This window comes from Mytilus californianus, unplaced genomic scaffold (genome assembly GCF_021869535.1).
Source record: "Mytilus californianus isolate M0D057914Y unplaced genomic scaffold, xbMytCali1.0.p SCAF_6, whole genome shotgun sequence".
NCBI classification, from domain to species: domain Eukaryota; kingdom Metazoa; phylum Mollusca; class Bivalvia; order Mytilida; family Mytilidae; genus Mytilus; species Mytilus californianus.
Window position 1 is genome coordinate 115,283,781 of NW_026262712.1, and position 72,089 is coordinate 115,355,869.

At 32.3% G+C, this 72,089-nt stretch overlaps 2 protein-coding genes across 4 annotated transcripts in view; one reads left to right on the forward strand and one right to left on the reverse strand.

Annotated features, from left to right (window-relative positions):
• Positions 1-12,067: 12,067 nt before the first annotated feature.
• On the reverse strand, positions 12,068-52,791 carry LOC127706206 (formin-binding protein 4-like). The gene is made up of 17 exons (XM_052210688.1): positions 52,695-52,791; positions 42,418-42,480; positions 40,053-40,091; positions 39,498-39,536; positions 39,144-39,235; positions 37,917-38,172; positions 37,334-37,523; positions 36,351-36,669; positions 34,318-34,615; positions 33,644-33,963; positions 26,520-26,849; positions 24,423-24,527; positions 23,854-23,987; positions 20,102-20,351; positions 18,578-19,207; positions 16,950-17,121; positions 12,068-15,657 (listed from the first exon to the last, which is right to left on the reverse strand). The coding sequence occupies exons 2-16, from the start codon at positions 42,476-42,478 to the stop codon at positions 16,966-16,968; spliced, it is 3,219 nt and encodes a 1,072-aa protein (XP_052066648.1). The 5' UTR covers positions 42,479-42,480; positions 52,695-52,791; the 3' UTR covers positions 12,068-15,657; positions 16,950-16,965.
• Positions 52,792-59,883: 7,092 nt separating this feature from the next.
• LOC127706974 (synembryn-A-like) overlaps positions 59,884-72,089 on the forward strand; it is a 23,289-nt gene continuing 11,083 nt past the window's right edge. For all 3 annotated transcript variants that reach the window (XM_052211713.1, XM_052211716.1, XM_052211714.1), the window contains exons 1-7: positions 59,884-60,054; positions 62,157-62,204; positions 62,548-62,776; positions 65,409-65,478; positions 67,724-67,852; positions 71,154-71,334; positions 71,802-71,896. In XM_052211713.1, the coding sequence (XP_052067673.1) occupies positions 59,968-60,054; positions 62,157-62,204; positions 62,548-62,776; positions 65,409-65,478; positions 67,724-67,852; positions 71,154-71,334; positions 71,802-71,896 (839 nt within the window). In that variant the 5' untranslated portion in view covers positions 59,884-59,967. The remainder of the gene's footprint in view (positions 60,055-62,156; positions 62,205-62,547; positions 62,777-65,408; positions 65,479-67,723; positions 67,853-71,153; positions 71,335-71,801; positions 71,897-72,089) is intronic.

Genomic DNA, 72,089 nt, shown 5'->3' on the forward strand with positions numbered 1-72,089 from the left:
TTATGTTTATGTCCTCTGTCTTTGTAGTTTACGTATTTTGTCGGGTACTTGATGACGGATAGCGCTTGACGTCTTTAACCCAACAGTTTTATCTTTTACTTGATTCAATTCATATGTGCTGGTTTGTATTCTAGACGCCAGTCTTTGCTCCTTTCAATTGGAAATACGGATAAAATTGAAACTCAAAAATGGATAAATACTAAATACCAAGCTCGTTCAATGGGTATCTACACGTCTCCATCTTCAAAATAGCTTATCTAAAAATACTACAATCGCTAACATTTTTAATAATAAAAATCGTGGTTACCGTTCTATCGATAAGTGCAAAAACATTACTTGCATGTCCCCGTCTTTCCACCAACAATACGGTAAGGTCAACGTTTAATGGTCACACATTGTCCTTAAATTTTGAAACTGATATAAATTGAAAAACTAACAGTATTATCTATTTACTTACATGAAACAAACCGGGTTGCGGTTTTAGTACGTAGGTGAAACCGGACGCTATTTATCTAAACACACGCAAGAACACCTTTATCGTTTTAGAAGACCCCCATACATTTAAAAGTATCATTTATCAACACCTTAAGAAACACAATCATCCTATTATATATTTAACAGTTCAGCCTTCAGTATCCTCTCTGTCGTAATGATAATATTGTGGGAATTGGTAATATTTCAAGAACAGATTCTGTTAACATTCTGGATATAGTTTCTAGAATTGTTCGTAAAAACCGTTCTCATGGGCGTAGAATAAATCGCAATCAGAGAAAATTTCGTACCTACAATACAAATATTTCGGACCCATCTACTATTTCAAAAAACAACGACAGACATTATCTGTTAACCAAGCTCTGTTCTTTACCTGTTAATGAATTACATCAAATTGTAGAGTATGAAATTGTCCAAATTATAATTGCATATTGTTATTCTAAACTTTTCCCCAACGTTGATCGCCCTGAACATGAATATGGCGTATTCGACGCAATACACATTTTTGTCACCATCGAGTAAGCAAAATTACCATAAAACATTTAATATTGGTTACCGATTGTTTGTCACGTGACATTTCTGATTGTAAACATTTGATTGATTGATTGATTGTTGGTTGCTTAGCGTCCAGTGGCAAATATTTCATGCATATTCAGGACGAGAACAAGTTCACGAAAAATACAATAGGTAGGTTCTGTAATAGATTAAGGGATTAAGGTCGGAGAAATTTAGACTGCCACGGGAAATGAGGAAATATTGGATAGGGACAGAAATTTAGCCTTGCAACAGGTCACCTACGGACCCCTCAAAGAGTTGTTGAAAGGGTTCTTAACGTACAAAGAGCGTGGCACTCTCTTTACACGAGGCATCGGATTTAACGTCCCCATTCTGACCGGACGTGGCTGCAAATTTGTACATCCCGCACACCCAACCGGACGCCCCACTTTAGCACGGGTTTTACTGCCGGTCGGAGGAAGACCAATGGTGACCATACTTCTATTCCCCAGTCACCCTTGGGGGTGTAAACATTTGAAGTGCTCTTATAATTAATATGAGGGCAAACGCAAATCTAGATTTTTTTAGAATAATATATGAAAAATAAAAGTTTTTTGGTCAAACACGAGAGCAAAAACAAAACGATTACTCGAAAAAAAACTTTTTTTATATATATATAAAATTCAGATATTATGCCATTAAAACTAGCAAGTATTAATGTTAACGGATTAGGTTTAAAAAGAAAAGAAATTGTATATTTCAATAGTTAATTAATAGAAATTACGATATTATATGTTTACAGGAATTTAGATCTAAATGTAAACGGTTTGAAGAAGGGGAAAAATCTTCCAGATATTTCTTTCAATTAGAAAAATCCAACGGGCAAAGTGAATTGTTGAATAGGATAAAATGTGAAGATGGTACCGATTCTATTTTAGATGAACAGCTCAAATTGTACGAAAAAATATTTAAAAGCGAGGGTTGGGACGAGGAAAAGGCTACTACAGTTTATTGAAAGCGCATTAGATGAAAACGAAAAATCGAATTTAGAACAAATATAGAATACTCGGAGATTTTACAAACTGTAAAAAGTCTTAAAATTCACAAGTCTCCTGGTGAAGATGGTATTATAGCCAACTTTTATCAAATATATTGGGATATTATTAAGGACCAATTTACAGATTTAGTAAATGAAATTTTTCAAAGTGGTTCGCTTTGTGAATCACAAAGAAGGGGAATGATATCTATACTTTTTAAAGGGGGCGAACGAGAGAACTTAAAAAATGGGAGACCATTAACTGTACTTAATTGTGACTATAAAATTATAGCTAAAATGTTATCATTCAGATTGAAAGATGTCTTACCTAAATTAATACATCCAGACCAAAAAGGTTTCGTAAAGGGTAGAAATATCAGTGAAGCAAACAGATTAAGCCAAGATATAATACACTACATTGATGTAGAAGACAAAGAGGGGGTTATTGTTTTCCTAGATCAGCAAAAAGCTTTCGATCGAATAGAATGGGTATGGGTCCTAGCTTGTTAGCAAAAATTCAATTTTGAACCGAATTTGTGTATGTGGATAAACATGTTATTAAAAGATTCAAAAACATGCATTAAAACAAATTGATTTGTTTCTAAATATGTTCCAATTTCACGATTAGCACGGCAAGGCTGTCCAATAGCACCTCTGCTTTGTGTTATTCAAGCTGAACCAATGGCTTGCGCAATAAGGGCTAATAAAGACATTGAAGGCATTAAGTTACCTGCTAATACATATACTCATGAAACACTCAATTATTGAATAAAAACGAAAAATCAGTTGAAAATTCATTTGTAATTTTAATAATATACGAATTTGCTTCTGGGGCTAGAATTAACTACGATAATAAAAAAGGTCTGTTTAGATGGAGGTAAAAAGGCAAAAAACCTAGGTTTACTAAAATTAAATGGGTGAAAAACAATGTTAAAACTCTAGGGGTCCATCTTCGATATGAAATAGACGATTATATGATTTGGAGTGATAAAATCAAAAAAATAAAAAGTCGTCTGGAGGTCTGGAAAACCAGAAATCTGACATTCACCGGCAAAACTCTCATTGTAAAAAGAATGATCTTGTCCTTACTAGGGTTTTAAATTGACAGTCGTGGGATTCTAAATCATTATTTAAACGAAATAAACAAACTCATTTATTTGGAATGATAAAGTTAATCAAATAGAAAGGAATGTTTGTTGCTTAGACACTAAAAAGGGAGGGATTGGTATGATTAACATGTTTTTCTTTTGTAAAGAGTAGACAAATAGAATGTTTATACAAGATCATTCACTCAGATGAAGAAACTTGGAATATTTTGGGTAAAAACTGGTTAAAAAAAAATGATGTAATAATTGATGAAGAATATTTATTATGTAGATGCACAGATCTATTTAATTTTAGTCTATCATCAATTCCATCGTTCTTTATAAATGCCCTTAACTCTTTATCAGAACTTAGAAAAATATATACACCTTATACAAAGGAAGAAATACTGAAAACTATACTTTTTTGTAACTATGATATTAAATTTTTTTTAAAAATCACTATATTTTAAATCGTTAATTAAGAGTAAAATAACAACTATAAGTAACATATGGAATCTTGAAACGAATACTTTCCAAAACTGTAATTCTATATATTACCGTCTTATTGATAAAAGAAATTGCATAGTCGAATATTCAAAAATAAAAAATGCTATACCTAAAATGTACATAGATATACCAAGGGGTATAAATATTTTACCGAGCCAGAAGGTCAATTTGTTAATCAAATTAGACAGGTTAGATTTGTACACAATTTAGGTATTAAAATAACTCCCAAAAATTTAAAACCGAAAGATATTCAACACGTACTTTACGAAAATACCATACCTAAGGCACAATTAAAATGGGAAACTGAGTTTGCTATAAGTATCGACTGGATATCGGTTTGGGGTAATTAAAAAATCTCTATATAAAAAATAAAATTTGTGAATTCCATTGGAAGTCCATTCATAACATTATTTACACCGAATCTAGTCTACATCGATTTCAGCATTCTATGGTTCAAGGTAACTGCCATTTTTGCAAAAATCACATTGAAACACAAGTCTTTTTTATAATTGTAAAAAGATCTACCCATTAATATTGGAATTAAAAAACTGTATTCACAAAAGTACACTTGACACATGAATTAATTCTTCAAGAGAGAAATATGATCCTAGGTATTTATGACAAGCCTTTAAAGGAAATTATATAAGGCAATATTCTAATATGCATAGCCAAATGATGAACAATATGGAAACTTCGATATCTAATAAAGTTTAAAACACTAAAGTAGCGTCAAAATCAGAACATTTTGATGCAGCAAAAAATATACGTCAGGTTCCAAGATTTTGTGAAAAAACAGATAATAAACTTTTTCCACAGTTTTAGAAAATTGCTCAAAATTTGAAATGGCCAAAGCCTTTTTGGACTACAATGTTGCAAAGCGTTTTTGAGGGCAAGGCCGCTGAAATGTACTCAGCACTTTCTTCAGAACAAAGTTCTAATTATGACACTGTAAAACTGTTACACAGGAAGTTTTGAAAGCTAATGAGCTAGTACCAGAAGCATATAGACAGAAATTTAGGTCTTATAAAATGTTTGATTCACAAACCTATGTTGAATTTCCTAGGGAAAAAGAAGATCTATTTGATAAATGGCTTACGTCAAAGAAAATAGATAATAATATTGATAAAATAAGACAGTTAATGTTATTAGAGGAGTTCAAGCAGTGTGTTCATTTAGACTTAAAAACACATTTAGATGACAAAACTGTTGAGACATTGCAAGATGCAGCTGTTGTTTTCGATAAGTATACCCTTTCGCATAAAAGAAGTTTCAAAGGTCAAAATTTTAGTACGAGCGGAAATTACAAAAATTAAAGTACTGAGCGTACTGAGAGTAAGCCTGTTGCACAGAATAAGAGACAATCTAGTAATAATATGTCTAGTCCAAAATTTGATCATTTTGAGAAGAAGTCACTGACTTGTGCTTATTGCAAGAAAAATTGTCATCTGATGGCTGATTGTTTTAGACTCCAGAATAAAAATGAAAGAGATAATAAGCCCAAGTCCTGTGCTTGTCCGACACCCCTTGTTACCAATAAGTTGGAATGTCCTGCGAGTCAGGCTTTTAAGTCCAGTTTTTGTGATTACATGGAGGATTATAAACCCTTTATGTCTGATGGGTTTGTTTCTATTGTTGATAATACTACTCATCAGTCTATTAAGATTTTACGGGACACTGGAGCTTCTCAGACTTTGTTGTTTGAAGGTGTGTTGCCTTTGTCCGAGGAGACTTCCGTTGGTGCCTCTGTTTTGTTACAAGGTTGTATAGATGTTCCCCTCCATCGTATTTATTTGAAGTTAGATTTGATTACTGGACCAGTTGTAGTGTGTGTTCGTCCTAATCTCCCTTTGAGGGTGTTTCATTATTGCTAGGAAATGATCTAGCTAGGAACAAATTGGTTGCTGAACCAATTGTTACCAGTGAACCGGTGGTGGATATTAAATCACCTGAAGATGATGCTGAACTGTATCCAGCTTGTGTTTTTATTAGGGCAATGGCAAGAAACAACAAAATGAGCATTTACAAGAAGACCAGTATGAATATATGGATCTCTCTCTGACACTTTCCTTGCCGACATTGACGGTTCCTGTGGCTCAGAAAAAGGCCATAACAAGACCATCTAGTTCTAAATAGCATGTAATTATGCCATGGCCAGACGTGAACAGCCATTCATTAGACAGAAGAAAATTTGTGGGAGAACAAATAAAGACCCTGAGGTTCTTCAGCTCTGCAAGAGGGATCTACCACAGGAGGAAGCAGACAAAGTGACCGAATGTTACTTCCATCAAGACGGCATTTTAATGAGGAAGTGGAGGCCCCCTGATGCTATCCCAGAGGAGGAATGCAGAGTAGTATACCAAGTGGTGGTGCCTAAAGTCTATAGGCAAGAAATTATTGGTCTTGCCCATGACACCCCCTTGGCTGGACACTTAGGTATGAGGAAGACTTGCCTTAAGATCTTGCAGCATTTCTACTGGCCCAGACTTAGAAATGATGTCACAGAATACTGCAAATCATGCCATATATGCTAGGTTGTTGGTAAGCCTAACCAGAAAATACCACCAGCACAACTTCTACCAATTCCAGCCTTTGAAGAACCTTTCAGCCGAGTACTCATTGATTGCGTTGGACCTTTACCGAAGACCAAGACTGGAAATGCGTATTTATTGACGATCATGTGTACACCCACTCGCTTTCCTGAGGCTATTCCGTTAAGGAATATCAAAACACCAACTATTGTCAAATTTTTCACCTTAGTAGGGTTTCCTAAGTCTATACAGTCCGACCAGGGTTCAAATTTCATGTCAGGATTATTTCAGCAGGTCGTTTACCAGTTAGGGATTGCTCAGTATAGGTCAAGTGCTTATCATTCAAAATCTCAAGGTGCCTTAAAGCGTTTTCATCAAACATTGAAGAACATGATTAGAACTTTTTGTCTTCAAATTGACAGGGACTGGGATGATGGTGTTCACTTTTTACTTTTTGTGGTCCAAGAGGCTGTTCAGGAATCCCTTGGTTTTAGTCCCTTTGAGTTGGTGTTTGGTCATACTGTAAGGGGACCTTTGAAATTGGTTAAGGAAAAGTACAAACTGATTAAAAACTTGCCTTGTTGTAGACAGGTATCACTGTTTATAGATCTGGTGTGATCGATTTCATGTATTATGTTGGGTGTGTTTGACTTGTTGTTAATTTGATACACGAAAACTGCAACATGTAATTTTATAAGTAATTTTATAAGTAAAGTGGTCATTTTTATTTCGCCTGTTTTTTCTGGACAGGATTGAGAATGTAACACAGGGACCCTAAGTATGCTTTCCTGGGCTACTAAGGTAATTGTTACAGGATATTGGAAATAAGTTGTATTTGAATTTTAAAAAAAATCAAAAATGTCAATAGGTTTAGATTTTGTAAATATTGCCGGTATTTTTAATGATCATTCCGTTAAAGAACAAATTCCTGGCTATTTTGATAATACTGAACTCCCTCTTATTTGTTATGTTAACAAAAAATCTACCCGGAAATATGTGTTTAATTATAGCGAAGTGTGTAAAGATGTTAACATCAGTGACAATACACCTACGTCATGAAATTGCAGTAATTCCAAATACATTTATGACTCCAGTTCCCATATTATAACAGGAGACATAAACATCGTCCATGACCGAGAGTTGAAACCATTCCTCAGTAAAGGACCTAAAAATCGTCCCCCGTCAATTATTAATTGGAATGAGTGTCGTAACATCATCCACGACTCACTCCGTACTTACTGCACGAAATGGATAAAACTTCTTTTTTCTAATTCAGTAATGAACATAGTTGATATTCGTATTTAACATTTTAAAGAACATTTTACTCCTAACAACAACCATAATAGCCCTATTTCTCGTATTAAACATAAGCTAAAAGAACTCGCCAAGGAATTTGTTTTGTCCCGGCTGATAAAGCTGTCAATAATATCATTATTGTTTGACGTAAATTTTACATTGAGGTTCTGCAAAAGGAAATCACGAATTCACCAACATTCCAACTGATTCCATTTTCGGACATCTGTAACAAAACATAAACTTTAAGCTCCCTCTTTACCAGCAGAACCGAATAACATGAAAGTTCCAACTATGTACTGGCTTCCGAAGCTGCACAAAACACCTTACAAAAATTCGTTGGAAGTACTTGATAAATTGCATGCTCATATTGGTGATTTCGAATCTGTTCAAAGTTTTGATTTTTCTACCCTTTATACCACTTTGCCTCATAATCTCATATAGAAAAAATTCACACAACTAATTAAATTAACATTTAAAAAGTCAGATTGCGAATATATATGTTCAAACTCTTTTAGGTCATTTTTTAGTAACAAGAAACAAAAGAACTATGTTAGTTGGACCTGCTTTGATATGATAACTGCACTTGATTTTTTACTAGATAACATTTTTGTGCTATGGAGATTCTGTATATCGTCAATTTATCAGAATTCCAATGGGAACTAACTGTGCACCACTTATTGCGGACCTGTTTCTGTATTAGTACGAGTTACAATTTATGACTAAAATCAGCAAAGACCCATTGAAATAACATCTGATACAAAAAAAACTCTTTTAGATATTTGGATGATATATTGGCTCTCAATAATGACGACTTCTGTATGTACACTAAAGAGATTTATCCTGCTGAACTGATTTTAAATAAAGCTAATACTAACAATGAACACTGCCTTTTCCTAGATCTTGATATCTATATCTTTAACGGGAAGCTTAATACCAAAATGTACGATAAAAGAGAGGATTTTTCATTTCCTACTGTTATCCATTTTTAGATGGTGACGTTCCCTTGTCACCATCTTATGGTGTTTATATATCTAAACTTGTTCGATTCGCTCGTGTATGTAACAACGTATTTGATTTTAACGAACGAAATATCTGCATTACTGAAGAAATTATTACACCAGGGTTTTCGATATCACAAACTAGTCAAAACATTTTCTAAGTTTTATCATTGGTACAAGGACACCATTCGTAGATATAAATCAACGTGCAGACATCTTTTACGTTCAGGTATTTCACATCCAACCTTTATGGTAATATTCTATATCAAGCTCAAAAATGTCGTCATTTACCTTAAAAGCTAACCAAACCTTTAAACAGACTTATTCAGAAGGGATATAGTTACGATACTGTTGTCAGGTCATTAAAGATGGCATTTTTAGCTCACCTGGCCTGAAGGGCCAAGTGAGCTTTTCTCGTCACTATGCGTTCGTTGTCCGTCGTCGTCCACCGTCCATCGTCGTTATCTTTTACAAAAATCTTCTCCTCTGAAACTACTGGGCCAAATTTAACCAAACTTGTCCACAATTATCATTGGGGTATCTAGTTTTAAAAATGTGTCTGATGACTCCGCCTGCCAACCAAGATGGCCGACATAGCTAAAAATATAACATAGGGGTAAAATGGAAGTGTTGTCTATTGTTTTGAAAACCGTTATAAATAGAGAAAATCTGACAAGGGCAAACATGTTCAGAATGTTGAGCTCTACCAATTGTCTATATACGTCAAAACTGTCAGACGACTTCTTATAGGAGTTATTGCCCTTAAATGACAAATTTTATCATTTCTTTAATTTTTGCCTACTATTTTGAAAACTATAATAGATAAAGAGAAACTTTAAATTGCAAAAATGATCAGCAAGACAAGTTCAACCAATAAGTCTCATGGTCGAAATCGTCGGTTGACTCCTTATGAGAGTTATTTCACTTTGATGACGATTTTTACCAATTTTTTGCATTTTTGCCTTATATCTCAAAAATTATACTAGATAAAAACTTAAATAGGCATAAATGATCAGTAAGACAAGATCTACAATTAAGACAATATGACGGAAATCGTCCGACGACTCCTTATTGGAGTTAATGCTCTTTTAAAACGATTTTCACCATTTTGTTTCGTTTTGCCATATATGATAAAAAATTATAATAGATAATAGACACTTTAAGTCACAAAAATGATCAGCAAGTCAAGATCTACTAACAAGTCAAATTTTGCCGATATAGTTAGTAGACTGTCACTCTTTATAGGAGTGATTGCCCTTAAATGAGGATTTTTTTTTACCCTATTTTGTGTTTTGAGCAAAATCTAGAGAAGATAGAGAGAAACTAAACAGACTTAAAGGTTCAGTAATACAAGATCAACAAAACAGATTTTTGTCATGAATTCTATTCTCGTCTACAATTTTGGAGAGTGTCCTTTGTTGAATATGCACAAAGACCAAGGTGCGCGACACAGGCTCTTTAGAGCCTCTAGTTTGGAATTAATATTGATCTACTCATAGGGTCTTTGAATTGGAAATAAACACATTTATTCTAAAACCAGTTGTTGGCATGATACGGATTATGTTCTTCTCGTATATTTTATGATGGTATGATACTAAATCCCTAAAGGAAGGGATTGTGCTTGATTTTCATATGATGAACACAATCTTTCAATCAGACTAATTGACGTCTGGAGCTGGCATGTTAGTAACTGCTAATATTCCTTTGTTAATTTGAATATCATTGTCATTTTGCTTTGTTTCTTCTGTTACTATTCTAACATCGGACTCGGACTTCCTTTAAAACTGAGTTTTACTGTACGTATTGCTGTGTGTTTGTTTATTCTACATTGGCTAGCGGTATAGGGGGGGGGGGTTATGATCTCACAAAACACGTTTAACTCCGCCGCATTTTTGCGCCTGTACCAAGTCAGGAGCCTTTGGCCTTTGTTAGTATTGGTTTTTTTTAAATTTTGGTTCATTTATATGTTGCGGAGTTTAGTGTGACGTCCAATTTCGCTGAACTAGTACACATTTTTTAGGGGCCAGCTGAAGCCCGCCTCCGGATGCTTGATTTTCTCGCTGTGTTGAAGACCCATTGGTGGCCTTGGTCTGTTTTCTGCTCTTTGGTCGGGTTGTTGTCTCTTTGACACATTCCCCGTTTCCATTCTCAATTTTATAGAAAACCTTAGACTGAGCAACACGAACCCCACCAAAACTGGGGGTGATCTCAGGTGCTCCGGAAGGGTAAGTAGATCCTGCTCCACACGTGGCACCCGTCATGTTACTCATGTAAGTACAAACCCGCTGATATGTCTAATTCGGTAGGTAACATTCGGGGGAAGGGGACGAGATTGTAGTTACGACAATTGGAACATATCTGTCGTCATCTGTGAAACAGATATTCCATAACGGTGAATCAACTCGTGATGGTGTCCGTAAAATTTATGAAGGGATGATTTCAACTTCACCACTTGGCACTCTTGGTTCAATAGCTTCCTTGTGAGCAGCAACCCTCTATCAAGAAAATCATGATAGGAAACACAAGCCCTGGAATATCGTCTCAACTGGGAGATATATACTCTGTATGCAGGCGCTGCTGGAATGTTGCTACATAGAAATGGAGTTCTCAATTGGGAAGCTGAAATTATCTCTTTTGGCGTAAAGTTTTCTTTTCAACCGACCCTCATTGTCAATTACTATATGTAAGTCAAGATATGATGCAAACTTAACTGTATGTGTTGTATCCTTTACCTCAGGTTCGATGGGATAGATGCGTTCAACATGGTTGGAAATTAACCTTATTATATTACAACCAATCGAAAAATATAGATACACACTCTACAAGTTAAGATGATTTTCATCCTTGTCACAGACATACCCATTAATGAAGGACCATTGTTATACCGCATGCACATCTTACGAAATTGACATTCATGCAATATTTATCCAGAGTGACGCCATAAAAATTCAAACTTGATCTGAGTTTTGTGGTAATAAGCCTTGTGTATAAGTTTCATAACATTTGGTTAAGGCAAACTAAAGTTAGAGAACAGAAATTAATTTTGGGATATACGTATGGACGGACGGACGTGCGTACAGACAAGGTTAAAACTTGATGCCCCCTCCTAAGGCGGGGGCATAAAAAAAACGTAGAACCTTACAGTTCTTGGTACATTATATTTTTGATTGTTGTCTTCAAGTTTTAATTTAAATAAGCTGAGATTAATTAAACTGATTCCATTAAATATGATTTGTAAACTTGTAATCATGACAATAAGCATAATATAAATCATTTAGTATCAAGCACAATTAATATCAAATCAAGAGTTTTCCTTAATGTGTGTAAACGTTAATCATTGTGTAGTGCATAAAAATAAATATCTTAGTGAATATTACATCTGAAAGAGGAAAATATTCAATGAGTGTGTAAAGTTTAAATTTAATTCATTAGGGTAGTAAGAAAATTCTCAAGGGGAATTAATTCACTGAAAACTTCTACAATCAGAATTATCTCCTTTTCTGCTCTCTCTCCTTGGACAAATGGACAGTACTACAGCTTTTTATCCCAACACCTCTATGATGCCTGGGGTAAAACAACCCAACAATAAGACCTAAGGCAAAGTTGTCATTAAAAGTTGCAGTTGAGACATAGTTTTTCATATTTAATAATGAATTAGCTTTTACAATGAAATCACATAGGTTTTGTTTCGTTTACAAAGTTGCTGTATACAAAACATAAATCATGATTTTCTCTCATTTTTGTCAAATAACAATTCAATTGTACCAATACTTACCTCAAGTGATTTTTCCATCAATAAGGATGGTTAGGTTTGGTTTTTTTTTTCTTTTTAAATGTTTTAAATTTAAAGTTTTTACTGAAAGATCTAAAATGTGTCTGCAAGATTGTTTAAATGCCCCCTCCAATGAAATTAAAAATATAATTTCTACTCAATAAAACGTTTTTTTTTCAATTCTGAAGGTTTGATGAGTTTTTCTATTAAAAAATTGTGTTAACAAGACAAAACATTCTAATTAAGACCTTTTCTATCCTTACTCAATTCCTTATTGTTCAATATTCATATATTATCTAAAAAATACTTCTTTTTGAAGGCAAAGGTATGTATAAGCTTTTCTTTACCCCTTAAATCAAAACCTCCAAAAGTATAATCCTATAACTTCCTGGTGACTTATTCACATAACATTATATTCAAAATTTGGATTACATATTCCTTTAAGATTTCAAATTTTAACCTTCCAGCAAAAACAAAAATTAGTCTTTGGAATATAACCATTAAATTTAGATTATAGGAACAGCATCGCTCAAAAGATATTTTTATTCCAAATATCTAAGTTGCATTGATTATGAATGACTTGTAAAATGAATCAATGTGGTCCTTCCCTTTATACTTACCTGCATACAAATCAAGACTTCAGTACATATATTTTATCCTTAACATCGGTAAATTTTGTTTCTTGAGTTATTTTATTCAAATCCTTACGAAAAAAACCCATTTTATATGCAGAAGAGTGATTGAAAAAAACTGTTTGAGTTGTGCTTTCTTTGCAGTTTAATATTCAGATGAAAAAATAAAATAACTTTTACATTAAAACCATGCATATAACTTACACTGTAAGTGTTGATTAAATGATTTAAATTTTTCAAGAAAAAATCTTTATAAAAATGTTTGGACAAATTTAGAATACAATGATTTATAGTTTTTAAATACATTCAGTAATAATTTTCACATAAAAATATCATTTATTTTCATCTAATGAAAAATCATATACACAACCTTCAAATGACATTGTCCATCATGTAAACACAAAATGAAAGTCATTTAAATGTTCTCATAAAAATATTTGTGTGCACAAAATAATTTTTCAGGCAGACATTCACATCAGATATGTTCACACTTGTAAGCGATATTCACTAAGTGAATTATTCAACATGACAAAACGCCATAACTTTGCATAAAAGCTTTTTCTTACAATAAAGAAAAGTATATATATAGCTTTTTACATTTTGCAGTAAAATAAAATTTTAATACATATTGTATAATAAATACACGAAAATCACTATGCTATTAATTTGATTGAAATATGGCAGTATTGTAATTAACTAGAAAAACTCCAAATCAAATTAAATGAAGTTGTTTTACAATCTTTCAGATTATCCAAATGATTTTACAATGTCTAGCTAACAAAAAAAATCAAGTATATAATTTTAAATCATCTCTCTTTTCCTCATAGTAGTACTATACTACAGAAATCAGATTATTTTCTGGTATCTTTTAAAAGAAATTGAGAAATGAAATTGGCGGCGGTTTCCAACACAATCTCTGTTCATTAAAATCAGATTATGCTTTCATTCAACAAGTGAACACTACTTCAGACATGTAAAACAGATAAAATACTGAATAAATATTGTGTATCTAATTCAATGAATAGATAAAGAAATTTGAAGATGTGGTGCTTGAATTTTTAATTCCAGCAACACAATTTTGGAATCCTGTCCTCATATACAGAAATACAAGTCAATGTTGACTTTAAGCCTATAAAAGGATTCCTTTAAGGTCAAGAAACAGTAAATGAGTTATGTCACAGATTTGATAAAATTTTGCATACAACTTTGGCTCTTTGTTCTTTAACTGAAAATCAAATAATAATGAATTTCTCTTCTTTTTTTTTTTAAATATTACTGATTGAATTCTTTCAAAATAGGCGAACATTTGTATAGAAAGCACATACAATCAGCGAAAAACATTCTTAGATACGTAATGACATAGCCCATTTTCTTTAACTTTACTGTAACATAAACTGTTGACACAGAGATATGTCTTGCTTATGTGTTATTTTGATAGTATAATGCAAATGTTTAAGTTAAAATAACCTGACTGAGGGGGTGGGGGTAATATATTGATGGAAATGAGTTGTACCAATGGAAGAACAACTAATTACCAAATGCAATTAACTCACAATTAGTAAATTTACCTTACCACTAACATGTAAAATTATATGCAATAGTTTCTGGGTCAATGAAAATAAGATGTGCCAATGGTAAAACAACTGTGTCTACCAAATATCATTGACTAAACCTCAATAGTTCCCCCTAAACTAACCTTATCTGGAATTTAAACATTTGTTAAAGCCCCCATCACAAACCAAGGAAACATCATGCCTAAATCTCACATCTACAATTTTGCTGCAGGCAAGACAAATATCAATAGGCATTAACTCCTGTCCCTCCTTTCACAAATTAAAGAGAAATGAGAAAACAAGACCATGAATAGTGTGACACATAAACTAAATTATAAAGATACATTTCATGTATTTATAACAAAGTCATAAACCTAGTAACAGGATTAATGTCCATTGCCTGGTTTCTTACTTTTATCTAATGATGGGTTCACATTGTTTGATTGATTGAAGATTGCTAAACATGGGGTCAGCAGAAAAAGTCTATATTGCAATGAAGGATGGGTTCAGGCCAATCACTAAATTGATACAGGCTGTGTTCTATATATAATTAACACTATAAAGATTGTAAAGGGAATGTCAATGTAGATGACCGACCTACACGACAACTACATCCACTTGTTACTTTAATATTATAAAAATTTCATTCCATCTTGTATCAACTATTACTTAGGTTTATAAAATCTTTTTACAATTTTTTAACAACATTCTTCATAAATATGAAAACAAATTAGACATCTAACTTGCAGTTTTGACAATCAAAAATAATGCTGCATTAAGGGAAATTCTATTTCGAAATTTTGAACATTCTGATTGGTTCATTTTCAAGGATTTCTGAGTCTGTGCAACAGAACTTTCCAGGATGAAAGTTGAATTTCAGAATCAGTCCATGACATAAATATATCACTATTCTGCCTCTTTTTTATAATTATTTAATACAAAAAAAGGCATGAGCAAGCTGATAAAGGCACAACTTCAATTAAGTAAAAAGCATACACATTTTTATCGAGGGAAAAATTTTACAAAATCTTTACTATAAATTCATTACAACATATACAACCATGTTGAAAAAAATAGATTTCATATTGATGTCTTGATGATCTAGTGTACATAAAAGTTCCTTTTTTCTTAAATCATTGAGAGATTCTGTAGGTGACACTGTTCTACTCTATTAAGCACCATCTTAATACTAATCTATCACCAGACATCATAATGCTGTAATGTGCTTCATCATCACAAAGATTGTCACAGAAATCACAACATCTGAAAATATATAAAATATATATCTTAGTCTTAGATGCATGATTTTTTATTAGTTGTTATTGGTTTTGAACTATCTTTCAGTAACTACAAGTACTCTCAGATCTGTACTTAGTGTCTTTTGTTAGATTTTTTCTGTTTTGTATTGATTAAATGAGATAAGCCCTTTTTCAACTGATTTTTAGTTTGTTCTTATGTTGTATTGTTTCACCACTGTCCCAGGCTAGGGGAAAAGTTTAGCAACAGCAAACATGTTTAACCCCGCCACATTCAGTATGTGTGTGTCTCGTCAGGAGCCTGAAATTCAGTGGTTGTTGTTTGTTGCTGTATATCGTATTTGTTTTTCATCAATTGTTTTACATATAAATCACCAGCCGGTTGTACGAACGTGGCATTAGCCTAATGGGTCATTAAGTCTTTATTTAATTTTCTTGTTTGAATGTTTTACATTTGTCATATCAGGGCTATTTATAGCTTACTATACAGTATGGGTTTTGCTCATTGTTACAGGCAGTACGGTGACCTATAGTTGTTAACTTCTATGTCATTTGGGTTCTGTAGGAGAGTTGTCTCATTGGCAATCATAATTATTATTATATTCCATTCTTAATAATTTTGTATGACTGCCAATACTTCCACAAAATTGAGGAAGTATTATTTATTATGTGAATTTTAATAAGCAAATTTCAGCTGATCTGAATACTGTAAAATCAGAAATTTTTGCAAGGTTTTTATTAATGGGAATAATGCCACTGAGAGAGTTTTGCAATAATAAGAACTCACATTCTTATATCAGATACATATAACTGTATGTAGATTTTCATAGAACCACAATAATTAATCTCACATTTGTGTTCCTTCTTCAAAAATTGCAATAATACATGCATGCATTAATTTCTGGTTTTACAATATAACCATTAAAAGACTTCGAAAAAATATAACAGACTGTTGAAAAAGTCCAACAATTATGCTGTCATAGGAAATTCAATCAAAAAAAAAAACATAAATAGAATGTCCTCTATTTGAATCAAATGCTCAGTAGTGAAGCTTTGCATAAATTCCATCAGATTGTTTATAGGACCAAATTCATAGTTCATTATATCTTTAATAGTTATGAACATAAAACCAGTTTTTATTTTTTTTAAAAACATGTTGCCCTATTCTCAATTAACCACTGACAGGGTCAAAAGAGAAGATGCTGAAAAGAACTTTCTGAATAACATGAGAGACATTATTTTACAAGAGCAGTGTGTTCTCCCAGTTACATTTTGTTATACCTTTTTTAAACAGCTCACCTGACATATTCATTTTTCAGCTGTGTTCTTTTTTCCATTCATCCAGTTTTTGTCGTATAGCATTTTGTCTTTCTTCTCTCTCCTGCTCCTCTATCTCTACCTCTTTCTTCACTTTTTGCCACTTCTGTACAAGGTTGGATACATTTTTATTTTTTAATTGTCCACCTGATTGCTGAAAAATCAATAAATGTGTTAGATTGATTGATTGATTGATTGTTGACATAGATATTTGCTTTGTGACATCAAAATATTTTCAGGAAAAAGCTCCAGTTGGAAGATCATGTATTCCATTCTGATATACCTCTATTTCCCTTTAAATGACCTGGACTAACACTTAAAACTTTTCTGAGAAAGGATACACATATGTATCAAACCCTAACAAAAGGCCCCATTATACCATATTCTAAAAAGATTTTGTGTATTTATAAATATAAAATCATTACCTTACAATAAATAAGTGGTTCTGGTGCAACAATCAATTAAAATGTATGACACATAAATAATAAAATGAAGCAAATAAAAGATGAATATGTCTAAAGAAACAAATGCCCCCGCTCAAGCTTTGCAATAAAAATTGGACTGACGGACAGATGGAAAGACAGACGGTCAAGGGTAACACTTAATGCCCCTGTCGCATATGGCGGGGGCATAAAAATAGGTAACGATAATTACACATTTATCCACACAGACATGTAGCTTGGATTTTGTGTGTATTAAATATATTTTAACATGTAAACAGTCAACAATGTCAGTCTCCACAGTATTTTGGCTGATAAATTTCCAAGGGATTTGACATACATGGATTTTGACACCCACTTATAGCTCTACCATATTTTGTATCATATAACGTAAAAAAGCAAAGTTATTGTTAAACAAGAATGTGTCCATAGTACACGGATGCCCCACTCGCACTATCATTTTCTATGTTCAGTGGACCGTGAAATTGGGGTCAAAACTCTAATTTGGCATTAAAATTAGAAAGATCATATCATAGGGAACATGTGTACTAAGTTTCAAGTTGATTGGACTTGGACTTCATCAAAAACTAACTTGACCAAAAACTTTAACCAATAACTTTAACCTGAAGCGTGACAGATGGACGGACGAACCAAAGATATAATGCCCATAAATGGGGCATAAAAATACATTGTAGGTCAAATGACAATCAAAATACTTTACTTTAAATTTGCTGATAAATACTTTCATCTTGACTGGACATGTTCAACCCTTAACCTTTAGTACACATAAACCTATTTAAGGTATTTCCTATATTTCATAAAAAATTGTGATGATTCAATCTGTTGTCCCTTTATAAGACTTTTAGTCCAGAATATATTGGATAGGTTTTTGTTCAGTATAACATGCCTGTACCAAATTTAAACTATGATTACCATTCCACCAACAATTCTACATGGTATTGTTCCCGCAATCATCTCAAGTTGTTTTTTTATTAATGAGCAACACTGGTTGATCTGAGGTAAATCGGTGTAAATGACGTCAATTGAATCACAGGTTCTTACTGTAATTAATTAATTTATTTATATAACTTACTAATTCATAATTATGAGTAAAAAGAGATCCAATCTGATCCTTATTTATTTGTTAACAAAACATCACTCAAGTTTTACCTTTTCTTTTTTCTTTTTTTTTCTCTCTTTCTCCAGCTGTGAAGAAGCAACATCTTCAATGGCAGCTGTTTCCATAGTAACAGGCATATCAGTGCCACCTTCGCTATAATATTGCCCACTCTCCTGATACTGTTCACTTATAGTATTTGGATCATAATATGATGGATATGGATTATCTGTAAATATCTGAGGGGGTCTGGCAATAATAGAGGGGTCTACTGGGACTGGTTCTATTTCATTATATTGTTCTTTCACATCAATGTTACTACCACATTCAGATGCTTCTGCATCTACCTGAAAATCATTTTCATCTTCCATAATTTCACCGTCGATATCATCAGTACATGGGAGGTGGCCTTCTGGAGGTCCTGGGACATCATAAGTTGAGTAAGTTTCCTCCTCCATGTCTTCCTCCACAGGAGGAGGGGGAGGGGGAGGGGCTGTAAGAAGAAATTCTAAATCTGTCCCTGGTGGAGGTGGTTCTCCCCTTATAACCCCACTATATTCTGTTCCACTTATAAAATTAGTTACAGCCTCATAGTCAGGCCATTCTCTAGGAGCAGTCCTTTCCTCATAGTCAGGCCATTCTCTAGGAGCAGTCCTCTGTTGGACAGTGCTCTCAGGTTCCTCCTAGAAATACAAATTGTTTTAACTTACTTGGTTATATTTTGTGAAATAAATTTTAGTAGTTTAAAGAAAGGTTAACTAAAATTGGTGATAAAAATAATTATTATATGTCTATAAAAATTCTCTTTTCTCATTGGCTAAAAATGTATGAAATAGCTAAAGTGTACCTATAAATATTATTTCCTAGGCAACATCAATAACATAGGCTTATTGCATCATGCACATTTTCATTTTTCTTCTCTTTTTTTTATGATATATTTTTTAAGAAAAGCTTATTGAATATTTCAACTTATAAAAGTTAAGCAACTGACAATGCAGATAATGAATTTAGTATAAAAGGAGCAGTTGATACAATGATTTATCAACCCCATAGATAAGACATTCAGCCTTGGCCATTGGCCTCAGTGAATATCAACTCTCTGTAGCTGATAAATCATTGCATCAACCTCATCAAAAGTCAATAATTGTATAATATTACCTTTGATGTGACCTGTTAGTGGCAAAATAACATTATTGACAAACAAGCATAGCAAAGCAGTCAACTCATATCAATAACGATTTATGACAAAAACAGAATAAAGTCCAAAATCATGCTTAATGTCAACTCATTTCAGCATCAAATCAAACATAATTTTGCTGTAATTGGAGAATTCTGAATACAGAAAATGGATATAAGTGTATGATACATTTTCATCATTAAGTTTTATGTATGAAAATAATAGCCTGTTTCGTATTCAGCAGTGTACTTATATGGAAAGTAATGCTGTTTTTTTAAACATGTATTAAAATCTGATGAAGGTTAGGCTTGTTATTTCATCATATACCTTTCTTTATATCTTCATGAGATTATTTCAGGACAGGGATTTAAATTTGAACATGACTAAGGAAAAACTTTACCACATTATCCTCTGTTGAGGAAACAGAATCTTTGGTGGAAGTTACTTCATCTTGTTCTGGGGTTGTTGAGGTCACAACTTCACTTTCGACTTGACTGGTAACTGTTTTGACTGGATCCTTGTTGACTGTAGGTTCCTGGTCTGGTGATGAATCTCTGACATCCTCTTCCTCATCCTCATCGTCGTCATCAGGATAATCCCACTGTGTCTGTTTACTCCTCTTTTTCATGTAGAAGTATCGTCTGTATGACCTAGATTAATAAAAGACAAAAAGATCGATGAAACACTGTAACTAATTTTAACTTAATTTCAGAAAAAGAACTCACCATTTTCCCATTCCTTGACAACACAGAAGCACAAAAATTAACTGCTTGCCAATACACATTCTGGATATGTTTATTTCAAGATTTGATCCTAAGTTGTTCTTCCTCCCAATTAGTACATGTAGTATAACCACTAATAATTCTTGTTAACCAAATAAGTCCTTGAATTCCCAAACTTATGTTAGGGCCGATCCAAAATTGATTGTGGAGGAGCGATGGGAGGCACTCAAATTAATTCATTGTGGGTGGTTTCATTTTCATTGAAAATTTTCTAAGAATTATTAGTTAAATGAAAATTTTATTTTATCGGTTGTTGGGGTAAAAAAAAGTGCCTCCCATTCCCCCAACCCCCAATGCATTTAATTCTGGAACAACCCTAACATGCTGCTTAGTTTATCTTGCACCATATTCACTACTCTCTCTTGACATTTACGGTATTGTAAATTAGGAATCTGATGTTTTCTCGATCACATAATGTATTCCAGTATAAGAGGTATATGTTCATGAAATATAAACCCTACCTGACAATATAAAATAAAAAAAGTATTTGTAGAGGATTCTAAAGAACCCTGGAATTTCTGCTGTCAGTCATGTTGACTGCCAAAAAAATAAAGGGTAATGAAAAAAATATGTTTTCAAAATTTGCTCAAGATTTTAACTCTTGATTATGAAAAAGCTTCTGTTTCAAGTTTAATAAAAATCCTCAGAAATGTTGACCAAGTTATTGATTTGAAAAGTTAACTGCAAAAAAGTCCATTATCAGAAAAACTACAGAAAAATTCAATTTTTTTTCTTTTGCACTGGATATTGATTTTTTATCACAAAAAAAGCTTTTTACCTTGTTTCATAAGTATCTATGAAGGTTTGATCAAGTTAATGGTGTCATAAAAAAAAACTTTTAATCACAGACTGAACCTAAATGTGACTGTTGCTGGAAGATATATGATTGAAAAATTTGAAGACTGCATAAGAAGTATACCATTCCTTAGCCCAAATAATTCAAAAACAAATTTAAGTTACTATTTTTCACTAAATTGGTAAGAATTCTGTTGATAATGGTTTGGAGTGTATCTAAACTTTGGTCAAATATAGTTGTGAAATATACAATATATACTGGTATAAATAAATACATATCAGCTTGGGTGATTTTGATATTTCTCCCTGCCAACATCGTGCAGTCACTTTGTCCTATTACATTTAAAACTCCAGTTTTGTAAAAATATTGAATAAAAAAGCTTAATACATATTCCCAAGGAATTATATTTTTAATTCACTTGATGAAAGAAAAGAATTTGCATGTCCACTCAAACGGATGGAAACACTGAAATATTGTCCACTTTGTGGCAACTCCCATGTGGACAGGAGGAAATGACCAAATCTACCTGTGCTGACCTGTACTATACTGAGTCAACCATTTGTGGTTTAATTTTACCAGGATATCAGAAACGAGTTCAAATTACCAATAAGAAAACTACAATCTCCTGATTCTTCTCTCGAAAAATGCTGCAATCTAATATGTTTATATGTCCCATCAAAAACACTTAAATCAAATTTACTTGAGATATATACAATCTTAAAATTGTACATTCCCCTTCTGTCAAAAAAATTTGTTCAGATCATGTGATTTTATTAAGTTTACTTTCTGAACTAAACTTTTAAAAGTATACAAAATCTTGTAATTTTCAAATTACTTTCATCTGTGTAGTATCAATTCTTACTCAACTTCATATCTTCTACTTGTATAAAGTTTCTAGGAAAATAGAGAGGCAAAGTTGAGGATAAGTTCATAATTTCTTAAGGTTGAAATTGTCAAATGTGACTTTCTTATAATCTCACATGAATAACACCACCAAAAGATTCACCCATGGTTATTTGATACTTTTTGAAAAAATAAATGCTATCTACTTTTACATGATTGTGATTATTTGTGAACGCCAAAATCAATTATTTAGAAACCATCGTTCTGCGAGAGCATTTATATATAGTGTAGTATCAGTCTTGTTCAGCATTATCAATATAAACTTTCAGGTTAGTGCAAGAAAGTGTTTGGGTTTTCTCAAAACATGAATATTTAATTTATATATTCATTCAAATTAATATACAATTTGCTTTCTCATTTATACATTCTTTAAAGAAAATTGTCATTAAAGAAAATATTTGAGGTCACATATCAAAACTGGTTTTATTTCTAATCTGAAATCATTTTTTTTTTAGAATTTTGTAAAATAGAAATTTCCAAAAACATTGTTTATCTCCAAAGAACTTTTTTAGTTCTATTTTCTATAATAAATTGTTATGTAGATGGTATTTTTTTTTGCAGTTCTAAATGTAATATTTAATCTGTACAGTTTCAAAGTTGCATTATTTCATAGCAGTTTCAAATGTTTAACTTTTTTCTATACAGTTTCAAATGTTGTATTGTTTTGATGCAGTTTCAAATGTTGTTTTGTTTTGGTGCAGTTTCAAATGTTGTATTTTGTGGTGCAGTTTCAAATGTTGTATTTTTTGGTGCAGTTTCAAATGTTGTATTTTTTGGTGCAGTTTCAAATGTAGTATTTTTTCTGTGCAGTTTCTAATGGTCATATTTTTTATGTACATTCTAAAATATTAAATCGTTATGATGAAGAACAGCAATAAATATTACACCACATTACTTCTGGCAAACTGAAATAGAGTACAGTATTAATACAATATTAATCTTATCACAAATCTCTCACTGAAATTTTTCTTTTTTTCTTATTCATTTACCATAAAAATAAAGAAAATTAAAAATAAATCTGCATAAATGAGCTTTTAACAGAATGAAAAAAATTAATGGATAGCTTGAAAATTTGAAGAACTTGTAGAAAAAAACTTTCAAATTTACTATAAAAAATCTATTTCTTTAACAAGTTTAATGTTGTCCTCTGAATGCAAAAAAAGATATTTAAACTTACCCCAACAGAATATTAACTTATCCTTATTTTATGTTTCCTTGGTAACAGCCAACCTCATTTTCTATGATACTTTGTCATCCGTCTTTAATGTTGGTATTGTTCTTGGCACCACTCACTTGTGACTTCTTGACTCCAATCTTTGACATTCAATGTATCATCACTAGCTATCCAATCACAAGACACCATTGTATGTACATGTATCCAACCAATTTCTTGTCACATGTACTGAGATACCTTGTCCATACCATGTGTCCATCAGAACTTTATATGATGAATTTGAGATGACTGAATGCCAATGAGAATATGATCACTGTCAATTTCATAATGTGTTTTGTGTCTAAAGAACAAATCAAAATTTGCATAATGCCTGGGCAGAGAGAATAGTTCCCTGCTAAAGCATTTTGAGCACTTTAATCCCACTGTAACACAAGAATGTTACCGTGGTTACTGTCCACACTGACCCATTGATGACAAAATCGTAAGTAAAACCATACCTGTCCCAATGACACGACCATCCAGGTGGCGCTGCACTTCTTTCGTACTGCTCTAATTGCCAGTTTGCTTCCTCTAGTTTAATGAGATAAAATTCAGTGTTCAATCCACCAGCTTGCCAATCCTGGTGTCTGGTCTGTTAAAATGTAAATAAATATTTTTTCTTTTTTTTTTATCTTGATCTGTGGTTCAAAATCAAGCAAATGTATGCCTTAAAGTAAAAGTTCCAGAATATCCCTGGCAGTTCTATATAATAAGCTACTATGCTAATTTTGTTGCTTAATTCTAATAGCTCTCAGCTTGCATCAAGATCATTATTTGTATAAAATTTCCGACATTGTTTTGCACAGTTCACATTAAATTTAAATGGGCAATGTATTAACATTTACATTATGACCTAATTTGAATCAAACTTTACACCATTTCTTTGAAAGGTCAAATATTAATGAAAACAGTGACATATTACAGGAAAATTAAACGAAAAAAGTTCAACAAAAATGTTAAAACTTGTTAATGTCGTATAAGATAAGGATGGTTATTCTTTCATGATACTGAAGTCTTTATAATATACCTCTAATTCTACTAGGAGAATCTGCAGCTTTGATAGCCCTTTCTTTGTTACTTCTAAAAATTCTAACTTGCTCAATGCTAAATCTGCTAATTCTGAAGCTTGCATCTAAAAAAAATAGAAAGCATGATATAATATATGTATATAAATCCAATAGTGATTCATTCATATCATTAAGTCTTCTAATTCTGATGCTTGCATCTAAAACATACATAAAATAAATGTGGAATGTGTCCATGGAACACAGATGATGCCCCCACTTGCATACACTATTATAAAGGGACATAAAGAACAGTAAAATTGACCTTAATTCAAACTTGATCTGTGTATTGTTGTATTAATAAGCACTGTGTATACGTTTCATAACATTTGGTTGAGGCATTCGTAAGTTAGAGAACAGAAACGTAAAATTCAGCAATTTTTCCATTTGTAAAGGGGCATAACTCTAGAATGGTAAAAGTGACGCCACCAAAATTCTAACGTGATCTGTGTTTTATGGTTATAAGAATAGTGTATAAGTTTCATAACATTTGGTTGACGCAAACTTAAGTAAGAGAACGGAAATGATTTTTTTTCCATTTGTAAAGGGCATAACTCGAGAATGGTAAAAGTGACGCCACCAAAATTCAAACTTGATCTGTGTTTTGTGGTAATAAGCATTGTGTATACGTTTCACAACATTTGGTTGAGGCAAACTTAAGTAAGAGAATGGAAACAAATTTTTCTCCATTTGTAGAGGGGCATAACTCTAGAAATGTAAAATTGATGCCACCAAAATTCTAACGTGATCGGTGTTTTGTGGTAATAAGCATTGTGTATAAGTTTCATAACATTTGGTTGAAAAAACTAAAGTTAGAGAACGGAAACCAATTTCAGGACGTACTGACAGACATGGGTAAAACTTAATGCCCCCTACGCTACGGCAGGGGCAAAACAAGACATGATACATATATATACATCCAATAGTCATTCATTCATATCATTAAGTCTTCTAATTCTGATGCTTGCATCTAAAACATACATAAAACAAGATATCATACACGTATATAAATACAATAGTCATTCCTTCAAATGAGAAAAATTCGTAAGGGTTCCGCGGAACCCAGTGTCTCGCCTACTTTTGCTGTTAGTCGCAGGCTCAACAAAAATGGGGAAAAAATTATTAAAAATTTTCCTCTAGATACTATCTTTTGATTGTAAGAAGTTCTGTTCAAGTTTGGTAAAAATCCAAGAAGGTTTATGAATCTGATAACTGTTTAAAAACTTTAACTGCAGACTGTACGTAATGTTTACTGGAATAAAACTAAGTCCATTTATAAGTAATATAAGGAAAAACAGGAAATAAATTTTTACAAAATTTCCTTCTAGATACTAGCTTTTGATCATAAACAAGCTTCTGTCCAAGTTTGGTACAAATCCAGAATAGTTTAAGAAAGTTATTAAAATTTTGAAAGCTTTAACCACAAAGTGAATGTAATGTTAACTGGCAAAAAAAACTAAGTCCATTTATGAGTAAAATACGGATAAACAGGATTATTTTTTAACAAAATTTACTTTTGAATACTATCTTATGATCACAAACAAGCTTCTGTCCAAGTGTGGTACAAATCCAGGATAGTTTAAGAAAGTTATTAAAATTTGAAAACTTTAACCACAGAGTGAATGTTATGTTAACTGGCAAAAAAAACTAAGTCCATATATGAGTAAAATACGGATAAACAGGACTTTTTTTTTTACAAAATTTACTTTTGAATATAATCTTATGATCATAAACAACCTTCTGTCCAAGTTTGGTAGAAATCCAGGATAGTATAAGAAAGTTATTAAAATTTGTAAAACTTTAACCACAGAGTGAATATTTGTGGACGCCGACGGAATGTAGGATTGCTATGTCTCGCTTCTGCGACAAAAGTCGCAGGCTCGACAATAAGGTTACTTTATCTGTTACTGGTTTGGACCAAACACCTAAGAGTGATTAGAAAACCGTAAGAATATCATTACAAATGTGCACAGGGACATTTTTTTAATAATTATTTCATGAATTCAATATTTAATTTAGATGCATCTGATAAACAGTAAACATTTTTTAAATTGCCATACCTTTTTATTAGCTAATTCAACATCTGCTTTAATAGTACCAGTAACAATGTTCTCTAGCTCTTCATCAATATCTACATCTAACGACTTCTTAGGGGGCTTCTCCTCTACCTCTTCCTTAACTTCTACCTTAACTTCTATCATTTCTTCATCTTTTCCTTTTCCTTCATCTGAATTTTCTTCTTTTTCTTTTTTTATGTCTTTCAATTTGATCTCAGTTTGTTCTGCTTCCTCACTTGTCCTTTTATCGGATTTTTCACGATCTTTTTCTGAACTTTTCTTCTCTTTTTCTTCATGTCTGTCTTTTTTCCTCTCTCTGTCCTTATCTTTTTCCTTCAAAATAATTATTTTGTATAATCTTCTATGATAAATAATTCCTACACCAGTGTTTGGAACCCATACAAAATACTGATCTTCAAGTAAACAAAAAAAATTCTGGGCACATTCAACACACTCAGGCAAAATTGACCTTAGATGGATTTGGCTATTTTTTTAAGGTCTTTTTTGGTTATATATCTCTTCAACTGTTCCGTTCTTATACATCCTTGGCTTTCAAATATTCAGCTTTGAGCGTTCTTGATGAAGGTAAATCCAGAAAAGTATTTTGGACGCATGAAATTTATAACGTGTTTTTTAAAGTTAAGTCACAAGTGTATGAATAGTCTGCCTAGACTTATGGATAATTATGTATGTAAGAAGGGCTTTAAGTTGCTTTGCACTCGAGATAGAATAACAGTTTTGAAACAAGATTATGCTTCCATAGAACATGATGGCTCTCTTGCACTATCATTTTCCAGATTCAGCGAACTGTGACCTCAGGGTAAAAACCATATATTTGGCATATAATGTAAGTTGTTCACGTCATTATTTATAAACAAGTGTACTATCTTTCAAGTTGATAAAGACCACAACTTCAGGGTAAACTAACCCAAAAACTGTATTCTGAGAATCTTCTGGTTTTACACTATCACATTTCTATAAAGGATCAGTGATCTGGAAAATCTGTGTCAAAACCATAACCTGACATATAATTTTAAAAGTTTATATGATAATGACCATGTGTACTAAGTTTCAAGTTGATGTGACCATAACTTCCTGGTTAACTAACTTAATCCAAAAGTAAAACCTGATATGGGACGAAAGAACAGAATAACTGATGAACAGAATATCAGACGGACTCACAAATCAGAAAACATAATGCCCCTTACTATCGTAGGCGGGGCATAAATAGGTTTAACTGCCAAAGTAGTAACAATGTACTTTAATTTCCAATAGGTTTAACTGCCAAAGTAAGTTACAATGTACTTTAATTTCCAATAGGTTTAACTGCCAAAGTAACTTACAATGTACTTTAATTTCCAATAGGTTTAACTGCCAAAGTAAGTTACAATGTATTAGAATTTCCAATAGGTTTAACTGCCAAAGTAAGTTACAATGTACTTTAATTTCCAATAGGTTCAACTGCCAAAGTAAGTTACAATGTTCTTTAATTTCAAATAGGTTCAACTGCCAAAGTAAGTTACAATGTACTTTAATTTCCAATAGGTTTAACTGCCAAAGTAAGTTACAATGTACTTTAATTTCCAATAGGTTTAACTGCCAAAGTAAGTTGCAATGTACTTTAATTTCCAATAGGTATAATTGCCAAAGTAACTTACAATGTACTTTAATTTCGAATAGGTTTAACTACCAAAGTAAGTTATAATGTAATTTCCAATAGGTTTAACTGCCAAAGTAAGTTACAATGTAATTTCCAATAGGTTTAACTGCCAAAGTAAGTTGCAATGTACTTTAATTTCCAATAGGTTTAACTGCCAAAGTAAGTTACAATGTAATTTCCAATAGGTTTAACTGCCAAAGTAAGTTACAATGTACTTTAATTTCCAATGGGTTTGACTGCCAAAGTAAGTTACAATGTACTTTAATTTCCAATAGGTTTAACTGCCAAAGTAAGTTACAATGTACTTTAATTTCCAATAGGTTTAACTGCGAAAGTGTTTAACTACCAAAGTAAGTTACAATGTATTTGAATTTCCAATAGGTTTAACTACCAAAGTAAGTTACAATGTACTTTAATTTCCAATAGGTCTAACTGCCAAAGTAACTTACAATGTACTTTAATTTCCAATAGGTTTAACTGCCAAAGTAAGTTACAATGTATTTGAATTTCCAATAGGTTTAACTGCCAAAGTAAGTTACAATGTACTTTAATTTCCAATAGGTTTAACTGCCAAAGTAACTTACAATGTATTTGAATTTCCAATAGGTTTAACTGCCAAAGTAACTTACAATGTACTTTAATTTCCAATAGGTTTAACTGCCAAAGTAAGTTACAATGTAATTTCCAATAGGTTTAACAACCAAAGTAAGTTACAATGTAATTTCCAATAGGTTTAACTGCCAAAGTAAGTTACAATGTAATTTCCAATAGGTTTAACTGCCAAAGTAAGTTACAATGTACTTTAATTTCCAATAGGTTCAACTGCCAAAGTAAGTTACAATGTACTTTAATTTCCAATAGGTTTAACTGCCAAAGTAACTTACAATGTACTTTAATTTCCAATGGGTTTAACTACCAAAGTAAGTTACAATGTAATTTCCAATAGGTTTAACTGCCAAAGTAAGTTGCAATGTACTTTAATTTCCAATAGGCTTAATTGCCAAAGTAACTTACAATGTACTTTAATTTCCAATAGGTTTAACAACCAAAGTAAGTTACAATGTAATTTCCAATAGGTTTAACTGCCAAAGTAAGTTACAATGTAATTTCCAATAGGTTTAACTGCCAAAGTAAGTTGCAATGTACTTTAATTTCCAATAGGTTTAACTGCCAAAGTAAGTTACAATGTACTTTAATTTCCAATAGGTATAATTGCCAAAGTAACTTACAATGTACTTTAATTTCCAATAGGTTTAACTACCAAAGTAAGTTACAATGTAATTTCCAATAGGTTTAACTGCCAAAGTAAGTTACAATGTAATTTCCAATAGGTTTAACTGCCAAAGTAAGTTGCAATGTACTTTAATTTCCAATAGGTTTAACTGCCAAAGTAAGTTACAATGTAATTTCCAATAGGTTTAACTGCCAAAGTAAGTTACAATGTAATTTCCAATAGGTTTAACTGCCAAAGTAAGTTACAATGTACTTTAATTTCCAATGGGTTTGACTGCCAAAGTAAGTTACAATGTACTTTAATTTCCAATAGGTTTAACTGCCAAAGTAAGTTACAATGTACTTTAATTTCCAATAGGTTTAACTGCGAAAGTGTTTAACTACCAAAGTAAGTTACAATGTATTTGAATTTCCAATAGGTTTAACTACCAAAGTAAGTTACAATGTACTTTAATTTCCAATAGGTTTAACTGCCAAAGTAACTTACAATGTACTTTAATTTCCAATAGGTATAACTGCCAAAGTAAGTTACAATGTACTTTAATTTCCAATAGGTTCAACTGCCAAAGTAAGTTACAATGTAATTTCCAATAGGTTTAACTGCCAAAGTAAGTTACAATGTAATTTCCAATAGGTTTAACTGCCAAAGTAAGTTACAATGTACTTTAATTTCCATTAGGTTCAACTGCCAAAGTAAGTTACAATGTACTTTAATTTCCAATAGGTTTAACTGCCAAAGTAACTTACAATGTACTTTAATTTCCAATGGGTTTAACTACCAAAGTAAGTTACAATGTAATTTCCAATAGGTTTTACTGCCAAAGTAAGTTGCAATGTACTTTAATTTCCAATAGGCTTAATTGCCAAAGTAACTTACAATGTACTTTAATTTCCAATAGGTTTAACAACCAAAGTAAGTTACAATGTAATTTCCAATAGGTTTAACTGCCAAAGTAAGTTACAATGTAATTTCCAATAGGTTTAACTGCCAAAGTAAGTTGCAATGTACTTTAATTTCCAATAGGTTTAACTGCCAAAGTAAGTTACAATGTACTTTAATTTCCAATAGGTTTAACTGCCAAAGTAACTTACAATGTACTTTAATTATCAATGGGTTTGACTGCCAAAGTAAGTTACAATGTACTTTAATTTCCAATAGGTTTAACTGCCAAAGTAAGTTACAATGTACTTTAATTTCCAATAGGTTTAACTGCGAAAGTGTTTAACTACCAAAGTAAGTTACAATGTATTTGAATTTCCAATAGGTTTAACTACCAAAGTAAGTTACAATGTACTTTAATTTCCAATAGGTTTAACTGCCAAAGTAAGTTACAATGTACTTTAATTTCCAATAGGTTTAACTGCCAAAGTAAGTTACAATGTATTTGAATTTCCAATAGGTTTAACTGCCAAAGTAAGTTACAATGTACTTTAATTTCCAATAGGTTCAACTGCCAAAGTAAGTTACAATGTACTTTAATTTCCAATAGGTTTAACTGCCAAAGTAAGTTACAATGTACTTTAATTTCCAATAGGTTTAACTGCCAAAGTAACTTACAATGTATTTGAATTTCCAATAGGTTTAACTGCCAAAGTAACTTACAATGTACTTTAATTTCCAATAGGTTTAACTGCCAAAGTAACTTACAATGTACTTTAATTTCCAATAGGTTTAACTGCCAAAGTAACTTACAATGTAATTTCCAATAGGTTTAACTACCAAAGTAACTTACAATGTTCTTTAATTTCCAATAGGTTTAACTGCCAAAGTAAGTTACATTGTACTTTAATTTCCAATAGGTTTAACTGCCAAAGTAACTTACAATGTACTTTAATTTCCAAAAGGTTTAACTACCAAAGTAAGTTACAATGTAATTTCCAATAGGTTTAACTGCCAAAGTAAGTTGCAATGTACTTTAATTTCCAATAGGTTTAATTGCCAAAGTAACTTACAATGTACTTTAATTTCCAATAGGTTTAACAACCAAAGTAAGTTACAATGTAATTTCCAATAGGTTTAACTGCCAAAGTAAGTTACAATGTAATTTCCAATAGATTTAACTGCCAAAGTAAGTTACAATGTATTTGAATTTCCAATAGGTTTAACTGCCAAAGTAAGTTACAATGTACTTTAATTTCCAATAGGTTCAACTGCCAAAGTAAGTTACAATGTACTTTAATTTCCAATAGGTTTAACTGCCAAAGTAAGTTACAATGTACTTTAATTTCCAATAGGTTTAACTGCCAAAGTAACTTACAATGTATTTGAATTTCCAATAGGTTTAACTGCCAAAGTAACTTACAATGTACTTTAATTTCCAATAGGTTTAACTGCCAAAGTAAGTTACAATGTAATTTCCAATAGGTTTAACTACCAAAGTAACTTACAATGTTCTTTAATTTCCAATAGGTTTAACTGCCAAAGTAAGTTACATTGTACTTTAATTTCCAATAGGTTTAACTGCCAAAGTAACTTACAATGTACTTTAATTTCCAATAGGTTTAACTACCAAAGTAAGTTACAATGTAATTTCCAATAGGTTTAACTGCCAAAGTAAGTTGCAATGTACTTTAATTTCCAAAAGGTTTAATTGCCAAAGTAACTTACAATGTACTTTAATTTCCAATAGGTTTAACAACCAAAGTAAGTTACAATGTAATTTCCAATAGGTTTAACTGCCAAAGTAAGTTACAATGTAATTTCCAATAGGTTTAACTGCCAAAGTAAGTTGCAATGTACTTTAATTTCCAATAGGTTTAACTGCCAAAGTAAGTTACAATGTACTTTAATTTCCAATAGGTTTAATTGCCAAAGTAAGTTACAATGTACTTTAATTTCCAATAGGTTTAACTGCCAAAGTAAGTTACAATGTACTTTAATTTCCAAAATGGTTTAACTGCCAAAGTAAGTTACAATGTACTTTAATTTCCAATAGGTTTAACTGCCAAAGTAAGTTGCAATGTACTTTAATTTCCAATAGGTTTAACTGCCAAAGTAAGTTACAATGTACTTGAATTTCCAATAGGTTTAACTGCCAAAGCAGGCCTCGACAATAACGCTTGTCTGATTGTCCGGTACCAGAGGAAAAAAAGGTCGGACAAGTAAAAGCTATATTAAGCTTGTCCGATGGGACAAGTAAAATTATTCTGCAGAAAATAAATTTAATCCAACTTTGATGAACAAAGTAATTATAAACAAAAAACAAGAAAAGAAGATAAAAACGAGTATTAATTTGACATGTTTACTCGCAAACCGATAATTTTAAACTGGTTATTTGTCAGGTACTTTTTAATAGGTAAAAGGCATACTATTCTCGGAAACCAGTTTTACTGATCCGAATCAGCAATGCGCTTTGTAGAAAAGGTAACTTTACAAGACAGTTCTTCACCAGCTCGGAAACGATTCGGTTCCTAAGTTTAATAGACAGTTTGGCACCGTAGGAGACATATTTAATAGATATGATTAATAGACAGTTTGGCACCGTAGGAGACATATTTAATAGATATGATTAATAGACAGTTTGGCAACGCAGGAGACATTCGGGACCAAGACAAATCAGTACCTGGTTTCCCACCTTATTCTGTTGCTTTATAATAAATACCATACCGGTAATTTTTTTAACAAAAATATTTTTTAAATAAAAATGAAGAAATTATTTACCATAAAATTCACAAAATCATACTTGATCATATGTAGAAAGAAACAATACTTGCAATACGGTGACCTATAGTTGTTAATTTCTGTGTCATTTGGTCTCTTGCAGAGAGTTGTCTCATCATCTTCTTTTTTTTATTGATTGCATTTGAATAATCTTTTTTCAACTTAAACAACCAGGATGCAAATCCAATGAGTGTACATTGACAGGCCTATCAGACGGTGCCTCATGTGCAGAGTCTGATGAGACTTTGGCATTGATGAAAACTAGAACCTAAGCCCTGTGACATGACTAGATTCAGTTGTTCTCGACTCATATTTTTGAAAAGTATTTCAAAAGATATAAATAAAATTCTGTTCTATTGTTTTAATTCATTTTGTTCCTTGAATCAACTTATAAAGCAAAAAAGGTTATTATAAAGATTTGTTTTGGACAAGTTACAATTTCATTCGGACAAGTAAGTTTTGGGTTGTACTTGTCCTACTGGACAAGTTGAAAAAAAAGTTATTGTAGAGGCCTGCAAAGTAAGTTACAATGTACTTTAATTTCCAATAGGTTTAACTATAAATAATACACACCTTGTCTCTTTCTCTATCTCGTTCTTTTTTCTCATCTTTTTCTTTCCTATCATCTTTTTCTTTCCTATCTTCTTTTTCTTTCCTTTCATCTTTCTCTCTCCTCTTGTCTTCTTTATCCTTTTTCTTGTCTTTCTTTCTTTCCTTATGTTCTTTCTCATGTTTATCATGATCCCTTCTTTTTTCATCCCTATGGTGACGATCTTCCTTATCTTTATCTTTATCCTTCTTTTTCTTTTTTTCTTTATGACTATGTCTGTCACTGTCACGTTCTCTGTGACTCTCATGTCGTCTTCTGGAATCTCTATCATCTAATCTTGAACCTTCAATATAATGTATTATATTATAATTTTGACTATATGCAAAAGTCACTAAAGTAAAAATAGTTCAGCTGTTAACAACTGACATTTTTGTGAAAAGGAATTATTAGCTTATTTTCCGTTTCCCATAAAAATGACCAACCAAAATTAAAAGATTAGTTATTGTGATACATATATAAAGCTGCATACATATATATGTATCAGATATTAGAATGTGAGATCTTATTATTGCGATACTCTACAAGTCGCATTAATTAAAACATGAATTTACAGTAATTTACAGAATGCTACTTTCTTTAATATTATAAATAAGCAGTAATGGCGTCTCAACAAATATGATTTCAAAAATTGTATTACCTATTTCTGTCACAGGTGACCTTGACCTACTGTGACCGTAATCAACAATTTTTGGTCTTTTAGCATCCCACACAGTCTCCTCTTCACCAGACCTCTTCCTTGGTGGTCCAACACGTCTCTCTAACTCCCTTGCCATCATTTCTTCAATGGCAGCCTTTCTACGAGCTTCTGTTTCCTGCTTCAATTTGATTTGTTCCTTTATTGAATCTATTAAAGTTAATTTTTTAGGAGCAGCTGGTTTTGGTTCACTTTTACTCTTGCCATCTTTTTTGTCAGGGCTGTTGGAATCTTTCCCAGTCTGGAAAAATTTAGAATGAAAATTTTCAAAATATGCTGAAGGTATAGTGTGTTCAATAAAGAAAGTTATATACAAATTTTACAGAATAGTGTATTGTATGATTTTGAATTGAAACTCACTATTAGAAGAACTCATCATAGTAGACATTTAAACCACATCTGACCTAGTGACAAGTAGACATGTACATTCATTGTGTTCAGGATGTTAAACAAACAATAATACATCATTCAATCAATGAATAAGTTCAGTATCAGGTAGGCATTTCAGATTGACCTGACCTCATTATAATTATATATCGAGACAATACTTGTATTCTGTATACTATGATTTAAAGTTGACACAGAAAATGGATCAATTATGTTTTTAAAAATTCTCTTATGATTGTGGCCTGTTATCTATTTCTAGCTAAAGGCTAGTTTAATATTGTATTGAAACTATTTACTGTGAAAGCACTTTTGTTTGGGGTACCAATTTTCATGGTTTTCATGGATGGTTTTATCCACAAATTTAAGTGTCCAACGAAATTTAACAACTGTTGTCCAAATCAAAACATGGAAAGATCCCCATGTAGGTTTGACTACATGGATACAGGCATATAGTCTAGAGAATACATTGAATATTAGCAAACAGGCTATGAACTATATACATGTATACAACATTAGACAGGATTTTACCTATCTAATCTATAAAAAAACTTAACTGAGCGACTAAACCCTTTTAATTCTAATGAAAAATTAGTTTTGAAAGATGAAAGTCAGACTTCCGGTGATGATATGCGATGATGAAATGTTCATTTTATCTCCTTATAATTCTCAATGAAAAAAAAAATTTCATACTGGGCTTGCTCTTTTTTATAAGAATAAATTCTACAATTCAAAGTACATTTGTAACATTTTTTCATGTAACTGTTTTCTTTAAGTGACATGTTTATGGCCCAATTAACATCTTTGATGATCGTTAACCTGTTGATCATTCAACTTTGGGTTAATAAGTGTCAGAACTTTTGATTACACGTGAGCAACAAAATGTTTACTTTTCAATTTCCTTTAATCGAGACAATTTGTAAGCATAGATGAATCAGCTTATTTCAGAAAGCAATTATTTTATTAAAATTTGATGAATGTTGTCAGTAATGAAAGACGAACAAGTAAGTGAAAATGAATACTTTTTTTTTCAATGTTCCAGAAATCATTATAGACCAACATATGATTATTTTCAAAGAATCTTCGTTTCTGATGGCTTTTAGTTCTTCATTCGATTTTTTTCAGAAAAAACTAAAATCTGCCTGTTTAAGAACCAAAGAGCATGTAACTTTTGCTCAAACCACGAAAATTGATACCCACGAATAAAAGGACTTTCACAGTTAATATAAAGCAATATTCAATTCTCACTCATTATGAAACCTATCAGTATTACATGTAGAATAAAGCATGTATTCATTTGCTAGGAAGTATATCAGTGACAGTAAATATATCACACTGTTCTAATAACAGAGAAAGTTATCAAATATGAAGATGCTTGCTTTAAAATTACAGAAAATTGTGACTGTTGCAATGTAGTGTTCAGAGACAGAGGTAAAACAGAAAACGATCATATATGCAGCAGGAATATCATAATAGCTATTACATCTGTCTTTTATTAAGTGTACCTACAAAGTGGCATCAATACCTGATACAGTATCTTCATAGGAGTTTAAAGTATTCACATTGAACGGAAATCAATGATTTTTGTTTACCTTTTTCTTTTCTAGAGCGACTTCTAGTGCTTTATCTATATCATCAAGGTCCAAATCTATATCTTCATCTTCATCTTTCTTCTTTGTTTTCTTCTTTCTATCATCATCTCCTTCAGATTCTGATGCAGAAGTCTCAGCATCACTATCGTCATAGGCAGCTAATGCTGATAATGCCCTTTTTGGTGATGATTTACTATCCGCCAATTTTTTGTCATCTTTTGATTCTAACTCTGGCTCTTTTTTTTTGACTGGTACATCTGGAGATTTAGTCTCTGGTGGCATTATATGTGCTGGTAGTGGTCTTGTGGCTTCTGGTTCACTGTAAAAAAAGTCAATGTTAAAAGATTATTTATTCTCGGGTGGCATTATATGTGCAAGTAGTGGTATTGTGGCTTCTTTTTCACTGTATTCAATAGAAAGCTATAATAAAAAAAAATCATCTAGAAACAAATATTTTGAAGAATTTATACTTAGTGCAGCTACATTTAGCAAATGTGACCTTGACCTTAAAATCAAGTCTTCTGCTTATCCTACTATCAACCACTTGTATAGTTCTATTTTTATCAGCTACATGTATGACCTTGACCTTTAATCTAATGTCATTAAAATCAAAGAGTTCTTCCCCTTCACTCTATCTTCTATAAATATAATTCAATTTATCCTCTGGCAACAATTTTTTTCAATTACACTTCAATTTTTTGTAACAGTGACATTGAAACTTGAACTATTCACCCCTAAATAAATAGAATTTATTTCCTTTCCCTTTGTCATCAATCTGTATAAGTGGTTTGAATTAATCAAGGGCAGCCTAATTTTTCCTCAGGGAAACTATTTGTTTTAGACATGTAGATGGGCAAAGCAATGACTTTGAAATCCAAAATTTTTTTCTGGGGAGCTTTACAATAATGAATACACAATATAAATGGTTTAATTAAACAGTCAATCACAAAGGTCATAATGAAATTTGTGTTTCTTTATCTTACACTTTCTTGACTGGTTTAACTTTGCCTTCCTTTTGAAGCTTCGCTACTTTTTCTTCATAGGATTTCATCTGCAGTAAATACTTTGTAAATCCTGGTGGAATTTCCCACGTTACTTCATTTGTAACTGTGTTCCAGTAGTAATAACATTGTGTATTGTCATCCAATGTCTGCTGCCAGACTGTGGTCGGCTCTGTAAAATAAAAGACTGTAATGAGACATGCTATTTATCTAAAGAAGATGAATTAGATATATGTCATTTGTAATGTGGGCAGCAGATGATTGCATAAGTCTTTTGCTGACTTAAATTATTGTGGCGCAATTGAGAAAAGGCAATTAATAAAAGAAATTAGAGAGGCAAGGACCCAAAAAGGTAAAGCATTCCTTTGCATCCCTTATTATAAGGTACAAAGGCAGTATTTTGGTCTACTATAATATCAACTGATTTTCTAATTTCATTTTTAATTATGAGTCCTTTTCATATGCTCAGTGAGATGTTACCCATAACTGAGTATGGAAGAGATGTTATTGGAAAATTATAAAGGGAGAAGGGAGCCCATAACTGAGTATAGAAGCGAGTACAAACCATCAGGCCATTCTACGTCTGTTTCTTTCTTTGTCGTACTTTTCTCCGTATCAGATCTCCCTGTAAATTCTGAGTCTCCCTTCACAAACATGTTTTTATACATTGATCTGGCTTTGTTAGAAACAAAGGTTGGTTCTGTATCCTTAGTGTTACTAGGTTTCTGATCTGGATTCTGTTTAAAACTAGGTGCCGCCTCAGGGTCCATTGTAAACCCAGGTCTGTCTGAAGAATCATTACTGTCTTCATGTTCAAGTTGCTGGAAGATAATACAGAGTAAACTAGCTTACATTTTTCAGATTATAATTAGAACAAGAGGCTCACAAGAGTCTTGTGTTGTTCACCTGGATCTATGTGTATTTTAATATTTGAGACAAGAACAAATTATTTTTGTTTATCTTGTATTGCTGATCATTTTTTCCATTTTCTGTTTCTCTTATATCCACTCGAACTTTTTGCCCAAAATATACAAAGTAGGTAAACATCATCATTCAAGGGAAATAACTTCTATAAAGTAGGCTTACAATTTCTGCTTTGTTTACTTATTTGTAGATCTTGTATTGCTGGTCATATTTTCTGATTACAATTTTTCTTGATCTTCTTTAGTTCTAGGCCAAACTCATTAAAAAAAAAGGGTAAAATTATCATTTAAGGTCAATAACTGTTATTGTCTACTGACAATTTCGGCAATGGTGAATTATTTGTAAATCTTGCCTTGCTCATAATTTATTTATGTTTATAGTTTTCTTTATCTACTACAGTATTCGTCAAAAATGCAAAAATTGGTAAAAACCATCATTTTAGGGCCATTACTTCTTTTTTTTTTTTGTCTATGCTGACCTACAGATCTTGTCCTGATGATCATTTTTGCTGCTTACATTTTATATTATCTATTTCAGTTCTTGCATAATATGCAAACAATGTGTAAAAAAATCATCATTAAAGGACAACAACTATATTAAAGGAATCGACCCTTTGGGTCAGGTGAGCTAAAAATTACTAATTTTAGCTCAAAACTTTTTCTCAAAACTCTAAAGGAGTTAAATAATGAAAATTTAGATTGATATCTCTTTTACAAAGAGTGTAATCAACTTATTTTCCAAGATATTTTTTTGTTCATGTCAAGCCCTTTCTTACATTACATATGTATAAAACACAGGTTTAACAAAACAAATTTTTCCAACATGTCAGATGTGTACAAATCTTGTATACTGTTGAATAAAAACTTACTGCCAGAAAATTTGCCACTTGTGAATCTATGTGATCTCCATTTCCATTCTCTTTTGGCTTGCTAATTTCTGCTGGAGGAGCAATTGACCCTACTGTAAAATAAAAGAATACATGTTTAATAAATAATTCTATTTAGTGCTTCATTGTATGAGTTTCGCCTAACTTCTTAGATGCTGTTGATGAATATATCATACTGCAACTGATTTTTTGTTATGAATGATCAAATATAAAGATGTGAAGTCAATTTACATAAACTCATAAATAAAACATATTAACAAGGGGTGTGGGATATTCCTAAAATCATATGTTTTCCTATATTTTTTTCTTCTGTTACCATGGATACAATATACAAACCTTCATCTTCAGCTTCGTCTTCAGATTCATCGTTTCCACCTGAAAACAGACATTAGTAAATATATAATTTATAATGAACAGCAACATTGGGTTTATTTTACAAGTAATTTTTGGGGTATTTTTAAGTTCTTCCATATCGATAATATAATGGAAAATTCTGTTGATTACAAACATCATTTTCTAAATACATGTTTGTGCTAGATTTTACTAAAATTTTCAAATGATTTGAAAGCACTAACAAATGTAATCTACAACTCAAGTAAAAACAAATCTGTAAAAATAACTGCAGTAAAAATTGGCAGGTTCCTTTTGAATGGTAATGTAGATGGAACATGTGATTAACAATGGAGATACACATCAATTCGAATTGATGATTTCAAGATAGATTCAAAATAAAATATACTTAAAATATACTTGTAGACCACATTGAGCTTTGATTGCTTACATCCATGTCATTTGAACTCTGGTGGATAGTTGTCTCATTGACAATCATACCACACCTCCTTATCTTTATATTTGTACATGTTGTATTTGGCTGAAATATACAACCCCTACCTGGAATGTCTTCTTCCTGTCTATTGTAACCATACTTAGCTGAAATTAAATATAAACATATTACACAATAGGATTTATTTTCTTACAACACTAATCTGAATAAAATATGCTGTCCTCATTTCTGTTGGTTTTAAATTCAATAGATTTATGGATTTCATGATTTTTTAAAACCTAGGTACTCTCTTTTTTCCATAATTTAGTTTGAAACAAATTTTTAGTTTAAAGAAAAAGGTACTCTTTATGGCCAAAAGACTGTATTATGACCTTCAGAAGTCTTCTAGTATTGAATGTTGGGTTGCTATTCATATTTCATTGATTTCCACAGGAAGAAACTAATTCCCCTATTCCATCATCAGGACAGTAAGGAACTAATTCCCCCATTCCATTATCAGGACAGGAAGGAACTAATTCCCTCATTCCATTATCAGGACAGTAAGGAACTAATTCTCTCATTCCATTATCAGGACAGTAAAGAACTAATTCCCTCATTCCATTATCAGGACAGTAAGAAACTAATTCCCTCATTCCATTATTAGGACAGTAAGGAACTAATTCCCTCATTTCATTATCAGGACAGTAAGGAACTAATTCCCCCATTCCATTATCAGGAACGTAAGGAACTAATTCCCCCATTCCATTATCAGAACATAAGGAAATGATTCCCTCATTCCATTATCAGGACAGTAAGGAACTAATTCCCCCATTCCATTATCAGGACAGTAAGGAACTAATTCCCCCATTCCATTATCAGAACATAAGGAAATAATTCCCCCATGCCATTATCAGGACAGTAAGGAACTAATTCCCCCATTCCATTATCAGGACAGTAAGGAACTAATTCCCCCATTCCATTATCAGGACAGTAAGGAACTAATACCCTCATTCCATTATCAGGACAGTAAGGAACTAATTCCCCAATTCCATTATCAGGACAGGAAGGAACTAATTCCCTCATTCCATAATCAGGACAGTAAGGAACTAATTCCCCCATGCCATTATCAGGACAGTAAGGAACTAATTCCCTCATTCCATTATCAGGACAGTAAGGAACTAATTCCCCCATTCCATTATCAGGACAGTAAGGAACTAATTCCCCCATTCCATTATCAGGACAGTAAGGAACTAATTCCCTCATTCCATTATCAGGACAATAAGGAACTAATTCCCCCATTCCATTATCAGGACAGAAAGGAACAAATTCCCCCATTCCATTATCAGGACAGTAAGGAACTAATTCCCCCACTCTATTATCAGAACATAAGGAAATAATTCCCTCATTCCATTATCAGGACAGTAAGGAACTAATTCCCCCATTCCATTATCAGAGCAGTAAGGAACTAATTCCCCCATTCCATTATCAGGACAGTAAGGAACTAATTCCCCCATTCTATTATCAGGACAGTAAGGAACTAATTTCCATTATCAGGACAGTAAGGAACTAATTCCCCCATTCCATTATCAGGACAGTAAGGAACTAATTCCCCCATTCCATTATCGGGACAGTAAGGAACTAATTCCCTCATTCCTTTATCAGGACAGCAAGGAACTAATTCCCTCATTCCATTATCAGGACAGTAAGGAACTAATTCCCCCATTCCATTATCAGGACAGTAAGGAACTAATTCCCCCATTCCATTATCGGGACAGTAAGGAACTAATTCCCTCATTCCTTTATCAGGACAGCAAGGAACTAATTCCCTCATTCCATTATCAGGACAGTAAGGAACTAATTCCCCCATTCCATTATCAGAACAGTAAGGAACTAATTCCCCCATTCCATTATCAGGCCAGTAAGGAACTAATTCCCCCACTCCATTATCAGGACTATATAAGGAACTAATTCCCCCATTCCATTATCAGGACAGTAAGGAACTAATTCCCCCACTCCATTATCAGGACAGTAAGGAACTAATTCCCCCATGCCATTATCAGGACAGTAAGGAACTAATTCCCCCACTCCATTATCAGGACAGTAAGGAACTTATTCCCCCACTCCATTATCAGGACAGTAAGGAACTAATTCCCTCATTCCATTATCAGGACAGAAAGGATCTAATACCCCCACTCCATTATCAGGACAGTAAGGAACTAATTCCCCCATGCCATTATCAGGACAGTAAGGAACTAATTCCCCCACTCCATTATCAGGACAGTAAGGAACTAATTCCCCCATTCCATTATCAGCACAGTAAGGAACTAATTCCCCCATTCCATTATCAGGACAGTAAGGAACTAATCCCCCATTCCAGAATGTAAATCTTGAAAATATCAAAAGAACAAGAAAATATGAGCTGCAATTAAATAACCCTGCAAAATTTGTACAGAATTCTAATTTCAAAATTGACAAAACCTTCAATATGCATACCCAGAAATCCATCGCTACTATCCCCTAATTGTAGCACTTGTCTTCTGCCTCGTCTACCCATTTCTGAAAATAAAAGAAAAGAAAAATAAGTATTTGTAGAGTAGATGTACGATGGACATAGATTATCATGAAAAATGAGTAAACTCAAAGATGAGAAATATAATACAATATTTGTAACAATACTCACATACTCAACTTGTCAACAAATTATGTTTTTCTAACATATTCTTTTCAGCTATTTATCATACAGTTACATTTACAATTGACATGTGCCTCCAACATTTCAGTGAGCCAAACACAAATTACAAATGTTTAAAATTTCTATGTTAGCCACATTTCATCATATGGTTTGCAGTGAGCTCTTAATTTTGATGGTTACCTGTGGATATTGTGACTACAGTACCTACTCGCCTATTAGACGGAAGTTTGGGAGTAAAATTCATAATCCAGAGAGGGGTACCGACTAATAGGCGAGATCCAGCGACCACTGGAAAAATCAAAGCTCAAGAAAGGTGGTCAGGTGTGACATTTCCTGGTCAAAACAACGTTGGTGATAGCAAAACCTACATAAATCTCTAAATAAAAAGTTTTTGTTGAAAATAAATGACTACAATACTGTCTTTGTGTTTTATTTGTTCTTTGATTACCATTTTCTGCCAATTCGTGTTGAATTTCCCACTGTTTCCTTTTTGTGTATTGATTTTTTATGGTCACATGGTTTGTGTATAAACCCAAAAGAAGAGCCAAGAACCAGAAATGAAAAGGAGGTAACAATATACCAAATATGTAAAAGGATGTAGTCAACCAAGTTATTGTGTTATTATTGTTAAATCATGATATCAATACAATACTTATCAATCATATGATAATAAAAATAATTTTAAGTTTTTTCCCAAGATTGAAATATTCTTCATTAAAATGTCTCAGGTGAACAAAAATTACAGTGGTGATTGACAAGCCAATATAATGGCAAATAAACAGTGTTGTGTACCATCATCTTTCAAGGAGGCAGTTGTCCGACCACTCTTGAAAAAGGTTGGTCTAGACAAAGAGATATTGAAAAATTATCGACCAGTCTCTAATCTTCCGTTCGTATCCAAAGTGGTCGAAAAAGTCGTCGAGACTCGCCTTGAAAACCATCATACGTCAAACTCTCTTCACGACAATGTACAATCAGCCTATCGTGCGTGTCATTCGACCGAGACAGCATTACTTCGTGTGCATCATGACATCACTGTTGCACTTGATAACGACTGTTGTGCCGTTTTACTCATGCTAGACCTATCGACTGCTTTCGATCATTCTATTCTCATAAAGCGGATGGAATACTCTTGTGGGATAACCAGTACAGCACTTAGTTGGTTGAAGTCATATCTCGAGATGAGGACTCAGCGAATCGCTATTGGTTCTGTTCTTTCTGTGATGAGATTCGTCTTCTATTTGGTGTTCCTCAAGGATCGGTCTTGGGACCAAAACTTTATTGCATTTTCGCAAGACCAATTGGTGAAATATGTAAACGACATAATATGTGTTATCACTGTTATGCAGACGACACACAAGTTTATCTTGTGTTTAAACCACTTGATAATTGGACAAATATATCAAAGCGACTTGAGGCTTGCGTAGCTGACATCAGCAAGTGGATGTGCTCGAATCTGCTAAAATTAAACGAGGACAAAACTGAGCTTTTAGTGTTTGCTCCAAAAAACCGAGTGAAGAACCTCTCAGACTTGCATCTCAAGTTTGGTGGAAACGTTGTCAGTGATACTGAGTGCGTAAAAAACCTAGGCATTTATTTTGAGAAAACTTTGGCAATGGACAAACAAATTAGCGCTGTTTCAAAATCATGTTTTCATCAGATAAGAAACATTGGACGAATTCGTCCATTTGTTACCGAAGAAGCATGCAAAACATTAGTATGCTCCCTTGTAACCTCTCGTTTGGATTATGGGAACGCATTGCTGTATGGACTCCCATCAACTACTATTCAAAGATTACAGCGAGTTCAAAACACAGCAGCCAGGGTCATTACAAGGAGGAGGAAATACGACCACATAATGCCAATCCTAAAGTCTCTCCATTGGCTCCCCGTAACATACCGATGCCAATATAAACTCCTCGTCTATGTGTTCAAGGCTTTGCATGAGGAGGCACCGGTCTACCTACAAGAACTCAGTAATATATATAAACCAATGCGAACTCTCAGATCTGAAAATGCCATGATTTTAACAACACCACGTGTGAGAACTAAAACATATGGGGAAAGGAGATTCGACAAAGCAGCAGCTGTTCTATGGAATGATTTACCAAGTGATATACGGAACATCCATTCTGTGAACGCTTTTAAGAAACACCTGAAAACTCATTTATTCAGACATGCTTTTTCATAGTTCTTAAAATATTTTATATCGCTGTAATTTTTGAATTTTTAATTTTTAAGCAAATATTTTTTGAATTTTTTAAGCAAATATTTTTAATTTATTTTTATTTGTACGGGTTCAATGTCTCCTTTATTTTACCATGCCCATTTATATAAATTTTATTGTTGATCAGTAAATTTAATAGTATAGTTTTATATGCCATTTATTTTAAATATGTTTGTTTAAGGATCTCATAACATTGGGCTTTCATATTTTATTGTTAATGCTTATATATGTGTGTGAATATGTTGTAAAGCGCTTAGGGTATTTTTTGATATTATATAATGCGCTGTTATAAATACTGTATAATAATAATAAATAATAATCCTTTAATACCCCATAATTAAGAGACAAAGAGTGTATTTGTAACAGCCACTATGTTCCGTCCGTTACTTTGTTCCGGTGGAACTTTTCAACTAGTTATTTCGTTCGGATGGAACTTTCCAACTAGTTGTTTTATTCGGAGTGCAGTCGAAAAGTTCCGGAAAAAAGTAGCTAGTTGAAAAGTCCCGGAACAATGTAGCTAATTGAATAGTTCTGGCGGAATAGAACAACTAGTTACATCGTTCCGAATATACCATATTTCGTCCTTTTTGTAGAAAGAGGGAGAAGAATGAGTATCAGTATATACGAGAGCAAATCATTAATTTACAAGAATACCCAACGCACTGAAAGGGGTTTCTTTGGGGACAAATATGCAAAATTTAAGTTGTATTTCATAGCTCACATAAAACGGAATAAGTTGCATTATCATGCAAATTAAGTATTCATATTACCCTCAAGAGAGGGAAGAATACCCCCCTCCTCATGTGGTTCTTTGCATCAATTCTCCAAATGGAACTTTGTGACTGGTTGATAAGTTCCATTGGAACTTTTGGGCTAGTTTGTTAGTTCCGGTTTTGACTTATTTGCCAAAGAGGAACTTTGTGGCTAGTTGATAAGTTCCTTTTGACTTTTGTAATCAGTATCTTGGTTTCCCTTTGAAAGGTTCAAATATAATATGTTGCGCTTTTACTTTGCATCAATTCTCCAAATGGAACTTTCTGCCTGGTTGATAATTTCCGTTGGAACTTTTGGGCTAGTTTGTTAGTTCCGGTTTTGACTAATTTGGCAAAAAGGAACTTTCTAACTAGTTGATATGTTCCGTTGGAACTTTTCAACTAGTCACTTTGTTCCGGTGGAACTTTTAAACCAGAGGAAGAACAAAGTAACTAGTTAATAAGTTCCTCCGGAACTTTTCGGCTAGTTAGTTCTTTCCTCCCGGAACTTTCCAACGTCGGAACAAAAGAGCATTTACATATTTACTATAGGTGTGAAAAATATCAGTGACAGGTAAATGGGTGACAATTAAGAGTTAGAATTATTTTAATTAGTTAATTAGCTTCACTTGATTTCTTTAATCATTAAATCATCACAATATAATAAGAACAAGAAATGATTGTAACAGGATGCTGTTAGGAAGTCTCCCAAACGAAGCTCCCATAATTCGTAATTCCCAGTGTCGCCTGACATTGGACAAAGTCCAGTGAAAATTGGTTTGGTCCAGTAAAGTTATATGCATTAGTGATGCCTGGGGACTAACCCTGTATATCATTCAAATGATCTTGGCATGACAAACCAGAATATATATGGTTTAGGGGTGGGGATCTCGACCATTTACAAGATACTAGAACATTGGGGGTGGGGGGAACCCCTGGGGACTGACCCTATACGCCATTCAAATGTTCGAGACATGATGAACAGGAATATATATGGTTAAGGGGTGGGGATCTCAACCATTTACAAGATATTAGAACTTTCTCAAATGGCAGGGGGTCGAGATGACCCCTGGGGACTAACCCTGTATATCATTCAAACCATCTTGGTATGACAAACCAGAATATATATGGTTTAGGGGTGGGGATCTTGACCACTTACAAGATATTAGAACTTTCTTAAATAGCAGGGGGTGGGGGTGACCCCTGGGGACTAACCCTGTATATCATTCAAACCATCTTCGCATGACAAACCAGAATATATATGGTTTAGGGGTGGGGATCTTGACTACTTACAAGATATTAGAACTTTCTTAAATGGCAGGGGGTGGGGGTGACCCCTGGGGACTAACCCTGTCTTTCATTTGATGTGTTTTATCATGACAAACCAGTATATATATGGTTTAGGGGTGGGGATCTCGACCATTTACAAGATATTAGAACTTTCTCAAATGGCAGGGGGTCGGGATGACCCCTGGGGACTAACCCTGTATATCATTCAAACCATCTTGGTATGACAAACCAGAATATATATGGTTTAGGGGTGGGGATCTTGACCACTTACAAGATATTAGAACTTTCTTAAATAGCAGGGGGTGGGGGTGACCCCTGGGGACTAACCCTGTATATCATTCAAACCATCTTCGCATGACAAACCAGAATATATATGGTTTAGGGGTGGGGATCTTGACTACTTACAAGATATTAGAACTTTCTTAAATGGCAGGGGGTGGGGGTGACCCCTGGGGACTAACCCTGTCTTTCATTTGATGTGCTTTATCATGACAAACCAGTATATATATGGTTTAAGGGTGGGGATCTCGACCATTTACAAGATATTAGAACTTTCTCAAATGGCAGGGGTTCGGGATGACCCCTGGGGACTAACCCTGTATATCATTCAAACCATCATAGCATGACAAACCAGAATATATATGGTTAAGGGGTGGGGATCTTGACCACTTACAAGATATTAGAACTTTCTTAAATTGCAGGGGGTGGGGTGACCCCTGGGGACTAACCCTGTATTTCATTTGATGTGCTTTATCATGACAAACCAGAATATATATGGTTTAGGGGTGGGGATCTCGACCATTTACAAGATATCAGAATTTTCTCAAATGGCAGGGGGTGGGGATGACCCTTGGGGACTAACCCTGTATATCATTCAAACCATCTTAGCATGACAAACCAGAATATATATGGTTTAGGGGTGGGGATCTCGACCATTTACAAGATATTAGAACTTTCTTAAATGGCAGGGGGTGGGGGTGACCCCTGGGGACTAACCCTGTATTTCATTTAATGTGCTTTATCATTTAGAACATTTTCAATTAAAAAGATTGTAGGTATCACAAACGGTTTTCAATTTATAATCATTTGAAAATTTTAAAAAATAAAATCCCATAGGGTTCTATAGTAAAACCCTCCTTTCTTTTTGCCCCTCAAAGTACCCCTTTATAAACCCTATTGCACAAACAAAACCCTGATTGCACCACTAGACATGTTAGTCTAACATATTGTGAAACCCTAAATTAATCTGACAAGCGGTTTTGGAGAACGGGTGCGGACAAGTTCAAATTTAAAAGCGGCGGAAGATGAAGAAGAAGAAGAAGAATAATAATAATAATAATAAGAACTGAGCAAAACCAATAAGTCTTTCCAAACTTCGTTTGGGAGACTTAATTATGATGTGTGCTCATGACTGAACTATACATGCTGTGAAAAACATTTTCAGCAAGTGTTATTTGACTTTTAATTTATTCTGGCTCATATCGGTTTATATTCGTTTTTCTCTAACAATTGGTGGTAAGTCAAACTCTATAAAATCATTGATGCATTAGGTTACAAACAAACACATGGCTAAATCAAACAGTGAATAAAACAAGAAATGAGTACATCTTTATTATAAGAGCATTATAAATTATCATGATGAACAGTAATTAGATTTAAACAAACAAACATCCATTCATGAAGGGATCTCAAAATGAATATAATTCCTGGATTTTGCATTGATTTTACCGTCAGTCAGTATCTGTCTGCTGAAAAAAGAAAGCAAAAATTTTGACCGACTTATATGAGGGTCAATACTGAATCCTTAGATTTTGAAGCTGAACAGGGCATCCAACGATCGACTTTTACTCGAGTTCCAACGGTAATCATGCTAAATAAACATATCTCAGTTACTCTCAGTTCAATACAAATTTCAATGCAGTTTTCATGAACCTCTTTGTACAATTGTAATTTCTATAGAGATCATTTTCAGTTCTGCTTTAATGATGTACATAATTTATGAATATGCTTATCGGCAAAATAACATTCTTAACAAAATAGAATCTCTCATTTTTGTTGAGCCTTCGACTTTAGTCGAAAAAGCGAGACATAGCAATCAGACATTCCGTCAGCGTCGTCGGCGTCCACAAATATTCACTCTGTGGTTAAAGTTTTTGAAATTTTAATAACTTTCTTAAACTATCCTGGATTTGTACCAAACTTGGACAGAAGCTTGTTTATGATCATAAGATAGTATCCAGAAGTAAATTTTGTAAAAAAAAGAATTCATTTTTTCCGTATTTTACTTATAAACGGACTTAGTTTTTCTGCCAGGAAACAATACATTCACTCTGTGGTTAAAGTTTTTAAAATTTTAATAACTTTCTTAAACTATCCTGGATTTGTACCAAACTTGGACAGAAGCTTGTTTATGATCATAAGATAGTATCCAGAAGTAAATTTGTTAAAAACAAAATTTTATTTTTTCCGTATTTTACTTTATATAAATGGACTTAGTTTTTCTGCCAGGAAACAATACATTCACTCTGTGGTTAAAGTTTTTAAAATTTTAATAACTTTCTTAAACTATCCTGGATTTGTACCAAATTTGGACAGAAGCTTGTTTATGATCAAAAGCTAGTATCTAGAAGGAAATTTTGTTAACATTTGTACCTGTTTATCCGTATATTACTTATAAATGGACTTAGTTTTTCTTCAAGTTAACATTCTGCAGTTAAAGTTTTTAAAACATTTATTAGATTCATAAACTATCCTGGATTAATACCAAACTTTGACAGAAGCTTCTTACAATCAAAAGATAGTATCTAAAGGAATATTTTTATTGATTTTTTTCCTCATTTTTGTTGAGCCTGCGATTAACAGCAAAATTAGGCGAGACAGTGGGTTCCGCGGAATACCCTTACGAATTTTTTTTAATAATCTGCCTTCTCTTTTATCTATTATATAGATTAATAACTTGATGTACCCCAAGGACTGACTGGGAAATGGAAATATGGTCACCCATAGATCTACATTCGACCCGCAGTAAAACCTTTGTCAAAGTGGGGCGACTGTATGGATTAGTCTTAGTGATGTAAGGAATTACTTATAATTTACAATACAAAATTTTGAAAAAATAGTGTTTTGACATCTACAGCACAACGAAATGGTAGAATATGTATAAGTTACCTAATTGTGAGTATGAATGTAAGTTATGTAATGTTTTAATGAGAATTATCCTTTTGATTATTTACAGTTCAATTTAATAAACTCAAAATCTGAGTTACAACTAAATTATATTCAAGCTCGTTACATCATTTACTACCTAATTAACTAAATTGAAATGTTCAATTTAAATGCTTTTTATATGAAATTCAAAAGTTAATTTAATTTCCTATTTTAATTAATCAGTATATTGGAAATGACTATTCTTACGAACAGTAACTGCGGATACAGTAATCGGATTTTTGGCAAGTATATTCAATGCTAAATTTGTATGTTACATGAATATTTATTTTCTAAACTTTTTTTTTCTTTTTCTTCTTTTTGCATTGATTTGACATTGCATTATTTTTGTAATTTTAAAGTTTTAAATATTCACATAACATTAACGGCCCCAATTTAAATGCACCAGTAAACTTTAAACAGAATTTGATTTATTTGTTGGTTTTAAAAACTTGAAATAAATAATCTGTTTTGAACTGTAAACTATAAGATAATCCCTTATGATTTACATTCATTCTTCACTATTACGGAACATCAAATCCTACAATTCTATCGGTCGAGAGCACTTTGCTATATTCTAAATCAGTCTAGGATATATACTCTAGGATTATTAAAAGATACCTTTTGACATGGTCATGTTGGTTGGTCAAAATTCATTGTTGACATTGAAGCAATGGAAAGGGAAACAAGGGCACATTTTTTTCAAGTTTTAGGTCAGAGGGGCACAACATAATAGAGGTGGAACACAGTTCCCTCCATTTTGAGCTAGCGAGGACACTTAAATTCAACTTAATTATCTGTACATGCATATTGGGATATCTAAACAAAAACATTGGATTTCTGAGAGACATCATGTGATATTGGTATAAAAACAAAAAGCCCAGGACGTTCAAAGGTGAGGGCATAATCAAGTTGGGGATGATTAAATTGTTGTAATATCCTCAGTTGCAGATATTGCAAGAAAAATCGGGTATAAATTTAGGGGTCTCACTAATTAGCGACAAGAAGCGTCAAGAAGCGACAAGAAGCTACAAGAAGCGTCAAGAAGCGACAAGAAGAATAATTTTAGCGACAAGAAGCGACAAGAAAACAATTTTTTTTTTATTAAGATTACTTATTCCAAATAAATATTAAAAAATATGCATTTGATTTTTTTTTAATATATGGGCAGGAATAAATTGATATTTTTTTTTTATTATATTGATAGATGAAGAAATTAAACATTTGTGAGGAAGAAAGGGATTATGTAGTTTTTTTATTATATTGAGAGATGAAGAAATTAAATATTTGTGAGGAAGAAAGGGATTGTGTAGTCCCGGATACGCTTTGAATTATATTGTAAGCGTGTTTACATTCATATCTAACACAATCGGTATACACTATCAAGGAATTGTAATATTTACATTCATATCTAACATAATCTTTATACATTTTGAACATGGTGGTCCAATTTTGATAAGCCGTAGATTTTTTTACCACTAAGGTTTACTGTATTTTAGCCCTTTTTGAAGATGTAGTTTTTGCACTTTTAGTACGTTTCCTTGGTGGTGGACTCAGGGTTTGCGTTTAACTTTCTCCCATAAGTCAAGCATTTTTGCAATGCAAATGTCTTTTCTTTCTCCGATTAAGTTTCAAGATGTGATTAAATGATCATCACAATTGTTGTTTTTCCATTGCAACTTGATGGAATTCTTGACTCTGTTTTTCGTGCATTGTACACGTAATCCCTAGTAGTAGGAATAACTTTTTGCGTAAGGTACGGACCAACGAATTATAAGATAAATATATAATTGTTCTAAAACACAAGTAAAATTAATATCATAATATGACAGGGTAAACGAAATACTTGCTGTTATATATAATAAATAATAAAATATCACAAATAAATGTAGCAATTAGATCTATGTTTCAAAATTTTTTTTTCTATCTATTTATTGATAGAATATTAACTTTCTTGTCGCTAAAATTGTTTTCTTTTGCATATTCTTTTAATATTAATTTTGAATAAGTAATTTTAATAAAAAAAAAAATGTTTTCTTGTCGCTTCTTGTCGCCAAAATTATTCTTCATGTCGCTTCTTGTCGCTCCTTGATGCTTCTAGTCGCTAAAATTCTTCTTGTCGCTAATTAGTGAGACCGTAAATTTAGTGATAAAGTTTAATTCTGTATTTCAGGATATTGGCCATCATGGCATGATGTAAAAGGCAATAGTTGCTACTGGTGATCTTGGCAAATGCAATTTTTAATGTTTTCACTTAAATGACAAAAATAGAAATTATGTTTGCTCTGTAACTTTATACCTCATTTGGGCAATTATATCCAAAATTGATCATTAAAACCCACTTGGGTGACTAGTACCAACCGGATACGTTTACTTAAAATCAAATGAACAGAAAGTCGTAGAGTTTAGTGGTTTCTGATGATCTTGTTTAGCTTTGTCTAAGGCACCTGTTTCAAGAAAAAATGGCCTGTACCTATTATAAGGAGTAGTTTTTCTTTATAGAAACAAGCGCCTGTGGCAGTGACCTATAATGAATGTATATAAAAGCTATAGTGTGTATCCATCTGATTCAAAGACTATCTATTAAGTTGCAGTTTACGTGTACCTTATCAAATGAAAAGGTGTTAATTAAACCATTTTCTTTTTTTTCGATAAAAATGAGGTCTCGTTTTAGTCAACTTCTATCCGTTTGTTATCTTTTGTTTCATTGGCCAAAATTATCCAATCAGATTCAGGTTTACTAAAGATATTACTTAACAGTACTTAATACCTAACGAGAACTTCCTTTTGCTTGAGACTATTATACTTATATTATTATAGAATTCCCTTGAAAAATAAAATATTATATTCAATATTCAACTACCTGAACCATATAGTTTCTTCGGAAAATTCTTTGGCATATGATATATTCACTAAATCTGTAGATTCAAACCCTTGGGTCATAAAGGTCAAGAGTCTTTTGAATGGACTTGGAATGTCTTATATCATCAATAACTTTAATTATGTTAAAGGTAATTTAAATTCCATTAAACAAAGAATTAATGACCAATGTTTGCAAGTTCAAAATGCAAATATATTTGAATCAAAAAAGTTAGACTTTTTCAAGAGTGTATACATAATGGGCAGAAGACCACCCTATGTTGATATATTGAAAAACAGAAGTGACAGAGCTGCAATATGTAAGATCCGTATAAGCGCTCATATACTGATGATTGAAAGAGGGAGACATCTAAATATTCCCAGAAATGAAAGATACTGCTCTGTGTGTAATTCTGGTCAAATTGAAAATGAAAAACATTTTCTTTTACATTGTGAAAAATACTCAACTAAAAGGGCCATATTTTACCAAAAAGTTTCAAACATAATCGTTGATCCTACAAAATTTCAAAAAAATTAAAATAATGTATTCTTTTTATTAAATAATAATTCATACACAATCCTAAAATTAACTTCCTCTTTCATTTCAGACAGTCTGAACCTGCGTAAAGCAGAACAAACTCTATAAAATTGTCATTATGTCTAATTCATAATCATTGTTTATAATATTACATATTAATATAGTCATTATTTGCAATACTTATTATGTATGATCAACTATGTAATTAATATACCATGAGCCTTAACCATTTATTGTTGATGAGTTTGTGCTAATAAATATTTGTAATAAATATTTGTATTTATTTATTTATTTATTATTATGCGTACAAACATAAAATATTTTAATTAAATCGCATTAATTAGACTAAGTGATCACTCCCTCTTAATTGAAAAGGGGAGATATTTTAAAATCCCAAGAGAGGAACGACTTTGTCATAAATGTAAAATACTAGAGGATGAGAAACATTTTTTACTCTATTGTGATTATAATAAAACACTAAGAAATGCCTTTTTTGAACACATATGTACTGAAAATAATAACTTTAATAATTTAAATGAAGAAGAAAAAATTCATTATTTACTAAATCCATCAACGCCTTTACAAACAAATAAGTTAGGATCCTTCTTGAAAAAGTCATTAGAACTGAGGGCAGGGGACTCTTGACAACTTGTTTGTTTTCATAAATTTTGATGCTGTTTTTATTGTGTTTGTTTGATATGTATGTATATATGTTTATTGTGTTAATACATGTTGGTCACAAACTGTAAAGTTTATAAGACAATAAAATATTTGATTTGATTTGATTAATTAAAAATTATGCTAATAAGGACTGTAGTGTTGCTTATAATGGTCAATATGATAAGATATAAGATTGCTTTATACATGTAGTATTTACATACATATATAATTGACTTTTCGTTCACATCAGGAGAAATTCTGAATGAATTAAGAACAAATGAACAAAAAAAATGTTGGTTATAAGTATGAAATGAAGCAAAAGGAATTCAAAAGTAGTCGATTGTTTGACTGTCAGCACATTTTGAAAAAAATATTATCAGTTTCCGATCACCTAGACAATTCGAACTGGGATTATTATACTAATATATTATGCCTCAGGTTAAGAATTAACCATTCTTTTCATGGCACTCACCTGAGACCATACATATCACACAGTTCTAGTAATCTCAACATTCACACTTAAATTATTGATGACATTACCAAAAGTTCATATTTTATTTGAAAATATGACATACAAAATATGATTGCAGCATTAGACGAAGGGATTAGGAAACAACAACGAGGCTGTTCCACTCAAATCCCAAATATAAAGGAAGTCACTATAGGCCGAAGAGCTTCGAATCCACTAGCAAAATTGAATATGCTTAAACATGAGTTGATATTCCAGGCTACTTCTGCCAAAGAGAAGCAAATTGACATTACACGTTTTCTGGCATATAAGCATAACTAATGATTACACTCAATCTGGAAGGAAATGCTTATAAAAATAAGATGTGGTATAATTGCAAATTAGACAACTCTCTACCCGAGACCAAATGACATAGAAGTTAACAACTATATAGGTCACCGTACGCCGTTACCTCATTGTGTGAGGACAGTCTGGATGGGGTCCTTCATTTCGATTTTCTTTAATTTCTGGAGTCATTTTTCTTTATCTTTAAAAATAATGCTTGTCCTGTGAAATTTGCATGAAAATTATCTAAATATTACATTTATCCATATTACTATATATATGGTCTGTTTATTTGATACATCGTTATTTTCTGTAATCAATATTAATGTATTACCTTATTTCTGTTTTATTTTCTACAGTTATTTGTTATACTTTTAAACCCCCATTATTCTTAAATCATTATTGTTTTGCTCATTTTTCTTTATTTATTGGGTTTTTTTTTGCCATTATTCTCTTTTCTGTAAGGCACTGGCTACGGTTACCCACAAAAAGTAACAATAAGAAATAATTATTGTTACTTCCGAGACAAATTCCCGAAATGTATTTCCGGAGAGTGATCCAATTTCATATGGAAATTGCAGGTAACAATAAAATAGTTTTTATTGTTACCGGCAGTTATTGTTACCCGCAAAATTTTACATTTGCAAATTATGTCTTTATTGTGGGTAGCATCAAGATACTTTGTACTGTTTTCGTGTCATTGCCCCGTATACTTCGGTTTACATATTTGAAAGAAAAAAAATATGAATAGAAATTATTTTGACAATCTTCTTATATCTATATAGCAATGATAATTAACACATTTATATATAATAAGAAGTATTATAGCTATATATTTTGGTGGCACTTCCTACACATCCATTATGTAGCCTTAGGTGACATTTTGAGGCCAAAACATTTTAGGTGGTACCACTCCAGACATCCGTCGCAAACTATAGATTCAAATATATGTCATATGAGAACGTCAATACCACACACTAAGCATTTCCACTCCTATGTCCTTCTGCGATATCTGTTTTTGTTTTAGAATTTTCCATGACTCATTGGAAAAATATTCTTTGATTTATTTTAGATTAATATTCTCGCCAAGCGTAGGAAATTTCTCAAATGAAAGAAATTGCTCCTCTGAGGTTATGATCAGAATTTCTTCTATATAATTGAACAAAATTTGCATCTTTGAATCGCTGAAGTTTATCATTAAAATTTTGAAAAGATATAAACTTTTAACCGACGACAAATTGGACATCTTGATCATTCGAATTGTTGTTTTAATCGATCCCCTCTCCCCAATGGCAAAAATAGCCGTCATATCGGTTAATATATCTGGAAGTTTAATCATGTTAATGTTTTTACATTATAATTTAATTGTTTAAATCTATTCTCGCAAATCAAATATTCTAAGACCAGTGCCTGCCTGCATATATTTTGCGGGTAACAATAAAATAATATATTATTGTAACCTGCAATTTCCGTATGAAATCATGTAAGTCCCGTCCGGAAATACATCTCGGCGATTAGTCTCGGAAGTGACAATAATTATTTCTTATAGTTACTGTTTACGGGTAACCGTAGCCAGTGCCTTTCTGTAAACCAAATCCAGACCTTTTATATTCTGCCTGAAAAAAGTTGGCAATTTTTAATTTCCGTGAGATCATTTCTATTGTATCATTGTTCATTTTTAAACTAAACTGCAACCCAACCTGATGCTGACATGAAGTAGTTGTCTTTTCTTTTCACCACAATAATAGTGATTTGTCATTTTAATCAAATTTGATTTAAGCAGCATTAACATTTTAATTTTACATCGGATATCGTTTTGAATAGTGTTCCATGATCAAATAACTAAAGAAAGAAAAAGAGTTCTGATAAAATATTATCCTACAATTGATATTCTGCATGTCGTTCGTCTGTCCTAGGTTAAAGATATGAATAGTGAAAATTTGCTGAAGGGATAATGCCACTATAATTATTCAAGAGTTTGACTATGAAACATTTCATGAAATTTTAGGATTTTTTGTTTTACTGTGTCTCTCATGTAATAATTCCACCCGTTTTGTAATACAATTTATTTTTTAATGCATCGTTAGCCGATTTTTTTATGACATTACTGAACGAATTAATGATACTTTCAATCAAAAAGCATGATAACTCTCAATCTGATCGAAATACAGAGCCTGTGTCCACGCTTCTCTGCTTATAAGGATGGTCCATGGACACAGTATCTATCTCTATAAATTTCAATAAGATCGAAAAACTAGTCTGGTGGAGATGTGTCGTACTTGACTTTCAGTCTATGTCGTATGTACTTTAGCTGGCCTGGTAAAACGAATAATTCCAAAATAACTATAATTTGTTCAAGCCGGATTCTCATGGCAACTCTTATATAATATACGCGCTTTACTATATTTAAACAAATAAAAACAGTTTTCATGCACCTTCCAAATATTCAGTTTTTTTGGTATGTCTGAGGCAAATTATATCTAGATACCAATTTTATACGTCTCTGAGTGTTATAAAACATTTTTAGAATTCCAGATTAATTCATTTTCAGCTTTGTCACTGAACCATTTGTCCTTGTATCCATAATAGCAAACACAGAGAAAAATTCAAATGATAAGACCAAGCATATCTGTGAATAATTAATCAAATCCTAAATATTTCTAGAAGTAAAAACAAAAATTTTTAAATGATAGAATTAGTGTTACCCCAAAAATGAATAAGAATATGAATCAAAAACGATAACTTTATTTATAGTGCATGTCTTTTTCTTAAGTATATACATGTATATGGTCCACCAATGATGCTCATTCAACAACACGAGATTCCTCCCGCTTTCTTAATGTTGTTTCCACATGTATACATTCCCGATGTTGTCCCTATCATGTCAGAATCGAACTATTTGCAAAGTCAACAGAAAATTAATTCAGAAACCCCAAACGTCAGGGCATTGTCGACATAAAGCACCACCAATGCAGAACATTCTTCCAATTTGTAACGGCGTACAGGTTCCTCATGCATCACAAAACTTTAAATAACAACAAAAAACCAATTTGTAACGGCGTACAGGTCCCTCATGCATCACAAAACTTTAGATAACAACAAAATATCATGTCGCTAATCACCAATGAAGGCCCAGTGCAAAAAAGATAAATAACTGCATGTTAAACATGATGGATGTCAAGAGATTTAAAAGGAAGAGCCAAAAACTACAACCAAATGTTATTTCAATATAATACACCAGGCATGCCAGTAGAAAGAAACAGATCTGCTATCTGGCAATCATACAACTTTGTTCGAACAGACAGCTACATGAAACATCCTCCAGTGTAATATATGCAGCTCCACGAAACATTTTCCAGAATAACATATACAGCCTCACGAAACATCAATCAGAGTAATGTCTACAAAAGTAGGAAATTATTAAAATCAAAACCGTGATATCAAATAAAGAAGGCATAAAAAATATGGTATATCTCCCTGAACTAAGTTTGAAAAACTTAAGCCGTAAGTATACATAAGCGCTTTCTTTTGAAATTTCAGAACTTTAGTTCAACCCATATAGACAATTTTAATCGGTACCTTGACTCCTTAACTGTAACCTCTTTTTAGTACTTAAGATGTTGACACTTTAATAATAATAATCAATTATTTATTGTATCTTCAGTATGAAACTGACGAGAGGTCAACCCGCTGTCCCAATTCTATGGCCAAAATTATACGTGGTCAAGAATATATGTTTCTTTTTTTTCTTCTAAAATCAACGCTTCTTAAGTCGGTCGCTGAAATAGCCTGAGTCACCAAATTATATTTTTTGTTTAATTTGTTTGCTTAATTTGCGATTGAGTTAAATAAACTGATTTAATAGTGCCTGTTCACATATGGAATTAATTTAAAAACTTACTTTTTAAGTTTTAATTTTCACTTGCCGTCGTCACTCGGAATCGCACCCCTGTTTGAAGTCTGTAAGGTGTATCTCATATAAATCAAATCAATGAAACCTAAAAGCTACCAGTAAACTGTTGATGAAAAAATATATATATTTGATATACATAAAATATATATTACAATTTTTATAGTAAGAGGACAAAGTGGTTCAGTATGAATTCAAATTTATTTCGTCATTCAAATATTTTCCTGAACATAAATTAATTTCCACAAAAAAGTAAAATAACAAAAAAACCGAACCCCAAGGAAAATTTGAAACGGAAAGTCCCTTATCAAATATGGGAAAATCAGAAGCTAAAACACATCAAACGAATGGAAATCAACTGTCACATTACTGACTTGGTACAGGCATTTAAAAAATATACATATCATAGGAATTCAGTAACATGCATGTATTTATACTTAAAAATTAATTCGAACAGCCTTATTTCCTTTTTTAAAAATTTCCTTATTTATAATCATTCAAATGAAATATCAGTACAGAATGCAGAAAGTGCGAACGCCGCATGATATTTGTTGTCATGATCTAAACTCTACTGTGTGTTTTAGTGCATCTTTTAAGATAAATAGTTAGTTATTTGAGACCACCGATAATACGGTCCAACTATTAACATGATTAGAGGAATTGTGAAAAGACGTTTTATTAAAAGTTAAAATGAAAGAACCAATGGATCGTAAAAAATATACCATTCATCTATTGGGGGTCATATCATCTTTTTATCGAACCATTACTTATCCATTGATGCTCCTTAATATAACATCAAACACACAGCCTTTAATTCACCTTTGTACCTCTTTATTGTTCTCATAACAATCTTACGCTTTCGTAATTACAATCATTGACTATTATCAAGGAGTATAACGTTACATTTTAGCCGACGCACTATTAGGTTAAACAAAGTTGATAATGATATGTTTCGATATCGATCATTACCCGTTGGTTCCGTATGGGATAATAGCTGTATGTGCACGCACTTATTTATGACTGCAGAATACTATTTGAAATCGCATAAAATGATGAAGCTGAAGATGTCACTGAATATCTTGAACAAACATATTATTTAGCAAAATTCTGTTATCAAAATGAATATTGACGACAGGTGCTTGCGTATTTTAAACAGTGGGTCTGACAAAGAAGCATGTAGCGTGCTACTTGATCTTACCACAAAGGTATGAACTGTACTCTGTGTAAGAATGGAAATGAGTCTATAATTTCAAAACATACATTTTTTTTTCATTACTTGGAACAGCATTCCCTATCAAGGTCCTATTATTGGCCGAGTACCACTTAACTTAAGAAATTCACATTTTCCCTCAGATAATCTCTTTAAAGAAGCATGTTTGGAAATACACTTTTTACATATAAAGTCAGAACATTTTATAACCATATTCATGGACGGTCTGTCAATCCTATACTTTATATAAAAAAGAGGGTTATTGCTGTACATATTTCAACATGATGTATTAAGATTTAGAGGACCAGTTAGTGTCACCTAAACATATGAATTTCAGACGCTAACTTGTACCTGACCAATAATAAACAAAAACCAACAAGAAGCTGCAGTTGTAAAGGACATCATACATACAGGCCTATTACAGCTAGTGACAAAAGATAGTGAGAGATAATCCTTCTTTGCAGATGAAATTTAAAAAAAAAATTGCCAACCTACCAATTCTATTTTTTCAGCAGGTGACAGTAAAACCACATAAATTTTTGGGGTCTGATAATAGCAGTATACATGTACGTTGTACGCATTGCATCCTTTATTGTTAAAAATACCTGGTGACAATAACTGGTGACTGGTTCTCAACCAGTTCAGCAAGAAAGAAAATACTTATGAAAAACACAAAAAACAATAAAATACAACTACACAGTAATGACAGTGCATGATCATATCTTACAACATGTTTTCAGGAACAACACATCAGCAATATATATGCAATAAAGCTAACTCCACCAAAGGCCTCCAAAATTAAACCTTAATATCAGTTCAAACTCCATCAAAGAGCAGGCACTTAGATCTAAGGGCTATTAATATTGTAGACAACGTAAAAATTGTTGTACATAAAAAATGAGAAAATCTCCGCTCCCTTTCTGAAGAGACATAGCTGAAGAGAATCCCTTTACATGTATGCATGGTTTAGGTATGGCCAATTTCCTAAATACTATTTTCACTTAATTGATCAATCAAGAATTAAATTTCCATAATTAAGAAGAAATATACAAATGAAAGAAAATCATGATTGTTATGCCCCCGTCGTCATCGGAGGGAGCATTAAGTGTTACCCTTGTCCTTGCGTACATGTACGTCTGTACATACGTCCCAAAATTGGTTTCCATTCTCTAACTTTAGTTTGCCTCAACCAAATGTTATGAAACTTATACACAATGTTTATCACCACAAACTATGCAGATTAAGTTCGAATTTGGGTGGCTTCACTTTTACCGTTCTCGAGTTTTGCCCCTTTATAACATTATATGCAAGCTGGGGCATCATCTGTGATCCATGGACACATTCTCCATTTATTTTTCAAAGGAGTAGGGTCAAGAAGGGTCAATATTGACACTAAAATTCTGTGAAATTTAACTTCAAAAGACAATAATAAAAGAAAACATTGAATGTTGAAAAGGTAAAAAATTCTGATAAATACAAAATCAACCAGCTTTAACATTTAAGTTATAATGTCATTTAGACGTCATATTTGTGCACTCTTAGGCAGAAAATCACAATTTTGACTAATTTTCTACCTAAATTTTAATAATTTTTGCTGTAAACAACATCACCACATGCATGCACCACCATAATGTGCTAGAATGTGTATTTGACCCATATAATTTGTTAAAAAAAAAAAAAAATTATTTGGTCAAAGGGTGTGGTCAATGGTTTTTAGAAAGAAATAGACCTTACCAATGCATAAAAACAGGGAATCTGGATAAAAACTTGTAAGTTATCATAATTTGAAGCTGTCAGCATTGTTAAAACGAACAATCTAGTTAATCTAAATTTTCATATGTAAGATCATAAATTTAGGTTTTTACATATAAATCATTGATTATACATAAACACTGAAAGTTTGATTTTCAAGGCCAAATTAAGGCCTTCATGACTCTACCCCTTTGTGATTCTAACATTGGTTTTACACTCAGAGGTTGATTCTTGACCAGGTCAAATATCCAATTCTTGAATATCTTGAAGGGAAATTATTGAAATAAATAATCAAGGACACTTTGAACTTTGCTTTATTGTAAATTATATCTTTGATATTTTCAGCATGCACAGACATTCAGTTTTCCAGATTTGAAATTAGAGGCTAAACAGGTATATTAAATTTTCTTACTCTGAAGAGCTGATAGCAATAAAACCTGAAATTTTGTAAACATGACATTGCTTTGGGGTTTGTTAATTATAAGTACCTGTTGGGATTGGTATTGTTAGTATACATTGTACATGTACCATATCCCTTTTCTTTTATTTAAATGAAAATCAGTTGTTTTTAGCCAACTTAAGTGACACATGCTGACATGATTATCAATGAATGCAGATATTTTTAATTTGTAACATTATGCAATTTATGATACTTCAACTTTTTTGACAGTCAGATGAAGAGTTTAAACTTAGATATTTTAACATTTTTAATTATTATTTAAATATTCAATTGTAGGAATTTATTGCTAGTTTACAGAAGAGACTTGAAAATGAACAGTCATCAACACAATGTCATATCCTGGCATTACAGATGTTGCGATTGTTTAGTCGGGAGAAAGACAAGCTGGTTAATATGACCACAGAATACTCTCTTGGTTTAATTATGAAAATGGCTGGACTTAAACATTATGCTGAACAAACCAATCCAGAATGTGTAACCATCCAAGATGGTGGTAACCAGGATGGTAAGAAAATATTAAAATTTGAAGAAAAATGAATGCAAACATGTATGTTGTGTTGTAAGTGAAAATCCACACTGTCATGACTGTTTGGTTATCAGTATAAATCACATGGTCATGACTGTTTTTAGTTAATTATCAGTTAACATCACATGTTCATGACTGTTTTTGAATGGTTATCAGTAAAAATCACATCGAAATAACTGTTTTTGGTTAATTATCAGTTAACATCACATGGTCATGACTTTTTTGATTGGTTATCAGAAAAAATCACATGGTCATGACTGTTTTTAATTGGTTATCAGTAAAAAAACACATAGTCATGAACACCATCATGACTGTTTTTGTTTGGTTATCAGTAAAAATCATGTTGTCATGTCTGTTATTGATGATTATTAGTGAAAATCACATCGCCATGACTGTTATTGGTTGGTTAATAGTAAAAATCTCACTGTCATTACGGGTTTTGGTTGGTTATCATGAAAAATCACATCTTCAAGACTGTTTTTGGTTGGTTATCTTCTTAAATTACACCATCATGACTGCTTTTGTTGATTATCAATTACAATCACATCCTCATGACTGGTTTTGGTTTGTTATTTCTTAAAATTACATTGTCATGATTTTTTGTTTATTATCAGTAAAAATCACATCTTTATGACTGTTTTTGGTTGGTTATCAATAAAAATCACATCTTTATGACTGTTTTTGGTTGGTTATCAGTAAAAATCACATCTTTATGACTGTTGTTTTGTTGGTTATCTGTAACAATCACAGTCTGGTTTTTCTGGATATTTTGGGAAAAAGGGCTCTGTGCCAAGGATCCAGAAATTTTTCCAGACAATTTCGGTCATTTTGAGATGTTTGAAAAGTTGGTGCCCCTTTTCAAATTGTCAACATCGACTTGACTATATTCATAGCATCAACGAACATGACGAACTTGTATTGCTGTTTCATTATCGCATTTACTAAGTAAATGTCTTACCATTACCATGATGGACAGTTTAGGGAAGGCGACAGTCTAAAATTGAAATGATTTTAATGACTCAAAATGGTTAATTTCTCAGACATTGCTTACGTTTCTTTTGATTTGACAAAATTAAAACCGGAAGTTTGCGATATTTTAAAGTACGAATAATTCTGGATTCATTTCCGGGATTTGTTTTGTTTATCAAATTGACAGGAAATCACCGGCTTTTTATAGCTTTTTTATTTTATTACCTTTAAAAGTGTTTGAATATAACAGATAATAGTTGCACTCGTTTAATTTAGCATGAAATCAATTTGCATTTTACGATTAAATATTAAATTTGCTGAAGACAATTTCACGCATGCGTATTACATAGTAAATAAAGTACATGTGTTACTCATGAAAAAATACTTTTTCTACGTAAATTTAGATTTAATTTTTAAATCAGAATTGATGACTGTCTTTGATGAAAAGTAAATAAATAATGAATACACTTGTCAGGGAACTTTAATGTTATAAAGATATTATTCTGAGCTTGTGATCACTGTCAGGTGTGAATTAAAACCACAGGTAAAAAGTGATTACCGATCATTAGCCAATGTTTCCCGGAGGCATTGATATAGATATTAGGAGGGCCCACAGGATTATCAAACTACTGTAGTGGCAGTTTTATTACAGGAAAGGGATTATAAACAAAAACAAGTGATCACAAGTGCAAAATGGCGATTAAGAAATCCGATTTCAAACATTGAGTCAAAGAAATGACCGAAATTACTTCTGTAAAAAAATAAAATTTGTCCTAAATCCCCATTACTCGTTTAGGACAAATAGTTTTATCTTAGGACATGACTGGCAAATATGACCGTTTCCGGACCCTTGCTCTGTGCAGTTTTGGAAACTGGGAAAACAACAAATATACCAGATTTCAGTTTTAGTGCATCATTTATACATGCAGTTGCTGCATAAGTTTGAGTGCTTGTTTTAAATCAAAGCATCATAGGAGCTGTGATCCAGCTATTTATGTAGCTAGTCCCGACATTTTTTCTGATCTCATTTTTAATATTTTTCAGTTTTTATTCTATTGCCCAAAGATGGAGAATTTCTCAATATTGATGCTTTTTCTTTTAATGTTTTAATTTTAGAAAGTACCTACAAGTTTAAACATTTTACAATTGAAATCCCATGATAAGGATTTACTGCCTTTTTCACTTTCGAAGTGACGAGCGTTGTTTCGGTAAGGATAACTCTGGATTTATTTACGATTGAAACTTTGAGATTGTTTTGGAATAATGTAGGGGTTTTGCCATTGGGAATAATGCTAGAAAAATCCATGAAAATCACATCATCATGAATGTTTTTGGTTGATTGTCTATTTAGTTCATAAAACGTCTTCAAACATGTAAAAATCAATGACTGGATATAGAAATTATTTATGTATTTTCAGGTAATCAAAGTTTCCACTCAACACTTTCCATGATAGCATACTTTCAAAATATGAACTCATTATCTGTTAGCTTTACAAAAAAGTTTTACAAAAAACATGAAAAAGTAACCAAAACTAGAAATAAAATGCCATTACGTGGCTTTAAATATAATTCATGGTTTCTGACTCTTTAAACAATTGAAGTGGCACAAATGAAATATATATTTGAATTCTGTTTTTTGCAGTGGTAGTTGAGGCCCAGAAATGTTTGTGCAATTTAATATTCAACAGTACACAAGCCCAGAGAATTTGTAGGTATGTATGAGATGGTAGTTAAATAACTTGGCCATGAAAAATGTGCACATCAAAAGTTTTGCAGTGTTTTAGGTTGTACTTTGTAAATACAGCTGTTTCACAAACCACGCCTCTTTTTGGGAGATATATAATACAAGAACACACCCGCAAAATCACAGGCATTTAGAGCGTGGTTGAAAGTATGTAAACTGTTGTAGGATGAATTTTTGTAAAAGATTTTATGACTGGAGAATTTCAGGAAAGGTATCAAAAGTCATATATATAGGTATTTGGTGACAGGACAATTTTTTTTTTAGCCCTCTACCTTTTTTCCAAAATCCGTAATTTTTTTGTTTTATGTTTTTCTGTATACTATGAACATACATATACCATAAATAAAGTGTATTTGCTATTTACTATCAATTCCAAGTTTATTATCGTCACTATCCACGGCGTTCACTGATATATTACATAGAGACTCTCTATATAGCCGTGGATAGTAAACTTGGAATTGATAGTAAATAGCAAATACACTTTATTTATTGTACATGTATGATCATAGTATACAGAAAAACGCGAAAATAATGTCCTGTCCCCAAGTACTTAGGGAGCTACCATTTGATTTTATGGGGAGGGGGGGTGTGCTCGGATGAAATTTAAAAAAAAATAGGCAGGACAGGAGTTTTGAGTAAAAAAAGGCAGGATGAGTCATTTGCAAAAACAAAAAGTCAGGACGACAATTTAGGTAAAAAAAAAGTCAGGATAAACTAAAAAAAAAAGGCAGGACCGAATAGAGTGGAAAATAAAAAGGCAGGACAGAGATTACAGCTAAAAAAAATGCAGGACAAAATTTTTCATCCTAGCCCCCCATACAAATCAAATGGTAGCCCCCTTATGAAAATTATGTGTAATTTTAAAACAGTTCTAAACAGAAGTCTTGTCTATGACTTAAAAGTCCGTCCGATGATGGAAACAATATCCGGAAGCCTTTATTTTCGTTTTTCTCACAAAATAAGCCAAACTGAATAATCATAAGCGAGGATGATAAATGCGACTATGCATGGTACCTATAGGACACAGATGCATGATGATTAATTCATTGTGGAAGGAAGAGAAGCGACATACAAAATGAGGTCTTCTCATTTAGTAATATAGATTCATAGATATTTTGTTTTGTTTACCTACTGATTCCCAGATATGATCTCTATGTTTCATCTCATGGAGACCCAACTTGGGAATTTTCCCAGTATAAATACACATGAATAGGGGCCAAATTGAATTTTGAGAAAGACCCAAAGTGAAGGGAGGGGTAGTACAGAATTTTAGTATAAGTTTAAACTCTTAGAAGTTCGAGGCATATAAATGCTGAAAATATGCTGCACAGCCCTATGTTTTGACCTTTGTAAAAAATAGAAGTGCATAGTGATATGAACTTTCCTTTCTAGGATATAATTTTTTTACAAAACTTCATAGTAGAAGTGGCACAGTTTTAGCCATAGAAGGAGTTCCAATGAAAATTACATTGTCTATATTTACAGAAGTGCAACCTTTAGGATTAAAGACATCAATTTGAAAGCATAAATTGAAATATAGTCAAGCATGTGAGAAAATTTTGTGATGATACAATGTTTGATATTATTTACTCATTAATGAAAAATATTAGATATATGACAAAAAATAAATTAAATCATTTACAGCATTTTCATCAATGTTAACTCCTTGTTCCCGAATAGAAATTGAAAACTGCTACAGTGACATTCTATTAAGATGACAAAATGTTAGTTTCTTGACTAAAACACTATTTCCTTTTATGTTTATAATTGGTATAGTACTCCTGACTTATTTGCTTGTCATGTGATCCTAAAGATATTGTAGGTAAGTTTCTTCCCACGTTAGGTTCACAATCTAACTTGAGATCTTCATTTTCTCTTATTTATATTTCACATTTCTCTCATTTGATAATCATAATTTGTCATATTGATTAAAATCTCGTAATCTGATATTCACACATGTTTTGTCAGTTTGAAAAATCCCAAATAGATCTGGTTTATAGTACCGAGCATATCCACATCTCACTTGTAAAAGAGAGGTGAAAGATATCAAAGGGACATTCAAACTCATAAGTCAAAATAAACTGCAAATGTCATGGCAAAAAAAGAAAAAGACAAGAAAGCCTTGGAAGTATAAATTATCTAGTTTTGATATGATCTACCATGTGATTTGTTATGAAGAATTTACATATAATACTATATATATTTACTTGCAGTAAAAATGGTTGTGTGGAAGGAACGATACAGAGGTTAAAAACCTACAAAGATCCAGCATTAAAGTTTGAAATTAAGTTTTTTGATATGAGGATGTTATTTTTATTGACAGCATTATGTTCTGATACCAGGTAAGTGAATCTTTTACACAGTGATTATTGTGGTGTTACCTATTTACACATTGCCCCCAAAGAGACACACATTGTCATTATATTTTGGAACACGTCACAAAGTTGTCTCCATAAAGACACATTTTGTTTATAATTTTTGGAAAGTTGTACCAAGTAAGATTTTTATACGACCGCAAAAAAATTTTGTGGTCGTATATTGGTATGACGTTGGCGTCGTCGTCGTCGTCGTCGTCGTCTGGCGTCGTCGTCGTCGTCCGGCGTCGTCGTCCGAATACATATTGGTTTTCGCACTCTAACTTTAGTTTAAGTGAATGGATCTTTTTGAAATTTGACCATAAGGTTAAATACCACAAAAGGAAGGTTGGGATTGATTTTGGGGGTTATGGTACCAACAGTTAAGGAATTAGGGGCCAAAAAGGGGCCAAAAATGAGCATTTTCTAGTTTCCAGACAATAACTGTGGAACGGTGTATGGATCTCTCTGAAATTATACTACAAGTTTCCATACCACAAAGGGATGGTTAGGATTTGCTTTGGGGGGTTATGGCTCAAACCGTTTAGGAATTAGGGGCAAAAAAGGGGGAAAAACAAGGTTGTCCTGGTTAATGGACAAATACTTTAGTACAAAACATAATTTAAAGCAGTGTAAGGGAGATAAATCAAATACATCATTGAAATTATCTCCCTTACACTGCTTTTAAATTATGTATAAAGTAATGGTTAATGAACAATAAAGATAATCTAAAACAGTGTAAGGGAGGTAATCCAAATACAACGTTTTGGTTACTTCCCTTACACTGCTTTTAAATTATGTTTAAAGAAATGCATATTTATAAAGGAAGACCAGTAAAAATCTGCAAATGTTTTCATCTTTTTTTTTTACAAAAAAATCCATATGAAAGATTTGACACTATATTTTTATTAATTCTATTATAAAATAGATTAAGTTAGCACTATGGTAAATTTAAATGGGTAATTATGGTTGCCAACTCCATTGGAAATTTGAATTGAGATTATGACCATATCTTGAGGGAAAGAATTTTTTTGGGGGAAAAAGGGGGGGGGATAAAAAGAAATTGTGGGGGGCCAATTTTTTCTCATTTCAGATTTCAGAAATTAAAAAGAATTATTCTTCAAATATTATTTTTTTTTCAAATTTCAAATATTGAAAAATTTCAAGAAGTAATCTTTAATTGCACAGTATGGCGCATTAGATTTGTAAAATCTTTGATCACATTTATTTATTTGTTATGCCGAATCTAACAGTGTATTTAGATTTTTAATTTTGGGTCCAGTTTTCAAATTGGTCTACATTAATGTCCAAAGGGTCCAAAATTAAACTTTGTTTGATTTTAGCAAAAATTGAATATATGAGGTTCTTTGATATGCTGAATCTAAACATGTATTTAGATTTTTGATTTTTGGCCCAGTTTTCAAGTTGGTCCAAATTGGGGTCCAAAATTAAACTTTGTTTGATTTCAACAAAAATTGAATATATGGGGTTCTTTGATATGCTGAATCTAACCATGTATTTAGATTTTTTATTTGTGGACCCCGTTATCTAATTGGTTCATATTGAGGTCAAAAGGGTCCAAAATTAAACTTTGTTTGATTTCATCTTAAATTGAATTATTGGGGTTCTTTGATATTCCAAATCTAACCGTGTATTTAGGTTTTTAATTTTGGGTCCTGTTTTTTAAATTGGTCTACATTGAGGTCCAAAGGGTCCAAAATTAAACTTAGTTTGATTTTGACAAAAATTGAATTCTTGGGGTTCTTTGATTTGCTGAATCTAAACATGTGTTTAGATTTTTGATTATGGGCCCAGTTTTCAAGTTGGTCCAAGATAGGGTCCAGTATTTAAACTTTGTTTGATTTCAACAAAAATTGAATATATGGGGTTCTTTGATATGCTGAATCTAAACATGTATTTAGATTTTTGATTATGGGCCCAGTTTTCAAGTTGGTCCAAATTGGGGTCCAAAATTAAACTTTGTTTGATTTCAACAAAAATTGAATATATGAGGTTCTTTGATATGCTGAATCTAACCATGTATTTAGATTTTTTATTTGTAGGCCCTGCTATCAAATTGGTTCATATTGAGGTCAAAAGGGTCCAAAATTAAACTTTGTTTGATTTCATCAAAAATTGAATTATTGGGGTTCTTTGATATTCCAAATCTAACCGTGTACTTAGATTTTTAATTTTAAGTCCCGTTTTTTAAAATGGTCTACATTAAGGTCCAAAGGGTCCAAAATTAAACTTAGTTTGATTTTGACAAAAATTGAATTCTTGGGGTTCTTTGATATGCTGAATCTAAACATGTGTTTAGATTTTTGATTATGGGCCCAGTTTTCAAGTTTGTCCAAGTTGGGGTCCAAAATTAAACTTTGTTTGATTTTAACAAAAATTGAATATATGGGGTTCTTTGATATGCTGAATCTAACCATGTATTTTGATTTTGGACATTGGACCATAATAGGTAAATTAAAAAAATTCAAGTTCTTAGACCACATTCTTTCTGTGTCAGAAACCTATGCTGTGTCAAATATTTAATAACAATCCAAATTCAGAGCTGTATCAAGCTTGAATGTTGTGTCCATACTTGCCCCAACTGTTCAGGGTTAGACCTCTGCGGTCGTATCAAGCTGCGCCCCAGCGAAGCATTTTATTATTATGCTGTTTTTGTATTGAATTACTCTGTTTGATACATTATAGGTAACAGAAGTACCAATACAACAGTAGACTTGCAAAAAATTCAGTTTTTATACCCTACCTAGGAGCATTATGTTTTTCGGTCTGCGCGTCCGTTTGTTCGTCCGTCTGTCCTGCTTCAGGTTAAAATTTTTGGTCATGGTAGTTTTTGATGAAGTTGAAGTCCAATCAACTTTAAACTTAGTACACATGTTCCCTATGATATGACTTTCTAATTTTAATGCCATATTAGAGTTTTGACCCCAATTTCACGATCCACTGAACATAGAAAATGATAGTGCGAGTGGGCAGGTTTAAATTTTTGGTCAAGGTAGTTTTTGATGAAGTTGAAGTCCAATCAACTTGAAACTTAGTACACATGTTCCCTATGATATGATCTTTCTAATTTTAATGCCAAATTAGAGTTTTGACCCCAATTTCACGGTCCACTGAACATAGAAAATGATAGTGCGAGTGGGGCATCTGTGTACTATGGACTAATTCTTGTTAATTTCTTATTTGTTTTACAAAAACAAAGTTTTTTTGAATGGTTATCTTTCTATTTGCAGAAAAGTTTTACTAAAAATTTATTGTTTTATGTTCATAGACCAAAGATTCGTTATGAGTTACATGGCTTTACCTACTTAATGGAAGTTGTAGATCTGACGTTACGAGATGCAGAGAGTAGAAATACAGGCTTGGTAGACCAAGAAGTAGACCTGATCTGTGAAATCCTTAAAATCTTGTTTAATTTAACTGTAACAGTGGATAAAAACACATTGGATGAGGTATTATAATAATTACTTTTTTTATTCATTTGATTCGCACCGTTATAATAATAAGATTTTAGACTAGTACCTAGTAGCAAACCAAACCTTGTCAAATAAAAAGTACTTTTCATATTCGTCAATCAGCTTTTCTTCATGATATACCCCAGTATACTTTGTATGGTTATATAAGTAGTTTCAAACCATGAAGTCGACAATCAACTCATCCAAAAAAAAAACACATAAAAAATTAATTAATGTACAATTAGATTTCTCTTTGAATGTAAAACAATTGACGTTTTCTGAGGTCCTTCAGTTACACAGTCCGAAGATATGTCACTAGCCAGAGTTGACCAGTAGAAATCGTTTTGGTGAGTTGAAAAAAGTCACATGAAAATTGGGTAAGGATGGAAAAAATTCAAGTACTGTATAGATTATAATGTCTACCTAATAATAGTTCTTAGAATATTAAATAACTTGTATTCCAGGAAGAAGAAGCACATTTTATGAGACTTGTCAGTGTGTTGAGAGATTTGTTGATGGTTAAAACGTTATCTAAAGATAGACAAGAGGAATTAACCAGGTGAGTAAATCTGAGGTGTTGTATCATGTCACTGATAAATACTGACAAAAATGACTGCATTACCGTATAGCGGGTTATTTTCGTGGGGTGTTTATTTTTGCTAATTTTGGCGGTTAAATGAAAGTCGTGAAAATGAAGTCATTGCAATAAACTGGTTCTTAAGGAAAATAACCCTTTATGTAGCGTCTATAGT

Coding starts and splice junctions, on each gene's coding strand:
- LOC127706206 (XM_052210688.1), bottom strand. CDS start 42,478: ATGGGTAGACGAGGCAGAAGACAAGTGCTACAATTAGGGGATAGTAGC. Junction 37,524..37,916: donor AGACGTAGAATGGCCTGATG/GTTTGTACTCGC, acceptor TTTATTTTACAG/AGCCGACCACAGTCTGGCAG. Junction 20,352..23,853: donor TGGTCGTGTCATTGGGACAG/GTATGGTTTTAC, acceptor TTATTAATCTAG/GTCATACAGACGATACTTCT.